Raw genomic sequence first — 72,089 nt, forward strand, 5'->3', positions numbered from 1 at the left:
TGGATGAAATTTCTTATGCCTCAGCTGTTGGAAGCTTGATGTATGCTATGGTGTGTACTAGACCAGACATTGCTCATGCAGTTGGAACTGTGAGTTGTTTTCTCTCTAATCCAGGTAAAGAACATTGGAATGCTGTTAAATGGATTATGAGATATCTCAAAGGTACAACTAACTTGAGTTTGAGTTTTGGTGGTGAGAAACCTTTGCTAGTTGGCTTTACTGATGCAGACATGGCAGGAGATATTGATTCTCGAAAGTCTGCTTCAGGTTATTTGGTCAAGTTTGCAGGAGGAGCTATTTCACGACAGTCAAGGCTACAGAAGCGTGTTGCACTTTCTACCACAGAGGCATAGTTTATTGCAGCAACTGAAGCATTTAAAGAGTTGTTGTGGATGAATAAGTTTCTTGCAGCACTTGGTTTTAAGCAAGACCGTTATGTGTTATTGTGTGATAGCCAAAGTGTTATTCATCTTGCCAAGAATTTTACTTTTCATCCAAGATCTAAACATATTGATGTTAGGTATAACTGGATATGGGATGTGTTAGATTCCAAGTTGTTGGAACTTGAGAAAGTTCACACTGATGACAATGGTGCTGATATAATGACAAGCATTGTTAAGAGAAAAGTTTGAAACATGTTGTTTGATCGTCAGAATGGCGATGGCCTCCACCTAGTCGAGAAGGGGGAGATTTGTTGGGTTTTTTCTCTCCTTTCTGAGGTCCAAGCCCAACTTTTTGGGGGTGTATTCTTGCACCCTAGTGTCACAACCCTAATTCATATTTTGGAGGTTTTTTGAGAGAGAGTGTGTAGCCACCAAAGAGAGAGAGAAGAGGAAAAATAGAATTTCCGTTTTTGCCCAAAGCAGTAAATTTTGAATGGCAGTTTCTCATTTGTTCACCGTTGGATCGGCTTGAAATTTGAACGGTGAGTTACTCTCATCTTGTTCTTCATTCTGGTTGGTGGAGATTTTGATTGGAGGTTTGCAGTGGGAGAAATTGGCTTTGCAAGAGAAAAATTAGGTTTTCTGTTTTTATACAGAGCAACAAACTTTGAACGGCAGTTTCTCACTGTTTCACCGTTAGATCGACGTAAAAGATAGTTGTAGATTTGTCACATCTTGTTCTTCATTCTGAACGGTGGAGATATTAATTGAAGATCTACAGAGGGAGAAATTGGCTTCGACAACAACTCTGTTTTTTGGGTATATTTCATCTTCTTGCTTTTCATTTATGAGCTTTGGTGCTTTGATGTTTTGGCTGGTTATATGCACATTTTTGTGCTTTCTTTGAGACTTTCTAGTACCTCATTTGATTATAGTGGAGCTATTCCATTAGTCTGGAGGATCCGTGGTTTTTACCTCTCACATTGAGGGGGGTTTTCCACGTTAAAATCTTGGTGTGTTCTTATTATTGCTTTACTTGCTATATTTGCTTGTTGATAGCTACTGCCATATTATGTTGTGAGTGCTTTCATATTATTCTTGTGTTGGACATTTGTGTCGTTTCCGCTGTTAGGCTTTTTCAATTTTTATATTTTAAATTATTCATATTAAATCACTAAAAAATATATGTTATATATAATGTAAAAATGTATTTATATTCATAAAAATAATTAAAGAGTTATCTCAATTTTTTTTAATAATTTTTTTTTGTATTTTTGATAGGACTGAATTATAACTTTTCTTATGAAAAAAGAGTTACGGAAACAATTTTAATGTGTTAGAGACCGAAACACTAAAGTCACTATTTATATTTGAACATGACATTTATTAAATTTTAAAATTCAAATAAAAATAGCATCTAATGTCCAAAAGATAGTATTTAATTTTATTCCCATTTAATTCCAAATTAAAAATAAGAGTAATTACCCAAATCAGTCCCAAGGATTTTAAAATCGGACATTTTAGTCCCCAAAAAAAATTAATACACAGATCAATCCCCAAGGTTTTACTCCGGCAGACAAATCAGTCCCCCAGTTAATTTTTCGGCAAAGTAATTACCCAGATTAGTCTCCAAAGATTTTAAAAATGGACATTTTAGTCCCCAAAAAAAATTAATGTACAAATCAATCCCCAACATTTCTCTTCTGTCCAAAAATAAAATAAAATAAAATTATTATTATTATTATTATTATTATTATTATTATTATTATTATTAAGTGTACAATAATATTGTGCTATATTTTTTTTGTATTTTTTAAACAAAAATAATGATAAATTTATTCATTAAATTCTTATATATATATATATAGTCACTCAATAATAATAATAATAATAACAATAAAAATAATAAAAATAAAATTATTAGAGATTATTTTATAAGAAATTCAAGGTTAAAATCATTTGATATTTTTGTATTTAATATAATTAAAAGATGTGCTATGTTAAAAAAATATGTTTGTATTAAAAAATATGTATTAAAAAAATATTTTAATTTAAATTTATATTAAATACATATTTTTTTAATACAAACATATTTTTTAAAATAGTACATCTTTAATTATATTAAATACAAAAATATCAAATAATTTTAACCTTAAATTTCTGGTAAAATAATCTTTAATATTATTATTATTATTATTATTATTATTATTATTATTATTATTATTATTATTATTGAGTGACTGTATATATATATGAATTTAATGAATAAATTTATTATTATTTTTATTTAAAAAATACAAAAAATTAAATTATGGTACAATATTATTATATAATTAATAAAATTATTAGAGATTATTTTAAAAGAAATTCAAGGTTAAAATCATTTGATATTTTTGTATTTAATATAATCAAAAGATGTCCTATATAAAAAAAATGTTTGTATTAAAAAATATGTATTAAATTAAATACAAAAATATCAAATAGTTTTAACTTTGAATTTTTTGTAAAATAATCTCTAATAATTTTATTATTATTATTATTATTATTAAGTGAATATATATATATATATATATAAGAATTTAATGAATAAATTTATCATTATTTTTGTCCAAAAAATACAAAAAATATAGTACAATATTATTGTGCAATTAATAATAATAATTATTTTATTTTATTTTATTTTTGGACAGAAGGCTATTATGTTTAACAGAGAGAAACGTTGGGGATTGATTTGTACAATAGTTTTTTTGGGGACTAAAATGTCTATTTTAAAAAATTTTGAGGACTGATCTGAATAATAACTCTGGCGAAAAATGAATTGGAGACTGATTTGTCTATCGTAGTAAAACTTTAGGGATTGATCTGTGTATTAATTTTTCTTGAGGACTAAAATGTCTGATTCTAAAATTCTTAGGAACTGATTTAAGTAATTATTCTAAAAATAATTATGACTTATTCAATTTAACATTTATAATAATAGATAAAAATTATTGTTATATAAATTATTTAATTTAAAATAATATAATGTATATATATATATATATATATATATATATATATATATATATCCACAAATACGAGTCCAAGATTATTATATATTTTATTCTTCTTCTCAATATCTACGCATTCTCATAATATATCTATGTTCTAGGGAGGAAATATTAAAATATACTTGTGATTTTGGCTGCTTCTAGATGAGTTTGATGAGAAAGGACGAAATGTAACGAGTCTAATTTATTAGTAATAATAATACCACACACATGTGTGTCATTGCTGTGTGTATGCGTAATGGCAGTCATCACATAGGCCCCAGCTGTGTAACTTATTACATGCTTATATATTATGGCTTACTTGGTCAATTTGGAGCTGCCATCCCATTTAAAATATGCAACCGTTCATTCTTATCAATTTCGGTGGCGGTAAGCACTGCCAATACTTGCATTCTAGAAGAGGATGACCCTACCAAGTATCTACCATATAAACTTTTATTATTAAACAAAAACATACAGCGAAGTGTTCATTAGTTTATGGAGATCCGGTGTTGGACGCTGATGAAAGAAACTATACGTTATTATGAAACTACTATTTAAAACAGTGATAGTTATTACTACTATAAAATATATAAGAGTATGATATATTAGTTGACGCTATTTTTGTTATATTTCGATGTCTTGAGGCTTATCAACTAAACTATTTGACTCTAGATATTTTGTTTTGAACAATATTCGAAGGTCAGTATAATTTAAAATTGTTGGCTAATATAAATAAATAAAAATTGTTTACTTTTAAGTTTTTCTCTTTTCTTTTTAGATCTACTAACTCGGTGTGCTGTTGATGCATATTTTTACATATTCAAATATTAGTGAACAACTATTTAAATTTTAAACTAACTAATTATGAAGCAAACAGCAGACATCCGCTGCACTGATGAACGCAAACGCAGCAATAAAGTCGAGATTGATGAAGACTTTTTTCAATTCCCCCTCTTTTCTTTCATCATATGATAAAGCTACCTACATTTTTGAACTTCCAATGTGACATATCACTTGTAATAACATTGCCTATGTCCATGCACCACTTTTCTTTGGCCAAAGAAAGTCAAGGGGAAAAAGGGGGAACGAAGAAAAAGTAAAAGGTTCTAGTTTTGGTGAGTGTGCAAATTTTTGTACTCTTTTTCATCACGAGTTAAGCAAGTGCTTGTTTAATTTTGAACTTGAAAATTACATTTTGGAAATTATTTAACATACATATAAATAAAACCGTGGAAATAATAGTTTTCTTATTTCAGATAGAAGAAAGTCAATGAAACCTGTGACAAATACCTCTATAATATACTTTTTTAACATAAGGTTTCTAGAATTCATATTTATTTATTTATTTATTTTATGACTTCACTCTATAAGTTTTTATTTTTTTCTTTTCTTAACCCACGACATAATTGATTATATCATCCAGTCATTTGGTTTGAGTAATTTACACATTACTTGTGACGAAGACAACAATCTAGAATAACAGGACCAACACCGTAAAGACTAAAGAATTATATTGAATCGAATGGAAATAAATAAACAAGCTTGAAATCCAACCTGTAGGGACAACATATCTCTCCTCCCCATATCAGAGAAAAGGATTAGCACGATTTGCATGATATATTAGAAAAATGGTGAACCCAACATGGCATTGAAACATGTAAAGTTAATATGATGATGATCAATAATAATAATATATTCTTTGGTCCCCTAGCAAAGTCGCAATTTATGGAATTATTATAGTCAAAGTCAGCTATTTGAGCTGGATATATAATATGTTATTTATTCATCAATAATCTGGGCCACCCTGCAAAACCTTAAAGTATTGCGACTCCAAATTTGACTATGACTAATCTGTTGGATTTGGAGCAATCCAGTAATTCGTGGTCGAAGTTAACTGGGCCCATTTTTAGTCGTCCAACAAAACTATCCCATTTTTTACTGGAACAAAAATGACTTCTGAGCTATTTTGGCCCAATGAACACTAACGTGAAATATAAATAAGTCCGAAAAAAAAGAAACGTTAAATATGAAGACATCAGCTGGGACAAAAAATAAATAAAATAAAATAAAAGAACACACATCTGGAAAGCATGAGGCCTAACAGGCTAACACAAATACACAGTACTTAGTTGCTTACTTGCTTGGGTCCCTTAACTGTCATGTTTCGAATTTGATTAATAGAGGCAGCATATGTACAACCAAGTCAGTTTAATAATTAATTTATTAGTTTATTTAAATAAATATTAGGAGATTGAATTTTGTTTTGTATATATAATAATTTATTAGTTAGTAATAAATTTTTTAATAGAGTTTAAATTTATGACAAATTAGTCTTTAGTCTACTAGATTAAAAAAATAAAAAAATAGATATACATCATATTTCATGATCAACTTATTAAGAGAAAATTCAGTTGTAGGTATCTTTAGATAAAATTAATAGTCTTGCCCACAAAAGATTAACTCAAGCATGGTAGAATGGAGGGGAAAGGTTTTAGCAAGCATGAGAGTAGGATAATAGCATTCATTCTATCCGACTAATTCATATTTTATATATGTTTATGTTATAAAAATATATTATAAATAGGTGTTAAATCAAAAATTTTTCCTTTAATTTAAAAGGTCTTTATTATTTAGTCAAGATCATCAACGAATAATTTAATACTTTTGTTTATTAAAAATTAATTCTATTTTAGTGATATATAAATACAATATTATATTACAATATTTTATTTGTATGTGGGTTATTAATTTAAACAAAGAATTTTATGTAGAATTAAAAATTTGATTATGTTGTTTATGGGACGATTGTATTATTTATGTTGAATTTTTAATTTACGTACTCATTTGGTTATATAATAATATTGTATATGTGTAAAAAACTTAAAAATAGGGTCGGATATCCGTGGATTGACCACGGATGGCGTTAGAGTTGGGTTGTTCTCAACCCATAGATATAATAGAATAATTGAGTTTTAGTAATAAATTCAACCTGCAGATTGAGTTAAGATTGGATTCGAATCCTACCTTACATCACCCTTATGTGAGAGGGAAAAAGGGTTGTAATATCGGGTCGAATTCTTGGGTTGAATATGAATTTGGCTTTGTTCGAGTCTGAGCCATGTTATTGATTCAGTTCATGACAAAAAAAATATGGTATAAATGGATAGCAATACATAAGAATGGTAAAATGGGTCGAATTCGTCGGACCGATCCGCCGAACTCACTAAAAAAGACGGGTCGGTCTAGATTTGGACCCGCCAAATTTGCACTGCCAAATTTACGGGTTTTGGCGGAGTAGGGCGGACCAGCCCGCCGGACCAAGGATTTTTATTTTTAGTTTTTTTATTAAATAAAAGAGTAATTACCACTACAAAATTAATAATTATATAATTTTCAAATGCTTTTTTATTTTTTATTTTTATTCTTCTTTTAGTTATTAATTTTATTTATTTTATTTTACAATTTCGTATATATGTTTAAATTGTGACTTATTTTTTTAAATAAAGATGGTTCTATTGATAAATATTATTTTAAATAATTTTATTGAAGTTAAAAATTAAAAAAAATAATAAAAAAATTTATATTACAATTTGACTATTTTTTATTTATATTTAATTTTTTAATTATTATTTTTTATTAATTTTATTAAATTTTATTTTTTTAAAATATAAAAAAAGTCAAGCAGGCTAATTTGCTAGCCCGCTATAAAGTAAAACGGACTAGTATTTTAAACCCACTTTAATTGAGAAAATGGATTAAGGCAGACCAACTCACTTTACCACCCCTTACCGGGGGTGGTTAATTTGCTCCTATTGAATCTTTGGAAAAAAAATTAAGTATATATGCTTTTAATTTTTAATGATGTAAAATATTTTACACAACCATTTAATCACAAGTGTTGTTTGGATGATCATTTATATAATTAATATAAAAATAGTTATTTTTATTAATATGACATTATATTAATGAAATGTACAAATAAAATAATTTTACATTAATTATATATTAAAATTATATATATATATATATATATATATATATATATATATATATATATATATATATATATAATGACTCCATTAAATAATGTGTTTGTCTTCATATTTAAAAAAAATTATTTTCTGTTAAATAAAATTATATTATTAAATATAAATACAATGATAAAACGTTACGTATTATATAAATTTAATTTATTTAGAATGAAAAAAATAACATCTATTCAAATAATAATAATAATAATAATAATAATAATAATAATAATAATAATAATAATAATAATAATAATAATAATTGTTATTATTTTGTGACACTAGTCTATTTATTAATTATCCAAAATCAAACCTAATTTCTCAAATATAAATAAAAATATTAGTATTTAGTAGTTTTCTTAAAAGTTGATTGATGGATATAGACATCATTTAACATTATTATTTATTTTTGTTGTTTTATAATTTTAGTCTTACATACAATAATTGTTTCCATTGAAATTATTTTTACCATAAATATTATAAAAATTAATTCTTCAATTAAATGACAAAAATTGTTAAATAATTGCTTAATAAAAAAAAGAAATATTGATTTTCTATCTCTACAGGGACGGATTTATGTTATAGGGTACGGGGGCAAGCGCCCCACTACAATTTGAAATTTTTTTGAGTAATATATGATAATAATATTTATTTGCCCCACTAAATTATTAAATTTGACCCCACAATAATTTTTTACTCAACTTTTGGTACATAATAATTAATTTAAGAATTTTATATTAGATGTCTATTAGAATAATCAATTATCAATTTAAATGAGATTAGTGTTTTTTCTTAAAAATCAACTTGAAAGAGTATTATTTATCTTCTTTTAAAATTAGTTTTTTTTCATAGCAACTACGTTAATTGAAAGAACTTTCTCAATTATGAATATCGGTAAGAGTTGATTCTAATTGTATAAAAAGTAAATTTTAAATAATTGTTTAGTGATATATATATATATATATATATATATATATAAAGAAAGAAAGATGTTTTGATTGTATTGTTAAGAAAAAGATTACTTAATTTTTTTAAAATAAAAATCTAAAAAATAGAATTTTAAATTATATGTTAACGTTTAAATTACTATTTTAGTATTTTAATTTGTAAATTAGATATTTCAGAGATTAATCATATTTTACAATAACAAAATATAATTATAATAATCATGCTATATGTTCGTAAAAAAGAACTACATGTATAGAATACATATTGAAATACAAAATACACATTGAAAATAAATTAAAAAATACATGTATGTACACATATACATAATAGTTAATAGATAATTTAATAGCTAATTTTTATATACACATAATAATTTTATTATAAAAATTATTATTATATTATATATATTTTGCCCCTAATGTCAAAATTTTCTGGATCCGTCACTGTCTATATATGAAGAAAATCTTGTGGTTGTTTGATCAACTATAATAGGTGTATACCAAAATTAGTTATTAGTATAAAATACATGTTAAAATATAAATATACATTAAAAATAAATTAAACCACATATATATTTATATACAAATATATTGGTGGCTGATTTTAATAGCTAATTTTAGTGTACAAATAACATTTTTATTGTTTGATTGAAATTTTATTTTTTTTACATCATGATTTTATTCTATTTTATTTATTTATTTTTGTATTTCTTACATAATTATAGTAAACTTTTTATATATTTTTTAACTATTTTGCTATAATATTTTTATGTATTATATAAAAAAATAATAAAAATATAATTTGATACATACTAATTACTTGCAAGATGCTAGTATTAATAATAAATATATGTTGCAATATTTCAAAAGATTGAAAAAAAAGTTTTAAATTAATATAATTTTTGACATATTAATTAAACTATTAAAAATTTGATTAATATACGTGTTCATACCATGATTTAAAACATAAAATTAGGTCCAATAGCCCACAAAAAGATGACATATTTTTACTTGCAGGACTTCTTAAGAGGTGACGACGACGTGTGAACAGCCTGATCATTTGAATAAGCAACTGAATATTAAAATATCTTCTACTATCTTTCTATTCTATTTAAAAGGAAGATCTCAACAAATTTTTAAGATAAAAGGAATACTACTCTCACCTCCTCACGAGAAACTCGAACGGCGACACCTCGACTCCAGCACAAGTGAGATGCCATCTTAGAAGAAATCTAAACCTCATGTTCAGACCACATCACCGTTTCAAATAACTTCAAAACAATACCTAAAATATCTAAATAGGTGCACATTTAAATTTTTTCATATTATTTTTGTCTCCACTATTAAAATTTTCTGATCCCTAGTACCAAAATTTACTTCTAATGACCTAAAAATTAAAATACAGAAGACCATTCTAGTTGATGTTGATGTACATATGAAACTCATTTGAGGGGCAATGTAAGTGCAGTCGCAGTAAGGAGATTAACGCTAACAGTGACAGATATCTTGGTTTCTATATAGATAAAAAAAAAGTCTTAACAAGGAGAGAGGGTGGCTTTCAAAGCATTTATTAGGATGACAATGTCTTTAACGACTTTGAGTATTCGATCATACATAGACATAACAAGAGACAAAACGCTTTTGGCAACCAAAAGAAGAGATAAAAGGATATTAAAAGAATCATGTTCTCTAGTCTTTATCAGTTCCAACGAAAATTTCTTAATTTGTTTTGTGTAGTTGAAAAGAATTCATGGCAGCATGCCGAAATGGAATGAAATCCTTCATAGTAGTAATTGTTTTTACTTCAATAAAGCCAAACAAATAGATACTAGGTACAGGTGCCTACTCTGGTAGATAACTCTTCAATGCAAGAGACAAAATTAAAAAATTGGGACTACTGGGTACAGATTACAGAGACAACACAACACAATCTCAATCCTGTTCTCACTCGCCCACTTAATTCATTGTTATTCATAGCTCACAACCACATTGTTACGAGTATTTAATATCTAAATACTGTGTGATTTTCTCATGGAAGAATTGAGCTTGAAATAATATCAAATATGTAACCTTTTGAAATATGATAGTTGAATGGTTCGGAAGGAGCGGCTGTGGTGGCCACAGCCATCAAACGGAACATAATGGAGCTGCAATTAGGAGACTTAAATGAGCCAAGTCATAATTATTGATGGGGCTTCTTCTGTAACACCAGAAACAACCTACATCTACATGGACCACATTCTATGTGAGAATTCCAGTACTAGTCCTACTTCCAATGCTGGACCATATATGGAATTCCAGCACTACTCCAACTATTAGTAATCTTCACTACGTGCCATGAAAATGAGACCATCATTCATTCATTGACGCAGCAATAGTTCGAGGGTTATTGATAGACCTTCATTACTTTCTTTTCTTGTCAATGTAGTTGGGCATTTCTACTGTATAAATAATGTGGGATCGGTAAAGTGATAAATGGAGGAGTTAATCACTCTTAAATTAAGATAGTGGGACGCACATTTCATGGAAGTTACAAAATCAATGGTGACCATTACAAAAAAGTTACTCACGCTTGGTTGGTTCAGGTAATAATTCCACATTCTTCTTGAGCAACATTTCAGGTTAGAGTCTTATAAATGTCAAAAATGAATACAACTAAGGAAATTGAGTAGTAAACTGAGATTTGATATGCAATTCAGCAATTCTATTCTTCAAATCCCACATATTATACAGTTTGACTTTTTACTTCCTTTCATTGTGGTTGAGATGAAGGAAGGTAAAGGCAAAGTGTTCCTTTAATTGATTTTATTTTTTTTTTAGAAAAGAAAAGACAAGAAAAGAAGTATTTGTTAAGTCAATATTTTCTAAGCCAATCCATATATTCAAAGGGAGGAGGAGAGAATATTGATCTCATCTACAATCTTTCTATGTGCTCTGGAGCTGTATAGCAATTGCATCCCCAGCATCAATGAAACAAATCATATACAGAATAAACAGAAGCAAAATTATGTGCATAGCAAGTATCTAAAACTAAACTCATATGGCATAATTTGTACAAATTGTAAGAGGGGTTCGGTTTTTCTATTCTCAAGGAACTTAATGGCTTCTTTCCCTATTTCGCTTGGTAATTGGAGGCATATCCAATCCAGCAAAGATTCCAAGTCTTTTGCAAAGTCCAGTAAGTACCAATCTAGCAGCTTTGGGATAGCAAACTTTGAAGTTGAAATTCCAACTGCAGCCTGCAAGTATTCTCTTTTCGCTGCTTCGAGTTGGTTCTCGACCTGTGATGCTGTGTAAACTCTGACCTGCATTTGCCACAGTTCATGAATCAGCAATGAAACAATGCAGATAATAAAATTTTAGAAGTTTACTTTGTGTAATGAATAAAACTTACAGCAGGAGAGGACCAAGTTCCACATGAGAGAGCAAATGTCACCAAGGGTTCTGATAATTCCAATCCATATATGCTTCTTACTGTCATTTCATGATTCTTCGCTCCCTTTGATGTCTGTTTAGAATTCAGCTGTAAGAAGTCTTAGTAATTATCTATATATTCCAATCTAAGGAAAACTCAGACTTCATATGAACAAAGCTTACCAATTTCCAATGATAAGGAAGCCTTAGAATGCAATGCTCTATCGTTGTTGCGCTTAGCAAGTGTCCACCCACATTTATTGTTGTCTGAATAATGAAGAAAACAGAATAAATTCTTAAGCATGTCAATGCTATAACTGCAAGAACATGCAACATATAAGAAGAAATACAAGTCCCGAGCAGTTCATACCTTGTGCATCAATGCAACAACTGTTTCGGGACTCTCCGGTAAGCCGTGCTCATTGAATGCCTGAATAAAAGCACAATTTTCAATTAGATATTACAAAGGTTCTAAAAGAGGTTAAAAATGAAAAAGTAAAACTAAACATTGTTCAAAAAGGTATAAATGACGTACATTCATCATACAAGAGTTATATATGTTGATCCAGAATGCAAGCTTCTCCTGATGATTGAGATTCTCTAAGTTGACAGAGGAAAGTTTCCTCAAAAGAAGCCTGCAAGTTTCAGGATATTAAAATACTGCAACATCTGATTGACACACACAACATGAATAGTTGAAAAGAAGGTAAATAGTAAGTATCACATACTTCAATCGATGCTGCAGAAACAAAGAATTAGCAGTTCGTTTTGGACTGAAGGATTCAGCTTCAATTGCACGGAATTGCTTGTACGGACCAATATCCATCTCTCCAAATTCTAAACATGTACCATATGGATCCTGAAACCATGTTTCTTTAGTACAGTTTCGAGATTTCGGATCTCGCAACATGCCAGCTGTAGAATCCGGATACTTGACAGTACTCATTCTCAAAAGAATGCTTGATAAGCACTTGAGAATATTTTCAGAGATTATGTTTGGACTTTCTTCATGATCTGTTGGTTCTGCCATTGGCTGGTCATTCACTCTTAGTTCTTGCTGCACAGTCTGAAATTTCACATTAGTTGACTTGAAAAAATTCTTCTGAGTTATTTTGATCTACTAGGACACAACTGAATCTGGATTAGAGATGCCAGACCTGTCTCTTTGGACGATGCCATGGTTTGTTGTGGAGGGGAAGTGTATTAATAGGAGTTTTTGTTGTTTTAGTTTTAGAATTGAACTGCTTGGTGTTCTTGTGAGAATTACTACATGACTGGTTCTCTTTTCCTTGCCTATCCTCTGCAATGCAAAAATCCATGAGAATTAGGTTGCAACTTTTATCATAGAACACACTTAAGGAGCAATTGTAGGAATTACTCACCGGGAAGTGTAATTGTTGGGGAAGGAGACTTCAATTTAACTAAACGAGATGAATGATCCATTTTCATCTTGGAGGATGATGTATATACAGCTTCTTGATACAAGTCCTGCCTGAAATGCATCACCTGCTCTTCAAGCCTTGCAATTTCTTCCTCCAGCACCGCCACCTCCGCAAGAAGTCCCAGGGTCTAGATTGATTCAGCAGTGACGGTGAGTATAAGATTTCAAATTTGATTGAATTGCAAAGTAGATTACTTGGGAAATACTAACATTGGGAGGGAGATAGGGAGGAAGACGAGGGAGAGCACCCAAGGGTCTGTTGAAAGCTCTCTGCAATGCCCTGTGGATGTTCTCTTCGTCCCTAAGCTTCTTCTTCAACCTCTCCACCTGAAAATTCAAATTCGTGAACAAAGCTTCAATTTTAAAATCAGGAATCGGTGCAGTGTCATTGCATTACGTCTTGTTGCAAGGCCAATTTTCTCTCCTTGCTGCTTGCTCTGCCTTTTCCTTGTGCCAAACTTTCCCGCATCTCTGCCTTTTCATTCAAGAGGTTAGGACCAACCTATGCAACGCAATAACATATAGGTTTATCTTTTTCTCAATGAATTTCCCTTTCACTTTATAGGGTGAGGATGTGTGTTGTGTAATATATTTCGGAAAAGAATTTCGACTTTTGAGAATTTTCTTCTCATTGGAACTGAAGCCATCCACAGTTTGTGATGATAAGTCTGAGAAGTGTTACGTTCTCATAATGAAATAATGAATAATAGTAGTAATAGTTTAATAATAATAATAATAATAATAAAACTAGTGTATGGAACTTTGTTCACTGTAGCAACCGTTTTTCAAAAATACTAGTACCACATACACATATACACTCTTCTGAGTTCTGACAATAAAGCAGAGTTTAGTTCAATTACTCTATGATGATGATCATCATCATGTGCTCCTGTCTGAGCTTTCTTAGGCTCTAATCTCATCCTCCTTCTCGTGTCCATTTCTTCTCTTCCCTTGATGTGGCACTAATTCTGCAGCTAAAACAAATTCAATTCGGTGAGAAGAATGATGAAATCAATCAAATTGAAAGTAATAGTAAGATCGAGATCGGACCTTGTTCACTTGTAATCTAAAAATCAAGGGAAGCAGAAGGTGAATGGAGGCATCGTCATGGGGGGAAAGAAACATGTCATAGAGTGGAGTTGACAGCTATATATGAGAGTTCCACCGCTGTGCCTTTAAACTTAGTTTAACCGCTTCCACTTTGGATGAAAACACAGCAATGTTAATTTATGTAGGAAAGAGAGAGGAGGCTGAGAGGGAGAGAGAAAGAGAGAAAGAGAGTGTGGTTTCATGAGAAAAAGACTCGATCGATGCGCATACAGCTTGTATAGCAAAAGTGCTCCAGTGCCCCCAGCAACCAAAATTGCACAAATTTTTCGTATTTATTTTATTTTTTTGGATTTTACTAGAAACTAACTTTTTTTTTCCAATAAATTAACAGAAAAAAAAAATTCTAAAATGGTTGACCTTAATATTTTTCTTATAATTATTCAAATAAAAAGTTTTTTTTGTAATAAAACTGTTAGATCACATATTTAATTAGAATAACATTAGAGAATCAATACTATAACAGTAAATTCAACTTATATTATAATAGATTGTAAATAAATTTAATATAAAATTCATTAAAAATAATTTTTTATTGTTTTTTGAATTTTAAATATTTTTTAATTCAGTTTTGGATAGTGTTGCCTATGATGTTAGTAGTGCAATAATGAACCCAAGAATTTCTCATTTAATTTTACATCAAGATTAACCAGTAATTTTTACCATATAGATTCTCATTTTAAAGGGATGTGTTGAGGTGGGAGGATCCAATCAAATGGGCTATGGCGCTAAGCAATCATGAAAGAACGTGCGCTTTACCATTGCAGTTTACTATAAACATTTTTTTACTTATTAAGTTAATCAGTAACCGCAACGCAACGCTCCTCCATCTTAATTTGTTCTTTGTTTTTGCACTTTTCCTTTATAAGCTAATATCCAGTACGATTCGTTTGTTCCGCTTCTAATCTAATATTCTATTCTACTAATCAAACTTGGCTCTTTTTTACGGGTTTGGTGGTTTTTGCCGGTGGATGCATTCAACTAAATTAAATTAAAAAAGATAAATAAAATTAAAGGAGGCAAAAAGCTGCACCAATCACATGCCCTGCCCACCTAAACCATTTTATTTTTTCTCTCCCGGATCAACTTAGTTACTTAGGAAATTATATGATGGAAATTTATTTTCAACGAAAAAAGTATTGGTAGAAATTTTGTGGAAGGGAGACGATGGTGGTGCAACATCGTAAAGTATGCATATTTTTTTAGACCCACGCGTCCGTTGCTATGCTTGCCAGCTGGCAACCTTAATGTATGTGTCTTGGGAGTTTGGATAGATCTTCATTTCTCTTCTATTTATTATTTTATTAAACAAAAATATAGGTAGATAAATAATAGAGGATATATACTCGATTGTCATAATATATATTATATAAATAGCTGTCATATATATGAGATAAATTGTTAATTTGATGTGCACCAAAGTACTGCACAAATCCATAGCCCAATTGCATAAGATGCAAATGTTTTGTTGCGTATAATTGATAAATTTAACTTGGATTGAGAAAGCCAGTTGAAATGGATGACATAAACACAAGGAATCGCAGCTGAAACGGCAAAGAGATTGCATGATATGGATGGGTAGCTAGGTATAAGCATGACTACAAGCTAGCCAACAAGATATTTTATTTTATATTATTTTTCTTTTACATTCTTATAACACACATAATTTAATCATTATTATAGAAAGGAGGATAGATCATAGATGGGATGCGACTCTCACTGGTCACTTCATACTTTATTCTATAAAAGAAAATGGTACATAAACATTTTTCTAAGCTAAATGCTAACGCTTGCGTTTCAAACATGAACGAAGAAAGAATAAGTAGGGGGATCCACACACACCCTTAATTGTGTCCCCATCCACAGCCACGTGACAGTGACTCCAAATCACAAGCTGTTGTTACCCGCATCTTCCCCTTTAAATTTTAAGCATAAGTAGGTTATTGACTAATTAATGATTATGATTACATGTAATTTTAATAAGTTTAGCCAATTTTTCAGAAGGAGAAAGACCTCTAAAGTACCCTTTTCTTCTAAGAATGCAATATTAACTTTTCTGTTGCCAACTTCCCTCGAATTTGATCCCATAAGGAAGCCAATTTTATTCGCTACCATAATCTCCAAGCTTTCAGTGTGTCGGATTTATTAATTATTTAATTTTAGATAAGTAAGCATACTTACATATATGACTAATTGATCGAATCAAACCGGTTCGCTCACTGCTACCAAGTTTATTATTTCGTAGTTTAACAACGAACCACATCTGTATGATTTATATTTCGTGTATGGTTTTCGCAATAATTTAGGTGGTACGACGTGTGATTGTACTATTTTGTATTGATTTTACGTGATCCTATTAATCAGAGTTGCATATTGTTCTAGATGAAGCAGGAGTCCTAGCGCCATGCCTACGAAAACAATTCCGAAATTAAATAATGAACGTGTAGCGTAGTCCTCCTAGAACGGTGTCGGTGACCATCGATTGATACGTTATCTTAATATATATATATATATATATATATATATATATATATATATATATATATATATAGAGAGAGAGAAACGGTTAATAGTGAAATTCGTCTTGAAATATCACTCGATTTTTAAATTAACACTCAAATAATTTTTGTAGTCATATTAATTCTAAAATAAGTTAAATTAATACTTTTATCAGTTAAATAATAATGTATCATGTTAAATGTCATATAACATAATGTGATAGGTTAATGTCACATGTCACGTTTTAAGTCAGTGGCACCTAACACGTCACGTGCCACTTAACATATAAAAAATTTATTTATAATCAACATAATTCCTAAAAATACACGTAACTACGTAAGTCATTTTCATTCCTAAAATTTTAAAAATTAATCAAATTAATACTTATATAAATATTTTTTATTTTTTCATAATATTAAATTTAAATATTTTTTGATACTACTAATTTTAATATTATTTTTTAAACCTTAATAAATAAAATTCTCTTTGTATAACATAATAAAAATAATTAAATTATCATAAAATTATTTTATCATTTGTATTTTAAAATTTTATATTTTTAAAATGTAATTTTTTGATAGTAAAATTTTTTATTTAAACGTGTTTATCAAATTTATTGATTATATATTTAAAAAATTTAATATTTTGAATCTCACTAAATAATATAATAGTTATTTTAAAATTTAAAATTTTAAGATTTTTTAAAATTATAATTTTTATTATTATTTAATTTATATGGTAGAACTCAATAATTAGAAAATTGATTTGTGGGATTATTTGTTGAATTTTAATATTTTAATATAATTTTTTTAAAAATAACTACTATATTTATTTAGTGAAATCTAAAAGATTAAAATATGTAAAATAATTACTATACTTATTTAATGATATCCAAAATATTAAAACTTTTAGTATATAATTGATAATAATTTGATAAAATTATTTATATTAAAAAAATTTACTACAAAAAAACTAGAACTCGAAAATGAAAAAACTAAAAATACATATGAGAAAATAACTTTGTAACAATTTAATTATTTTTATTATTTGTTTGAAATTTTTTTATTAAAGTGTAAAAAATAAGATTAAAATGAGTAGGATTAAGAAATATTAAAAATTTAATATTATATAAAAAAGAGAAATTTACATGAAGACTAATATGATTAATTTTTTAAATGTTAGGGATGAAAATAATTTACATGTGTATTTTAAGGGACTAATTTGATTATAAATATATTTATGACATGTCAAATGACATGTGGCATACCAAGTGTCACTGATCTGATATGTCAACCAATCATCTTGTGACACGTGACATTAACCTACCACGTCATTATGTCACGTGATATTTAACGTGACACATCATCATCTATCTAACGAAAAAACCAATTTGACTTACGTTTTATCTTTCAAGAACTAATATTACTAAAAAAATCATTTGAGGACCAATTTAAAAAATGAGTAATCTTTTAGAGATGAATTTAACTATTAACCTTGATATGACCGTTATATGTTGGTTAAGAAAAACTCAATATATATGTTATAGGTCGGCCATTAAAATCATAACAACAATCAAAACGTTATGATCTCTATACGTTACCACTATAATTCGGTAACAGATAACCTTGGATCATGAGCTCCCAATATAAAAGAAAGGGAGGAATTCATTTTGAGGTAAGTTGAATATCACTTGAGAATGAACTTACAAAATACTGACTTGAGCGTCGGAGTACCTTTTACAGGTACCTCCCCCTTTTTTGTTCTATCTGCATCAAGGTGTAATTCTTTTGGACAAGAAGCTCGGAGCGGAGATAAAGAAACTCGAAGTAAATAGTCAAAGGACAAGTTATACATCAATCATCAAGCAAGAACAATTGACGCCCACCGTGGAGCCTAAGAAATAAAAACTTTTTTTTTCTTTTTTAGGCCCCAAAATTCCTTTGTTCGTCTATGGCTGACCAACCTCTTCCAACACCATCTGAGCTTCTCCGGATGGTAACCGAGTAACAACAGGTCAATCAACATATGGCAGAAGAAAATCAAAGAATGACAAACCAAATAGTCGAGTTGACCAATGCTCGGATTGAAAATAATGATGATCATAACGAGGGGCTAATGGATGAGGAACACAACTCTGATCCAACGCACGTTTCTGAAACTCAATGGCAAGAAGAAGATCGACAAGCCGACAAAGACGATGAATTGGATAATGTCATTGGTCTATTCATTACTGATGTCATGAATTTTCAAAAGCCCAAGAGGTTCACTTTACCACGACCTTAACTCCCTACAATGGATTGGGTGACCCAAAGAATCATATCTAGAAATTCTGGTATATTATGATAGTACACAGTATTTTTGACCCTGTTTTATGTCGTTGTTTTCCTACCTTTTTAGATGGTCATGCACTTGATTGGTTTTGTTCTTTGCCTACAGATTCTATTTCTCATTTTCAAAAATTGGCAAAGCTTTATGAAGATCAGTTTGCTGCATCTTCCATTTATCTACATGATTCTGACTACTTGAACATAATCAAACAAGGACAAAATGAAAGTCTGAAAGGCTATATTACTCGTTTTACGAAGGTGGCAATTACTATTCCAGATCTTCACCCTGAGGTGCATTTGCACGCCATCAAGAGCAGATTTCGGCCAGAAAAATTTCAAGAAGCAATCACCGTAGCAAAACCAAAAACGCTCGCCGAGTTTTGGGAGAAGGATAAAGGTCAGATGAAGATTGAGGAGCTCCGTCAGGCTAGAAAATCGGAAAAAACCCACAATAATAAGGACAAAGATAAATCTCGGGACAACAAAAAGACTTTCAAGCTAACTCCCTATTATGACTCATATATACAATTCAACACCAAGAGGGAGGAAATAATCAAAGAAATCCTAAATGCAAAGCTCATCAAGCCTCCTCGTAAAGCCAATAATTATCAGGATATGAAGAATATAGATAAGTTCAAATATTGCACTTTCCACCAAAAGCATGGGCACACTACCGATGGTGTGTCATCGCCAAAGACCTGTTAGAGCGACTAGTCTGACAGGGCCATTTGGACAAATACATCAGCAGCCACATTAAAAAACGCACAACACACTCTACTGACCATTTCTTTGCAAGACAACATTCTCGAGACAAGGAGAAGACCACTCATACTCACCTTGACCAACCACAAGGAGTCATTAACTACATATCTGAAGGTTTCGCTGGTGGAGGGACCTCAAACTCCCCCCAAAAGCGTACATACCGAGCTATGCTCTCGGTAGAGGGTGCTTCCAATGAATCCCAGTCTCCTCCTCATTTCCCAAAAATGACGTTTCAACTGTCTGACTTCAACACAAACAGCACCAACCTAGATGATCTAGTTGTTATTTCTATCCAATTAGGAGATCTACTAGTGCAAAAAGTACTGCTCGATCTTGGAAGCAGTGTAGACGTCCTATTTTAATCTACATTCCAAAAAATGAAGCTGAGCAATAACATACTTCAACCCTCCACTGGAGATTTAGTGGGGTTTTCAGGTGAACGTGTCCCAGTATTGGGATCTGTGTGGTTACAAACTACACTAGGTGAGCATCCTTTAGCTAAAACTTCTGATGTTCAATATCTGGTTGTTGATTGTTTCAGTCCATATAATTTAATACGTGGCCGACCTTTTCTAAATAAGTTTGGTGCTATAGTATCCACTATTCATCTATGTGTTAAGTTTTCTGTGCAGGATGACCTCATTGCAACTATTCACAACAACCATCGTGAAGCATGACAGTGCTACAATATCATTTTGAAATCGGCAGCCGCAAGCCGAGCTATAGGTGCACAAGTGAACGCTGTTCAAAATCCTTACGAGCTCACAGCATTAACTGATCTTGATCCAAGAGCCGAGCTCCTTGAATGACCAACACCAATGGAAGAGTTACAAAAAGTCTATTTAACTAACAATCCAACTAAATTTACCTATGTAGGTACAACTCTAAGCTCAGAAAAGGATACACTTCAAAACTTTTTATAGCAAAATACCGACTTATTTGCTTGAACTCTTGCACGCCTGGGATTGATCCCTCGATCATTTCTCACAAATTAGCACTCAATATATCTATTCGACCTATAACTCAGAAGAAATGCAACCTCAGCATTGAGAAAAAACAAGCTTCCTTAGAGGAAACTAAAAAGCTCATAAATGCTGGCTTCATATAAGAAATCAGATTTACAACTTGGTTGGCCAACATTGTAATGGTAAAAAAATACAGTGGTAAATGGCGCATGTGTGTTGATTTCACTAATCTCAACAAAGCATGCCCAAAAGATGTTTGTCCTTTACCATCTATTGATTCTTTAGTTGATACTGCTTCAGGCTATGCAACATTAAGCTTTATGGATGCATATTCTAGGTATAACCAAATTATGATGCATCATCCTGATCAAAGTAAAGATGCCTTTACAATTGACTTTGGTAACTATTTCCATAAAGTTATGTCTTTTGGACTGAAGAATGCAGGAGCAACCTATCAACGCCTTATGGATAAAATGTTTGCATACCAAATCGGGCAGAACATGGAGGTTTATGTCGATGACATGGTGGCAAAAACAAAGCTCGGCAACAAACATGTAAACGTCCTCACTGAAATTTTTAATCAAATTAGACAGTATAACATGCGACTACATCCAGAAAAATGCGTCTTTGGTGTACAAGGACGCAAATTCCTAAGGTTTTTGCTTACAAGCCGAGGTATAGAAGCTAATCCAGACAAGTGTCGAACTATATTAGAGATGAAAAGCCCACAAACAGTAAAGGAAGTCCAACGTTTAACAAAAAGACTTGCTGCCTTATCTAGATATTTACCATGCTTAGCTTCTAAATCTTCTTGTTTTTTCCAAACATTGAAAAAGAAAAACAATTTTAACTAAACTGATGAATGTAAAAAAACTTTTTCCAATCTAAAGGCTATCCTTTCAAAACCCCCCATCTTACAAAAGCCTATTCATGTACTTATTTGTTACTGACTAGGCTATAAGTTTTGTTCTTGTTACAAAAAGAGAAAAGTGTAACGACCTATTTATTTTGTCAGCAAGTTACTGCAGCATGCCGAGCTTCATTATCCAAAGATAGAGAAACTTGCTCCCACTTTGATATTCTCAGCTAGATGACTCCGACCATACTTTCAGAGTCATGTAATCAATATCTGAACTGACCAACCACTAAGACAAATTCTCAATAAACCAGAGCAGCTGGCTGAGTTATAAAATAGTCGGTTAAGCTTTCCGAATTTGACATCAGATATCAAAGCAGAGGTCTGATTAAATCACAATACTTAGCAGAGTTTGTCGCCGAGTTCATTGTCCCCAATTTGGGCCAGTATTCTATGGAATAGACTCTTTATGTGGATGGCGCATCTAATCCACAAGAATGTGGTGCCGTCGTCCTCTTTGAAAATGGTACCAGATTTGACCTTGAACATTTTTTGCACAACTCTTTCAAAGTAAGTAATAACCAGATAGAATACAAAGCTCTAATAACAGGTTTAAGGTTAGCAATCGACCTACATATCTCAGAACTCAAGGTATATTGTAACTCTTTACTAGTTGTACAACAGGTAAATGATGTCTTTCAAGTTAAAGATCCTTTACTAGCAAATACATGGCTATGGTAAAATCTCTCATTTCTAATTTTTCTAAGTTTAAAATTCATCACATACCTAGGGAACACAATCACCGAGATGACATTTTATCTAAACTTGTAAGCACACAATCACACACTTCCACTCTTTATCAATCTTCCTTGCTCACCCCAAGTATCAATCTAACCGAGCTTTTAAGTGTCACTGAGGAAGAAGATTAGAGATGAACCTATATTCAGTACCTCAAAACTAGAGATATCTCACCAGAAATTAATAATGTTCAGAAGTTTAGACAACAGACATCCTTTTTTACAATATTAAATAATCTTCTATATAGACGAGGTTTTTCTCATCTGTTGTTAACATGTCTTTCTAGGATAGAGGCTGACCTAGCTTTAGCAGAAGCCCATGAAGGAATTTGTGGTACACACGTGGGAGCAAGAAGCTTATCCTAAAAAATACTTCGTGTCGGATTCTTCTGGCCGACCTTACAGCAAGATTGCAATGCCAAAGTCGAAGCTTGTTCGAATTGTCAAGAGCACTCCCTAATTATACATATTTTAGCCGAGGTCTTGCATAATTCTAAAGTAAGTTGGCCTTTTTAACAATGAGGGCTTGATATCCTCGGTCCTTTTCCATTAGCACTAGGTCAGGTAAAATTCGATTATTTTTCCAAATGGATTGAAGCTCAACCGTTGGCTAAAATAACATCTCAACAAATGATTTTCTTTGTTTGGTTGGAGGTATATCATATATAGATTCGGTATATCTCGGCACATTGTCACTGACAATGGTCGCCGGTTTACCGATCAGAAATTCACCTCTCTTTTGCATAACCTAAAGATAACACAACATTTTTCTTCAATGGAACATTCACAAATAAATGGCTTAGCCGAAGCAGCTAATAAGGTCATCTTGCATGCCTTACGCAAAAAGCTAGATGATGCTAAAGGGCTTTGGGTCGAGCTTATTCTATAAATTCTTTGGAGTTACAACACTACTGTCCATTCAACAATAAAGAAAATGCCTTTCCGACTAGTATATGGGTTTGAGGCTATGATTCCCTTGGAGGTCTCACAATCATCCCTCCAAACTCAACTCTTTGATTCTCAATTACAAAATGAAGCTTGGCAAATTGACTTAGATACCATTGAAGAAATCCGAGGTAAAGCAACACTACGTCACCAATATATGAAACAACACATAGCTCGACGATATAACCAAAAAGTCAACCCCCAATCTTTTCACGTTAACGACTTGGTACTCAGAAAAACTGAACAGGCAAGGCGACCTGCAACACATGGAAAACTAACGACAAATTGGGAAGGACCATTATGAGTCATTGAAATATTAGGAAACGGCACATACCGTTTACAATCTCTAAATGGTACCACTTTACCTAATATTTGGAATATTTTTTCTTTAAAGCTCTATTATAGTTAAAAGACAGGGACAGACTTGTACTGTTTTTCCTACTCACAAGATTTTTCTCAACAAGGATTTTGCTTGGAAAGGTTTTAACGAGGCAAGCCTACCTAAACCTTTGTAATCAACGGTCACAAATAATACATACTCATTTTTTCTCTCATATCTGAGTTATTAATTGATATTCTCTTCCTTTACCGATCTGGATCTTTTTATCAAGACTTATGACTTATATCTCATTCTAATCTTACTACAAACAAATGCTTCACGCATATTACAATCTCATCCATTAATGGTTATATTTTTGGAATCAAATTCTATCAAAAACGATATCAATCGATAAAACCGTTACTAATTTATCAGGGTTATTCAAACTCCCTGAGCTATACTTTATGAAAGAGTCAATTTAATGGAACCTTTTCAAATATCAACTAAACAATTAAGTTTCATTATGAAATTACAATGTAACAGACATTTTCAGTTTTCCATTTACAATTCATTTCCAACAAAACTTATCAATCCTGATTAATAGGTCGTCTTAACTCCAAATTGGAATAACGAATCAAACAAGATCTACAAAAAGACCAAATTTAGAACACATCTCAAATTGGTGTTCCACATCATTAAAGTATTTTAAATACTTTGTTTATAATGCAACTAACATCATGCAAAGAGTTCAAATATTACAAACTAGCCACTAAAGTCATATATCATACTTAACAAAATAAAACAAGTTCAAAATAACCAAAACAGAATCAAAAGAGCTAGTTCTACGCTCCATTCTCACCCTCCTCCTCGACAGGGACAACACCATCATCATCAATAAGCATACTCTTGTGCACCACTTTTGCTAAATCCATAGCACTCAAGCCTTGATTAGGCATCAAGAACTTTGCTTGACTAACAGCCCTCTCAAAACCTTCCGCAAATGCATCTAAAATTTTAACCTCTTTTCCTCTTTCCAAATTTTTAATTTTCACAGTTGTCTCTATCATTTGATTCTTCATATCCTCGATATCATTCTCCTTCTTTTTCAAAAGCTCGGAATTCTCTCACGAGCATTCTTGGAAGTTTTCAATTCCTCCTCTTTATAAACAAGTTTTTCTTCAATACCGATATCAGTTTTTTATTCTCAGCACTTTCTACTCTCAAATTCTCAGAGTCATTTTTCTCCATCAATCTCTTATGCTTGTTTTCTTGGCATCGACCAATACTTGCCAAACGCAAATTGAGTATCTGACCAACATATCATCAAAAATCCTTTCTTCACAAAATAAAAAAACTACAAAACTCATACGAATACCTGCATATATTGGTCGATGGCAACATCATCAATATCCATAGCCAACTTAATGTCAGACAGAGCTTGCAAAACCTCATCGGTCACCACCGAGAAGGAAAAGTTCCTATCCCAAATGGATGTCCCATCACCCACCTTTGAAAAAGAGTGCAACTTTTCTTGGTTACTCACAAAATTAGTCATCTCCTCCAGCGAGACCCCCTTTCCATCCCATCAACATCATCATCGACAATAATTAACTCGGTTTTCCTCTTTTTGAAAACCATAGGCTTCCTTTTTGAAGTAGGTTGATTCACCTCACCTTCTCCATCCCCTAGGTTAGATGATGCATGACCCTTCCTTATCCACATTTTTACTTCTAAGCCGAGCTCTTAAGGTCGTCACAGTCACGCCCGGATACTTGCCACCTACAATAAACAAGTACCAAATTATTCAAGGTAACATAAAAGCCATTTTTCAACTAGATTATCAGATCCCTTACCAAAATACCTCACCACAAACTCCTTATCATCTCCTCATGAAAGTATCTCATAAATAGATATCAACTTGCCATTCTTTATATGGCTCAACAAAAATTCTATTACACAGGCATCTTTGCTACTAATTTTTTCTGGCCCTAGCACATGCATCGGTTGAGAACACCAGTAAAGAAAAAAATTTTCACCCAAATTTTCATCTAAATAAAACGGAAATTCCTCTTCAACACTTTTTAATTTTTAGAAACATTTCTTTAAAATTATTAAAAGAGGATCTATACAGTTTAAAAATTTCTAAATCCAGGGAACTATTTAAGTTCACCCAAACTCCTTTCCACACTTCCTTTGCTTTAAATAAAGAGAAAAATAGGCTCAATGTAGGTTTTATTTTCTAATATTCCATTTTAAAACATCTCAAAAATGCACATCCATTGGAATGGAGTTGAGATGGAGCGCAGTTCAACTTCCTCAAAACAAAGCATTCAAAATCTGTAAAAGGTAGTTTAACACGCAACTCTTACAAAACACAGTTATGCATATAAAAGAACTCAAAATAATTTCTTTTGTGAAAAACACATTCTACCCTTGTACATGGCAACATCACAACTTGAATACCAGAACCCTCCCTCACTATTTTCCGCTTATCAATCTCACTCACACTTTCTTCATGAACAAACAAAGAACCACGAATTTTGACATCCTCCCCAACCCAGTTATACGACCCATCATCCTCCTTCTGCACTTTTGTTAATTTTTCAACACCCATTACTTTCAGAGAGGTAGAAGAAGAAAAAGAAATAGAAACACATGCACTAACCCACTAACCTCTTTTTCTCATACTTTAACCCTTCTTGAAAACTATTGAGTTCAAAGCCTCTGCCTTTATGAGACACACTTGTGATTCCAAATGAAATAAATTGACACAATTTATGAAACCGTTTGAAATCCCTCAACCTAATTCCCATCCTTCATTCAAACCAACGGCTTAAATACTATAGGAAAACGAACCGGTGTCTAATTAATATACAATGCTTTATTAATAACTTTTTATTAATTTTTTCTTTTATTTTTACCATCTTCTCTCTTCAGACATTTTAATAAAGTATCTTGACCTGGAGGCTCTACACCTATAACGTACATACTGAGTTATACATCGTTATTTAAAGTTCATCCTGTTTTATTAAAATATCACTATGCTTAACTTGGGGGTTATGATATGACCGTTATAAGTCGGTTAAGAAAAACTCGACATATACATTATAAGTCGGCCATTAAAATCATAACAACAAATTAAAACATTATGATCTCCATACCTTACCACTATAATTCGATAGCAGACAACCTCGGATCACGAACTCCTAATATAAAAGAAAGGGAGAAATTCATTTTGAGGTAAGTTGAATACCACTTGTGAATAAGCTTACAAAATACTGACTTGAGCGTTAGAGTGCCTTTTGCAGGTACCTCTCCCCTTTTTTATTCTCTCTGCATCAAGGTGTATCACTTTTGGACAAGAAGTTCAGAACGGAGATAAAGAAGCTCAGAGTAGATAATTAAAAAACGAGTTATACCTTAATCATCAAGCAAGAACAAACCCTATATATAACAATAATGATCAAGGCCATTAAACTCGCAAGTGCAAGTAAATTCGTGGAATTTACGTACATTTAACTTATAGACTCAACTCATAAATGAGTTTACTTATTATGAGTTTATTTTTAAAAAAATATATATCATACATAAGATATATATTTACTCAACTACAAATATTTAAAATTAAAAAATTCACCATATAATACATAATAAATTAAAATAAAACTACAAGTTAAAATAAATATATTTAAATATTTTACAATTATACAACAAGTATGAAATAGAACACAAACACAAAACAAAAACAAAGTTCGAATCAACAGTAAAATTTCAACCACGAAACAAAAACAAGGATTAAAACTTAAAATCTCAAATCAGGAGTAGAATAATAGTAAAAAAACACAAAGTAAAAACAAAGCGAGTGAGCAACGAAAAAGGATGGAGGAAGAAAAATGTCGAGAAGCACAAAGAGAACCGAGGTTAAGAGCATCGGAGCTAAACGATGAATAACAATTTTTTTAAGGTCAAACAACATCATTTTGACTCAAAATGAGATAAAATCAAACTCGCAAACTCGAATCACACTTTCAGCGAGTTTGTTCGAGTTAACTCGATTCTACTATCTAGAAATGTAAACTCATAAGACTTTATGAGTTAATTCAAAAATTTGACCACCATGATGATGACGATGACGATGATGATGATAATAATGATCTCCATCCAGATATCTACCAAATTAATAATTTGAACAAACTATCAATTCTGTCACTGAATTATTAGAACGTTGACAAAAATAATCTCTATTTTTGTTAACGACAAAAATAATCCTCAAATATTGAAAAACGCTATAAAAATACCTAGCTATAAAAAAAGTCTATTCTGTTAATGGAATTAGCTGAAGTGTTAAACGTATTCCATTATACCCATTCTCTTCTTCTTTTCCTTCGTTTGCCTTCACTCTCTCACTCCACAAAGCAACTACAACAACAACAAATAACATCTCAGTCGCTCCATTCTCCTTTCCCAAATCTCCTCAAAGCAGTCACAAGAACAACATATCCGTTACTCTATCCCTCCCCCTCCCCTAAACCTCTTGGAAGCCGCTGCAACAACAACAATAGATCTCAGTCACTCTCAAAATTGCAACAACGACAACAACATCTTCTTCCTCGTCAAAGCTGATGCAACAATATCTTCCTCACAATTTCTCTGCTCAAATATGATGTCGCCTCTCTCTCCCTCCCTCCCTCCCTCTCTCTCTCTCTCTCAATTCAGCAATGACGATGACAACAACAGTGATGTTACTCGTCGCCAGCATCATCTTACTCAGACACTTCTTTTTCTTTGACTCTTCTCTCTTGCTACCTAGATATCTCCTTCTTATTTTGTTTCTTTCTCTCTCTCTCTCTCTGTTTGTCTCTCTCTTTAATGACGATGTTGACAATGATGTTGTCCTCTCCTCCCGGCCTTTCTTTTTTTAGTCTCCTGCTTCCTTTTCTGCTGTATTCTTTTATTCTCTCTCTCTCACTTTCTTTCTCATGGAGTGTTGTAAATGAACGAGGATAAAATAAAAAGTATGATAATAAATCATGTTTAGTTGAGCTGTTTGGTTGTTTTAATACAATAGAATCTAGTAATTTTCTTATTGATTGATAATTGATACTAAAAAAAATTAGAATTTTAAAATTAGAAGTGAATTAAAAACTTAATAGAATTACATGTAACACATGCTATATTAGTAAATTTATTTGCCACCTTAGCAAATTCTATTAATGAAATAAACTTTTTTTTTTTACGATTAAATACTTTTGTAGCATTTTGTAATATTTGAAAAATATTTTTATTGTTAACAAAAATAAAGATCATTTTTTGTTGGTGTTGTAATCTTTTAAGAGCAGAATTGTTAATTTACTCTAATAATTTTTATGTGAGACACAGTAAACCTCTTTCAATTGAGATTTGACCTCGTGATTCGACAGACAAGTGGCTTATACTTCATTGCTCATGTTTAATTTGTCAAATTTGTTCCTGGGGTAGTTCCAACATCGCCAGATAGAGTTTTTTCGTGAAGAAATTAATTTCGTTTATGATATTTCTGTTTATAGTTTGTGATACACAAATCATTAATCATTAATCAATATTGACTAGTTGCGGATATAGGATAAGATTCGCCAGCTGTAAAAAGTTGTAGTACTTGCTAATGCTAGTAATTAGTTCTCACCTAAACGAAATTAGTAGTAGAATCAAGACTAATAGTAGTACTAAGTATTATTATTGCTTGACCAATCATAATAACAATGAGTCAACGTTATTTGGGAAAAATATATGGCAATCATTGGAGACATTATTATCACATTAGACATTACAAATTGTTGTTTGCTTCCCCAATTATGCAGTCTGCGGTAATTCTGCTGACAAATGATCAGTTATCAATCTCAAAAGCCATGAGCCGAGAAATTTAAGTGTAAAAGTAAATTAATTGATTAATTAACTGTCTTTTATATTAATATTATATTAATTATTATTTTAATATAAATTTTAAAAATATTAATAAATTAGAAATTAATTTCAAACTGACAAAATAAATAATGCAGAGTGTAAATATTATTTATTTGTTTTCTAAAGACACAAAATTTTTTGGGTTAAGTACGATTTTGATTCTTAAGATATAAGTTAAAAAAATTTTTCGTATTTAACTTTTTTTTGTATATAAAATTATTTCTAAAGTTTAATATAATTTTAAAATTGTCCTTTTGTATAAAAAAAATGTTAGGGATAAAAAAAAATTTTGACCTAAACTTAAAGACCAAAATCGTATTTAACCGAAAATTTTTTCTATGATCCCGTAGCCATCAAACGAAAATGGCAGAAAACTAAAGTCATAAAAGAAAAATGTAAACCTCATTTTTCGTAACTGATTCTAAAGGATATAGAGTACAATATTTGCAAGGATTTGGTGAGTGCCTAGCTCTTAACCGTTTCAAGAAGTTATTCCTGCTAAGGGTAAAAAGGAGGAGCATGCATGATAATTACGGGAGTTTATGGTAATCATAATATATTATTGCTGTTATCTCACGCAACAATTGAGGTTGCCGCATTGTCTATTTCTGTTGAAAAGAGCTTGGTATCTAATGATGATAATAGCCAGTGCAAGAGCTATTAGATCGCTTATTAAGATTAAGCACATTTGCATTAAAGAAGCAAAACCACTGCACTACATCGTGCTATCTTGTGAGCTGTGACCATAGAAACATGGAGCTTTTATAGTAAAATTAAGAATTAATTACTAAAAATGTAATTAAATATTTTTATTATTGACAAAAATATACTCAAATGTATTATGGATAAAAATATCCTCAAATAATTTACAAATGCAACAAAAATATCTAATATAACCTCAAAAAATACTTTAGAGATTGAATTTTGATGTAATTTTTTGCAAGTACGATTAAAAAAATGAGATATTTTTATCCTTAAAATTTAGTAATTTTTCGCTAAGTATATATATTTTTTGTGACATACTTGTCATCAACAACTAATAATATTTTTAAAAAATAAAAAAAAAGAAATATATAGATCAAATTTTTATCTGATTTTTTGTGTATTTTTTAAATAGTTATCTAAATATTCCTATAAAATTTTGAATCAAATACTTAAGCAGTTTCTCAAATACAAAAATAGTTTGTCATTTAAAAAAATTGTTAGAAAGGATAAGAGAGAACAATAGAAAAAATGTTTGTATGTATTCAAGTTGTATGGAATAATATACAATATAGACGAATATTTATAAGTGCTAAAAGAATCGAAATAATAAAGACGTAATATCCTATAATAAATATTCAGATATGCTAAATAATACTAATTGATCTAATTGATCCTAGTTATACTATAATATTTTTCCTCAAACTCAAGTGTTTGAAACTTATTTAAAACAACGAAATAAAAAAATACATAAACTGATAGAACGAGTTAGACGAAACTGTTGGAAGAAAGCATAACTGTTACAAGTAGGGATGGACTTAAGGGGGCGAGTGGAGGCCTTGGCTCCCCCAACTTTTAAAATTTTTTTTTATAGTAATAAGTTATTAAATATGATTTAATTTAAAAAAAAAATTATTTAGTATTTAGTCTAATATAAATAAAAGTTCAGTCCAACATAAATATTAATGATTTATAATATCTAAAAAGTAAGTAACAATATTAAAAAGATCTGAAAAAGATATTATTACTAATATTTTTAAATTAAATAAAAATTTCAAATCCTATAAAGTGGATTCCTTTACTTCTTGTGACCATCCTTCTTGATTTATTTGGTATTAATTCTCTCTGTTTTAATTACTACAATTGAGATATCTTTTTCAACTATGAATATTGTGAAGAATAACTCATAAACAAAATGAAAGATAAATTTCTTGCTAATTGTCATTTTAATTATATTGAAAAGAAAATTGCTGAAAAATTTGATATAGATTTTATTATCGATGAATTTTATGATACGAAGAATCGACCACTTCGTTAGTAAAAAAGTACATACATATTTTTTGTACTTTAAAATATAGAGTAAAATATTATTTTTTTCCTCAATGTTTGGGGTAAGTCCCAAAATTGTCCCTAACGTTTCAAAATTGACTCAATGTTGTCCTGCCGTTAGGGATTCGTTAACAGAATTGGCAGCGGGACAAAATTAAGACGATTTTGAAACGTTAGGGACTTAAATAGGACGAAAACATTGGGGGCAAAAATGATACATAAAAATAAATTTTAATTTTATCCTTCAATAATATCAATTTTTTACTATACATAGTATTCAATTATTTTTTAGTTACATATAAATAAATTACAGTTAATCACATTACTTTCATTCTAAATAAATTAATTTTTTATAATTTTACTCTTAAAGTAATATAATTTTTTTATAAATAAATAAATTTTACATTTTCATTCTAAATAATGTAATTTTACTTTCATTACTTAATTACATTACTTATAATTTTTTTTATAATTTTACACTTAAAGTAATGTAATTTTTTTATAAATAATAACTTTTACACTTTTATTCTAAATAATGTAATTTTACTTTCATTACTTAATCGCATTACTTAAATATTTTTTATAATTTTACATTTTCATTCTAAATAAATTAATTTTTTTATAATTTTATGCTAATTTTTTTATAAATAAATAAATTTTATACTTTCATTCTAAATAATGTAATCTTACTTTCATTACTTAATCAAATTACTTATAATTTTTTTATAATTTTACACTTTTATTCTAAATAAATTAATTTTTTTTATAATTTTACACTTAAAGTGATGTAATTTTTTTTATAAATAAATAATTTTTACACTTTTATTCTAAATAATGTAATTTTACTTTTATTACTTAATCACATTATTTATATTTTTTTATAATTTTACACTTTCATTCTAAATAAATTAATTTTTTTATTATTTTACACTTAAAGTAATGTAATTTTTTTTATAAATAAATAAATTTTATACTTTCATTACTTAATCACATTACTTATAATTTTTTTTATAATTTTACGCTTTCATTCGAATCACATTACATTATTTATTTAGAATGAAAGTGTAAAATTTATTTATTTATAAAAAGAATAAATTTATTTAGAATGAAAGTAATGTGATTAAGTGTAATTTATTTAGATGTGATTAAAAAATAATTGAATACTATGTACAATAAAAAATTGATATTATTGAAAGATAAAATTAAAATTTATTTCTATGTATCGTTTTTGTCCCCAATATTCACTACAGCAAATACGGAGGATAGCGGCCGTTGATTGGTGGCTGTTTATCAAACTGCCACAAAATTAGTTAGATAGGCGTGGTTATAGTAGCGGTTTGCGCTTCAGCTACAAAAGAAACCAAGATAGCGGCAATTCTTCCCAACTACCGGAAATCAAATAAAAAGAGAGCCAAAAACCCACAGTGCCTCGTCACTCACTTGACCAAGTTCAGAGCTCTCTGAATGACTCCCCCTTCTCCAACCCTAGCTTCTCCTCGACCACCAACGCAGCGCCATCATCGATCATCACCCCAGCGTCTCCGTCAGAACCACAGAACCACCACCGTCATGTTCTTCTTCTTCTTTCCTTCTTTCTTCTTCTTCTTCCACCTTTGCCGAACAACTCCCGCAAAAATCATTTCTCTCTTTCTCTTCCCCTGTCTCTTGCCTTCTTTGTCTCGCCGTTGGCTACCATCCTGCGCCGTCGCGACCATCTTCTTCTCCTCCTTACAACCTCGCATTGTGGCTCTGTAACTCGCCCCTACCTCACTCATTTCCAGCCGCAGAATCAGAACAGGGCCACTCCAGTTCCAGCGTGTTCAGACGCAGCAGCGGCTGGTCACTGCCACTGCATCCCTCTCTCCTATGCTCTTGCTCTATTCTTCGACTCAGGTTCTCAGATTTCTCCTATGTTTTAGTTAATTTAGGATTAGTTATATGTTGATTCTAGTGTTAATTTAATTTGGTTATGATTATTTGCCGTTATTAGTTGAGTTTAAGTTAGAATTAGGATTTTCTGATTAGAATTAGTGTTAATTTATACATAGTTAAACATGCTGTTAAAAGCTTCTTGAGTTTGAATTTCAATTTGTTTGGATCGATTGACTGATACTTTACTGAGTCACTGTGAAATGCTGCTGATTTTTCATGTCATTGGTGCTGAATTTTGAATTGGTGTTGCAAAGAATAATTTTTAGTGCTATTTTATGTTGTTTATGCTTTTGCATGCCAAATGTTCGACAATATGCCAAATGTTTGCAGTTTACAGAAGTGAAACCAAAATCCGAATTATCTTCATTTGAAAGTAAGTCTTAGAATCTAAATCATCTCAGAAGGTATATTTTCCCTCTTTTGGTTCATTATGATCTACTTCTTATGTGATCATCATAAATTATATTAAGTACAAAATTTCTTAATTGTGTAGTATGTTCTGCTTTAATTGGCCTTATGCTCCAATGGCATGATCTTCTACCATACTTAATACTGCAAAAGTATTTTATTTTTATTTATTTTTTTCTAATTGATGGATACCCACATCCTCTAGGAAGAACTGTCTAGATAGTAAGTTTTCAGTGCCAACACTATGCCTCTTTTCATTATTAAAGTTAGCTACATGAATGTGTTTTGAAAGTGATTAGAATTAGAAAGTAAATTAGAAAGTAAATTAGATGTGTTCATTTTCTAAAGCCACCCTTTGGAGCATATATATTTTTTATATTTCAAGTGATTCATATTTTAATATTTTAGAAAGACAATGTATGTCTTTGCATATAATTCACTGATGATTTCTATTTGGAATCAAACTTTATAAGTCAAAAGAATTAAATGTATAATGAATTAAAAGTTTTTAATGTATTGAAATTTTAAGAGTTTGTTCTCTATGAAGAGAACTTTATTTTTAGTATATTAAATTACTCTTAAGGAACTTTGTTTACATTTTCTTTTTCTTCTTTTAATAGCTTTACTGAAACAAGAATGAATAGTTATCAAATATCAATCTTACTGTGCGTGCCCTCTTATATCAATTTTGATTCTTTGTAGTTTTGGTTTTGTTTTGCTATGTTTTATTATTTCACATACTAAAGACCTCATCGGCCATCACTAATCACAATAACAGCCTTGGATAAATGAGGGACCCTCTATATCATAATCTTCAGAGTCTTTGGATGCTTATTTACTATTTTGCTTGCATTGCTTCGCTACCAACACAAAAGAATACCACAAATGGGAATGCAACAAACACAACCTAAGTTAATGCATACCACTACCTTAGACACACTCATAAATTGTGTAAAGATGCTAACAAGGAACACATCGATTTAGAACAGCAGCTCAACCATAGAAAACGTTAATTCCAATCTTGTAAGAGAAACCATGGTTTGGAATTGCATTTCACCCCCACGGTCTAGACCCATCACAGATATAATCCTCAGATGTCAGAAGTCAACTATTTTTGTTTGTCTTATACTTTAATGAATGAAATTGTTGCAATGTCATTCACTAAAACCAAAACTAGTGCAGGTGGTATTTATAAGTGTGCTGTTTTAGTTTCACTTTCATATTATTTCTTAGGTATGTTTCGCATTTTAAAGTACTAGTAGGTTAGTTTTATTGTCATAGTCATCAGTGATAATAAGGGATTATTACATGATAGGTGTTCTTGGCCTTTTATCATGAATTTGATTTTCTAACAATGATGCCATGACTCCTGCCAAGAACAAGAGCACAGCTGGTTTTGATTTGGCGAAAGCCTGATAATGGATCCAGGCCAGACTAACAGTCTATAGATTTCCACCCTCCACAGTTGATATAGTTGGAGATTCTTTAGGTATGTTTCCCTCTTCTTTTACCTTACATCCAATCATTAAATATATGCAGCACATTTTGGAAAAAATAGCCCAAATTCATGAAGTACTCCAATGGTTTAACTTATAAGAAACTCAGAAACTCATTAAACATGGCTGTTGTATTTACCTGGTGAATTGGATATAGCTCCAGTATCTTAATCCATGTACAGCTTATTGTTTTATAAGCTCCCACAATTTAAAATCAGAAGCAGCTGCACAAATAATAAAAAGGGAGAAAAAGGAAAAGACATAGCTCAAAAATGTGAACAGAAAAAATCAGACATCAGAAAACACCACCACCCTCCTTAAATCAAAGAACGTTTGGAGCATAATTTTTAAAATATTAAAAAAATCTGGAAAATATTTCACACCTATTCTCCTGGTAATTGTTGACTTTATATGATGTTTAAGTTACTGTTGATAAAGCAGAAGATTTCATGGAAAACTATATTTGCATGATAATTTTACAAGTCCAACCCTGCTTATATTTTCATGATAATTTTGCAAGTCCAGCTTATTTCTAAATAAACCTGTTTCTTTTTTTTTCTTTTTTTTTCCATTGGCAGGTACAAGGCCTACCAGCTGTAACTGAAACTGTAGGACCTTGACAAAAGGTAATTACTTTTATTTGGCTTATACTTTATTGAGATCCATAGTAAGGGCCTTGTTTGCAAATTTTCTTATGGCATAAATGTTTGTGTAGGTGCGTGAGCAAAGAGAAAACATAGAATTCACATCCTTGTGATTTTATCATTTATTATGGATATTTTGTTATTATTCACTTCTGGTTTGTTCTTTTTAGTTTGATTTATTCTGAATTTTCTTTCTATGAACTTTGAAATTGGTTTAGCTCGTTTTTTGTATCCATTAATTGTTTTGCTTCATCGATGAAGGGAAAAAAAGCTCAATAGAAAATCTGTCTTGTATATTTCCATCAGTAAGTTATATACCATGATGTTGTTGTGTTGTGTTGTGTGCTGCTAAATTTTCATTTCAAAGCTTATGAAATTGTGTTGAATGTAGAACATTGGACAAAACTATTTCCAACTTGGATACGGAGTTAGCTTCTGCAAAGGCAGCTCAGGAGTCAATTCGCAATGGCGCTTCTCTATCAGAAGATATATAAAAGCAACTTAATCAACTCCTAAGAGAAGGTACGTCATGGTCATTGGAATCAACACTGCTTTTATTAGCAGGAAAAGAAGAGACTCTGTCCACCAATCCTGGATGCCTCAAGGTTCATAATTTGATCCATCAATCCTAGTATTCTGCCACCATTTTCGCAAAATTCATTGTGGTTTATGATTATCTATTCTTGTCGTAACATGAAAATAGGTGAGAGAAGAAAGAAGCTAGAGGAAGAGAAATGCATTATCATCAGATGTGTATCTGGTCATGTGTAAACTATCTCATTTCTCTTTTGTAATTTCTATGATTTTGTAATTAGTCATAGGAAGAGAAATGCTTAAATTATATCATGATTGCAATTTCTAAATAAAAAACTAGAGATTGTGTAATAGAACTCTTTGTGAATTGATTTTGTAGGATCATGTTGAAGGATACCTTGCTATCAGCAAACCAAATGTATCTTTAAAATTAAACAAAAAATTAGTGTTTTTTAAAAGGAAAATCTAAATTTTTTTTTTAAATTTGTATTGAAATTAGCGGCGGTTTTATAACCGCCGCAAACAGTTCTAATGGAAAAATGTAAGAACATTGTGGCGGTTCGAAACCGCCGGTAAAAACTGAACTAAATTCTAATACCTGTATATCGCGGTGGTTTAAAACTGCCGCTAAATTAGTTGCCGCAAAATACTGATACAGCGGCAGTTATACCAGCGGTTGTTGAAAACCGCCACGAAATCATCTCCCGGCGCCAATATCCATGGCGGTCTAATAAACCGCCGAAATTTGATTTTGCGGCGGTTTAAAACCGCCGCTAATAGAGAAAAAAACTGCCGCCATGTAACGCCTCTCTTGTAGTGATTTTGGTCCTATTTAAGCCTCTAACGTTTCAAAATCGTCTCAATTTTGTCCCGCTCTCAATTATGTTAACGGATCTCTAACAACAATATTTCTGGATCCGTCCCTGGTCACAAGGAAGCACAGACGAAACTGCCACAAGGAAGCGCACACGGAACTGCCACAAAAAAGCGTAGACAAAATTGCGGTAAGAGTGACTAATTGCCAAAAAACTACTGAAAAGATGGCAAACTGTTGAAAAACTGCTGAAAAGTGACAAAGTGCGAAGAGATAATAAACTATCGGAAGGTGACCAAAAACATATGGTTTCTCCACGAGAATAAGTAAATAGTGAATCAGCTAATTGATTAGGTGAGAAAGCATCAGAACATTGATAAAAGAGAAAGGGAAAAATGGCATCGAAGAAAAGTATAAAAAATACGATAATTTTATCAGAAGAAAAATAACCTATCTTCCTCAAGGAGGATTTTATGGCTTTGATACTATGTTAGAAAGGATAAGAGAGACCAATAGAAAAATATTTGTGTGTATTCAAATTGTGTAAAATGATACAATATAAAAAAATATTTATAGGTGTTAAAAGAATTAAAATAATAAAAACGTAATATTTTATAATAAATATTCAAATATATTAAATAATATTAATTAATCTAATTTTTTATAATTATACTCCAGCAAAAATAATATTTTTTAAATATTTTTATCGTATTTTTACATTATTTAAAATTCTTTTATTGATCACAAATTTAAATGCTTTTTTGTCAACTACAAAATTATTCAGGTACATTTATGATCATTGACCCTAAAATTAAAGTAAACTACTCATAAATTAACCAACATAGTAATAATCTGACATCGTTTCCTGCTGGTACAATACCATTCCCATATTTTGTTTGGTCTTCGATGAAAACATCTATTATTCTTAATAAATATAAAGCATATAAAATACAGATATTTTGTTAAGTTATCATATTTGCTTATTGGATATATTCTGAATATGATATTTATTGACATTTGTCTGATATAGATATTTTCGTGTCTAATCGTGTCTTAATAAAAAATAAAAAATTATTCTCTAAACACGCTTAAACACACTTAAATATTATCACATGTTAAAGTATCTAACCTTATTCTTAACATATATTTTTAAAATAAATTTAGAAATAATATATTATTATTTATTAAAACAAAAAATATTTTAAATACTTTATATAATTAAAATATGACACTAAAAATAATTTAAAAATTAATTTATATTTTAATATCAATAAAATATTAAAATATCATTATGATTTATCTAAAAAATACTTTATATTTTATATATATGCGTGTTTCCTATCCTATAAAATTTTAAAATTCGTATATTGACGTGTCCCGTGTCGTATCATTTCATGTGTCTGTGCATTATAGCCTATAATAGTACCACATGTCCACATCCAAGAGTTTATTAATTTTGAACGAAATATTTAGTTTAGGACAAACCACCAAAAATACATTTGAAGAATTTTGTTGCTAACAAAAATGCACTCGAAATTTTTTATAAACAAAAATACCCTCAAATAATTTAAAAACGCGACAAAAATGCCTAACATAAAATATGTATTTTCAAAAAATGTTTTAGAGATTGAATTTTGATGCGATTTTTTGCAAGCATAATTAGAAAAATGAGATATTTTTATCTTTAAAATTTGATGATTTTCACTAAGTATATATTGTTTTGTGATTTTTTTAAAAAATATATACTTGCAAAAAATAAATACTTTTAAAACATCACAAAAAAATATATACTTAGCAAATAACAACAAACAACAACAAAGCCTTATCCCACTAGGTAGGGTTGGCTACATGAATCAAACAACGCCATTGTGCTCTGTCATGTATCATGTCTACAGAGAGACCATTTACATGTAGATCTCATTGACCATCTCATGGATGGTCTTCTTAGGTCTTCCTCTACCTTTCGCCCCTTATCCATCTTTTATCTCATCCACCCTCCTGACTGGGTGTTCTATCGGTCTTCTTCTCAAATATCCAAACCACCTGAGACGCGATTCAACCATTTTTTCCATAATTGGTGCTACTCCAACTCTTCCCCTTATATCTTCGTTCCTTATTTTATCCAATTGCGTATGACCAGTCATCCATCTCAACATCTTCATCTCTGTTACACTCAACTTATGTTCGTGCTCCCCTTTGGTCGCCCAACACTCCGTACCATAAAACATAGCCAGTCTTATAGCGGTGCGATAGAATTTACGTTTAAGTTTCAAAGGCACTTTTTTGTCGAGTTAAGCTTCAAAGTGGTCCCTGAAGTTGCACTCGAGCCTCGTAGTAGTCCATGAACTTAAAAGTTACTCATATTCATCCCTGAAATTGCACTCCGGGACTCAGACTTGTCCTTCCGGCACATTCCATCCATCTGACGCTATCGAAAAGCTGAGTTGGCCTCTTTCGTGACACGTTGGCAAAGAAACGGCTAGCTGACGTGGCAAAGAAACTTTTCTGATTCAATTTGGTCCCTCAATAAGTTAAAAACCTTAATCCCCAATTTTGAAGAACCATTTCCTCAGTGCTCACACTCTTCTCTTCTCTTCTGTTTTCTTCTCTTGTCTTCTCCAACTCCAAAGCCAAACGGTTATGGCCAATGCGAGCAATCTACAATATATCGATAAATCTTCTATAATTTATACATTTTTGCAAATATTATATTTTATTAATTTAAATAAAAAAATCTATATGAAAAAATTTTAGTATATAAAATAACCATTAACAAGAGACAAACTTACAAGTTGTTGGATAAAACTAATTCATGATTTAGATTAATATTTTTATTAGGAATTTCACATCTCTAAAGAACAAGATAAAAAGTTTATAAATATACAATATTTTTCTCACTTCATGAACTAATTTTGGGATTGAGTTGATTGGTTCTTTTACAATATTCTTTCTATCCCGATGAAAAAAAAGTTACAAGTTGAATGTGAATATATTATTCTGCGGTTGTCACTTGGCAATGGCAGGACAGGGGCAACACGTACTAAAATAAAAGCATAGCCTCAAGCCGTGGCTTCTCAAGTGATAATAAACAATTCACTTTATTAATTTATTGGTTCTACCGCTGCTTTTATTTTTCCTTAAAAAAAATAACTGAAATCAAATACCAGAATAAGAAATACTTAGACTGAATATATTAAAAGTTAAAGATGCATGATCATATATATCAGCTGTGATCAGAATTTCGAAATAATGGTTTCTTCATCAGCAATTATTTCAATAAATGAATACAACGCTTAAACGTCATCCAATCTAGTCGTTCTTTACACACAGGAATTATTCATACACATCAAATGCTTTTACAAGCACTATGTTCATGACCAATATAAAATAATTCACTGATATTGAATTACGTGGGCAACGAAGCTATTTCCATGGGTTACTTAACTTCAAAACCTTTTAACATGAACTAGTTCACCCTTCCTTGCTCCGGATTCAAGCATTGCCTCTAAAACAGCAACATCTCTTGCACTTTCAATGTAAGTGGACAGAGCTCCCTGCATGGATTGAATTCCGTTTCTTGTTCAAATATGGATGTTAAATTGTCCGAATATATCGGGACATAATTGTCGAATAGAAGGAAATATGATGAATATAGATAAATCAGAGGATGAATTTGTAATTGAAAACAAATGAGAAGGTGGAAACATCTCTAAGAAGCTCAATCATGAAAGTTTGGAATATTGACAAATCTACGTATGAATAAAATTAATGTTTGGATACTTTTAGTTAATTCATGGTTAATATTGTCAGCGTTTTAAAGTTTATGTTACAATACTAAACTAAGAAATTGATTATACATCAAAACCTGTGACTAGGTTGTTATAGTATATACCAGGTAGCCATGTTGTCCTTGGAATCCACGCTCAGTTTGCAATGTCCTGTTCATGCCAACAACTCGCCACAAGATCTTTAATGTGTTAAACACCATGAATCAGACTTAAAAGATTAAAACCATGACTAATGAGGATATGCATACTACTAACTCGCATTCATTGCAGTTGAGGCTATTAATATAACATGAATTATCATATACCACATGCCTTGGGTGTTCTCGAGGAATCAAAAGCCATCTTTGTGAAATAAATAGTGGAAGTGTGAAAATGGGAGCAATTCATTCTATAATTTGCACATAAAATTTCAATTAAACAAGATACTTCTTTTCAATACTCAGGTGCTTTTGTAAGAGAAGCATTGAATGTTAAAAAACAGAGTACTGGTAAAGACTCGTTCATAATTTGAAAATTAGATGCAGAAAAAAAAAGATATAATTGGCTAGATTAGTAATTAACTAATCAGGAGCTCATGCAAAAGAGGACATGAAATCTGTGAAATATAAATCTCGAAGATTACCATTTTTAACCAGCAATGAAATGCACACCCATATCAAGAATGAAACCTCTCTGTCAGAAAGAATAAAAAGATGACTACATATATGGAAGTTTAGTAGGATAAAAGACGAGCAAAATATTGTGTTGATAGCATAAAGTTATTTTAAATCATCAAAATTTACATTGTCCATTTGTATTTCATATGTGAGAACAGAATCTCAACCATATCACTACTATACTGATTTAATTTTAAGATATCATATATTCTTCAGTTCCTTTATTTCTTGCCAAGTAACAGCCTATTGAAGTGATTCAAGGCATCAGAGTTATGTGACAAGAAAACCTGGAAATAAATAGAATGGCACGCATCTATTAACCCCATGCTTAATAGCTGCTTCTTGAAATTACCAAGCAGCACGCATCTGTTTCATAATCTTGAATTTTATTTTGTCTTTGTGAGAGATCAGAATCATTTGATTGAGAGCATTCATTAATAAATAGAATGACATCCAATAATTTATTTTGTCTCATTATGGATTGCTCACGCTAGCCATAATTGTGGCTTTGAAATTGGAGAAGACAAGAGAAGAAAACCGAAGAGAAGAGAAGAGTGTGAGTACTGTGGAGATGATTCTTCAAAATTAGAGATTAGGGTTTTTAACTTGAATTGAGGGACCAAATTGAATCAGAAAAGTTTATCTGCCACGTCAGCTAGCCGTTTCTTTGCCAACGTGTCACGAAGGAGGCCAACTCAGCTTCCCGGTAGCGCCAGATGGACGGAATGTGCCGGAAGGATGAGTCTGAGTCCCGGAATATAACTTCAGGGATGAATATGAGTAACTTTTAAGTTTAGGGACTACTGTGAGGCTCGAATGCAACTTCAGGGACCACTTTAAGGCTTAATTCTTTTTCTGTCGCATATAAAACTAGATGCACTACGCCATTTTGACCAACCTGTTTGGATCCTATGATTTACATCCTGTTCAATCTCTCCATTATCCTGTATGATGCATCCAAGATACTTAAAAATTTTAACTTTTCGTAGGATGTTTTCTCCAATCTTCACCTATATATTAGGGTTTTCTCTTCTCAGACTGAACTTACATTCCATATATTCCGTTCTGCTACGGCTTATACGCAGACCATACACTTCTAGAGCTTCTCTCCATAAGTCCAACTTCTTATTTAGGTCTTCCCTTGACTCTCCCATAAGGACGATATCATCGGCAAAAAGCATGCACCATGGGACAGGCTCTGGGATGTGCTCTGTGAGTACTTCCAAGACTAATGTGAAAAGGTATGGACTTAAGAATAATCCCTGGTGTAATCCTATACTAATAGAAAATTTCTTTGTCACACTACCTTGAGTCTTCACACTAGTTGTGACCCCATCATACATGTCTTTAATTGCACGAATATATGCGATCCTTACTCTCTTCTTTTCTAAAACCTTCCATAAGACTTCCCTTGGCACCCTATCATACGCTTTTTCCAAATCAATAAACACCATATGTAGATCCCTTTTATTACTACGATACCTCTCCATCATCCTTCTTAATAGGTATATTGCTTCAGTGGTAGATCTGTCTAGCATAAATTCAAATTGGTCTCTGTTACTTGTGTCTCTTTTCTCAACCTCCGTTCAATCACCCTTTTCCATAACTTCATGGTATGACTCATGAGCTTGATCCCTCTATAGTTTTTGCAACTTTGTATATCCCCCTTATTCTTGTAGATAGGTACCAAGGTCCTCTTTCTCCACTCATCAGACATCTTCTTTGACCTTAAAATCTCATTAAAAAGATTGGTTAACCAGTTGATGCCTTTTTCTCCAAAGCCCTTCTAAATCTCAATCGGGATATTATCAGGTCCTACTATCCTGCCATTTTTTATCTGCTTTAGAGCCTCTTTTACCTCGAAGTCTCGAATCTTTCGATAGTAGTCAAAGTTTTTATCTTCTTCCCTTGTGCATAACCGACCAAGGCTCAGAAGAGTCTTCTATCCCTCATTAAATAACTCGTAGAAGTAGCTCTTCCACCTTTCATTAATCTTCTCTTCTTGAGCCAACACCTCTCCATTCTTATCCTTTATGCACTTAACCTGATCCAAATATCTCGTTCTTCTTTCACGGCTCTTTGCGATTCTATATATACCTTTTTCTCCTTCTTTCGTGCCAAAGACTGGTATAGACCCTCATATGCTCTTGTTCTTGCTTCACTTACAGCCATTGTCTCTTTCTTAGCCGCCTTATATTTTTCCCAGTTATCTACGTTGCGACATAAAGACCACTCTTTAAAGCACTCCCTTTTTATCTTTATCTTTTCTTATACACTCGCATTCCACCACCAGGACTCCTTGTCTCTTGGTCCTATTCCTTTAGATTCACCAAATATTTCTTTTGCTGTTCTTGTAATAACTTTTGCCATCTCCCTCCACATCTCTTCCGTGCTTCCATTCCCATCCTACTTTGCCTCTTCTCCTACCCGTCTTAGGAAGCTTCTTTGTTCCTCACCTTTTATCCGCCACCACCTCGTCCTTGGGTTCTTCATATGATGTCTTTTCCTCAACTTTTGTTCAATGCGAAAATCCATGACGAGCACCCTATGTTGTGTTGTCAAACTCTCTCCCGCGATAATTTTATAATTAATGCAAAATTTCCGGTCGACTCTCCTCAACAAGAAGAAGTCGATTTGAGAGCTTGTCATGCCTCTCTTATAGGTTATAAGATGTTCGTCTCTCTTTTTAAAACATGTATTTGCGATGAAAAGATCAGAGGTTGAGAAAAAGTCCAAAATAGTTTTACCCTCGGCATTGATTACTGCGAAACCATGGCCTCCGTGAATACTCTTATACCCAGTCACTTCTCTCCCAACATGGTCATTTAAATCTCCTCCTAAGAAAATCTTATCTCCTGAAGGTATGTCTTGAACCAAACTCTCTAGATCCTCCTAAAATCTTATCTTGTGTTGTTCGTCTGAACCCACTTGCGGTGCATAGGCGCTAATCACATAGAAATCACCTCCCTCCACCACAAGTTTGATAGAGATGATCCGATCTCCCACCCTCTTGACATTCACTACATCATTCTTCCACTGCTTATCCACAATAATTCCAACCCCATTCCTATTCTTCATCTTTCTTGTATACCAAAGTTTGAAACTAGAAGCATCCAACTCCCTAGCCTTCGCACCAACCCATTTTGTTTCTTGTAGGCACATAATGTTAATCTTCCTCCTTGTAGGCACATAAATGAGATAAATATATAAATAATAAAAATATGTTTATTTTTGCTTATTTAAAATGAGATTTGCTTAATACAAAACTTTTTTATTTCGTAATTGTAATTTATAATTTATAATTTTTCTTATGACAATCAGCAAGCAAATCGCAAAATAGCATAATCATGTATTAGAAATACAATACAAGTGTGTTTGTAGAAAAGTTATCAATAATTCATTAGCTGGATAGTTTCATAGAAGACTTAGAAAGCGAGCACTTTATGCTAAAAAGCATGATCAGAATCTCTTTAATTATCTTTACAAACAGAGCAGCAATATCCATCTGTTATTTTCTTATGCAGTAGCAGACATTTCAGACCCACTAACATCACCTCTTAGTTTTCATCTTTAAAGTTTCCACAACTACAAAGAAGAGTGTAATTATCCCCTTGTTGATGTGTAAAACATCATTGATCCATAATTTATAAACAAATAATGAATTTGATTTATTTGTTTATTTATTTTGGATACAGCCCTTCTCCGTATCTTGTGTTACCGTGGAATGCTTGTACATCAGATGCTTTTTTTTCCCTCCCCGGATCATCCAACACTCATACAGAATATAGATGAAACAAATTCAGATGGCCTTCTATATATGTCCATTGTAGCTTGGGAAAAAACAAAAGAACAAGGAATTCAATTAATTGAGTGAAGGGATTCTATTACCATATCATATATGTTGGTTGGTGAAGATGCTTTGGTGCTCTGCATTTCAAAGGGACTACTAATAGTCCACACAGTGGCACAAATAAAGTGAATCGTTTTACTTTTCGCGTTTAAAGCTTTATTTTCAGTTTGATAATGAAATGAGGTTGCATCGTCGTGCAACTAAAATAATTGTCCTCTTCTCCAACGAAAAAAATCATTGTCCTTATCGCTTATTTTATAGTAGTCATGTCACATTCTTTATGCTTTTTCCATTATTTCCGTGCGCTTAAGTTGGAGGCCTTTTCAGTTTTAAGATCAAAGTTCCATTTAATTATATATATATATATATATATATATATATATATATATATATATATATATATATATATATATATATATATATGGGTTATGTTAGGTAATCAATAATTTTTTTGAACAACATAAACAATCACCAATAAAATAAAAATACACTATACCTTTAAATTATTTATCTAAACTTTAATATTAAAATAACTATTTACACACTTAGTGAAATAAATATCCAATATATCTATTGTTCACATTGTTCACTAAGTTACCTATACTTTATATATATATGGCCAGTTAGCTTGTTACGGTTTGTACAATAGTAGCCGCCAACAGCAATTAGCACTTCCACCGATCCATTTAGGCATCATCTCTAGTTTACTTAATCACACGGCAGGGATTATTAGCATTTAGCAATATAAATTATAGAGCAATGCTACATCGGCAAATATTATCAATTTTTTCCATCAAAAATTTAAACCAATATTTATAAACATTTTACACACAAAAAGCATATAATTATATTTAATTTATCAAAATTTTATATACATAAATCAATATAATTTATATTCATATTTTTTAAAAATTTACACACATAAATTAATAAAATTTATTTGTTAAAAATAATTTAATATTTATACTGATCAAATAAAAATAAAAAAATATAAAAAAATTGTTAGAATCCAAGAATTTCTCTAAATTATATTTCATGGTGGCATCTTCATGTCATCTTTGTTGCAAAAAAGTGTTATTTCAAGAGGATATAGTTCTAGATAAAAATTTATTTTTATATAAAATTAATATTTGAAAATTGTTAAATAATTTAATAAATTTAATGAAATTATCATCTAATGATTCTCAGCTATTAATTTTACATGAAACAATTGCATATACCATAGTTCCATATGTATTATTTGAAACAATGTGAATATTCTGAACCAAAAACAGAAAAGAAAAAAAAAGAAACAATGTGAATGTTATGTCAAAACACTTGATAGTATTTTGGTGGACTGTATTGTTCAATCATTTTGTTGCACTAAAAAGTAGTGTGATAATTAAAAAATAGTGTAATAATTAACTCATGTTGATACGATGATATCTATACTAGAGATGATATAAATGTTGTTTTGGTTAATTTTTTTTTACCATACTTTGTTTTTTGTCGGTTATAGGCTCCACCTAGAATGTCGAGCTTTTTCTTTAAAAAAAAAAAACATGAACTGGTGTCTACCATTGGAAGTGATCCGTTTGAATTATTTTACTTGCACATCTTTGGATTGTTTAAATTTGAGGAGACGAGGATAAAGTAATCCATTAATCAACTTTAAATCAGATAAAATGTCATCCTAGATTCCTAGTGAACCGCATGACTTGTCTTATTGTTTAGATACTAAATCTTTTGTTTTTTTTTTTCAGTCCTGTGGAAACTCACATATTCGGACAACTGGATCAATTAGCAACAAAATAAATCAACATTAATTAATAAAATTATGAACGGTATTTACAGCATAAGACTATTTACCACTCATCTCATGATAGCCTCTATAAACCTAAAAATATCTGAGAAGTAAATGCTTCCCAAAGTAAAATCACTATATAGGTTATTTTCTCTGCCAGTAAAACGCTGGAAACATCTCCCATTGCTACGAAGTGCAGATGATTACCTCAATAGTTCATCATATGATCCTAGTGCTTCAAGAATGCTTTCTACCCAGCTGCAGCAGGAGGAAGGTACTCAGAAACGGATTGTATTAACAAGATTTTAAAGTAACACAGAGAGCAACAGAATTCTGTTCGTACTAAAAATCCTGATATAATGAATTATAATAAGAATGATTTATTGAAACTGGAGTCAATCCTATGTTACTAAAGCCTGATATATTCAAAAAAGAAATATAATGTGGAAATAGAAATCAGCTTTGTTAAAAAGAAAACTTCTACATGATGACAGGCAGGAAAATTGTACTCGGCACATAGAATAGGCACTGAATACTTAAGAGAAATGCACATAGAGGATTTGCGATTTACCCTTCCAGGCCTGGTTGTGTTGGGTAGTACACATTTCTGAATCCTAATCTTCTTGCCATTGCAGCAGTCGTCTCGCCAATGCATGCAACAGAATTGTTCCACTCTGAATCAGAAAGAAGATTCTTCCAAGCACTGTAGCAGCGGATGACAAAAACCAGTAAATTTCATTTTCTCTTTTCTATATATATATATTAAAAGGAAGAATGAAAAATAACTGAGTGAAGTGCTAAATAAATAAGACTGAACTTGCTAAGAACAAAATTCTACTTATTTCTATTTAGAAAATTAAAAATAAGACGGCCAACTTGCCAAATACTCCAGGATTCTTGTAATATGATAGTATTAGGCTTAATTAGTAAGGGACAAAGACAGCACCCAGTTAGGAAGTTGAAATAGTTTATTGGATTCATCGTGTTCAATACATATATCCAACAAGCAAAGAACTGAAATACCAAATCCAAACATAATAATAAATCATTTCCTAGATTTGAAGTAAATATGAATTCTTTTAAAATTCAAGAATCAAAATTCACAATAAAAAAGAGAAAGAAGAAACCAAAGGCTAACCGAATAGCAGATGGTGAAGCTACAGTGACAACAGGGGCAGCAAGTGCCTGCTTAAGAACAATTTGGTCTACATTTTGAACTGGCACCTGTCAAATAAGTGAGAATCAAACTGTCGTAAATTTCCAAGAAGACTGTGAAATAGATCACTTTAACATTAGTAAAATATTACATTTATAATAATTAAATCTAATTAATGACATAAAACACACATTCAACATGTGGTGCTTGCAAGGAAGTACTTAAGTATTGGACCGTATATATTTTTAGAAAAAAGGAAACCAGCACTAAAGCTAAAATCTTTTACCGTTGTGTATGTATTCATCCTAATAACCTCAAATCCACGCTTGGAAAGTCCTTCCTCTGGTTATATAAATATCACACAGACGATTAGCACATCAATTAGCTTGAAAATAGCAAATGTTATACATAACCCAAGTTTGAAAGGTGCAAAATAATAACTCTGTTACCAATCTCATTGCTGGCCTTTTCAGAAGCAGGGTATAGAACAGTTGTTTTATTTCCAATCTTTGGAAGTTCTGCAGCCAAAACCTTTCCTGTTGCTGAAAATCATCAAATCCATATTAAGTTTCACTTCCAAAAGACTCGGCTTAAAATTCCAGATTCACACTAAACAACATGTTAATCTACTGAGTGGTTAGACTCCCAATTCACTTTCACTAAGAACCACGGAAGCACAGAACCTAAGCAAAGCAATCTCCTGCCCTGCCCTATCAAGATGCATATCTTGGAACTACCCACATTTTCCTCTAATACCCCAAAATACTTGCGAGTTTTGAGATGTTACTTTATATTTCTTAAGTCAGTTATCCAGCTTGATAAAGAAGCAAAACTGGGGAGCATAATACAAATTCAGCCTACATGAATACACACGGATACCTTTTGATGGTGCGAAGGCAACATCAAGCAATTGATTTGAAGACTGCATAGCTTCCTTGAAAATGCTTGCAGTGCCGGCGCCAACAACGCCTATTTTGACATGAGGCATCCCAGCAGCTCTAAGGACAACAAACAAGGCTAGGACAATCATTTGTTAAAAAACAAAATATTTAAGAAACAAAGTACCAAAAGAAAATGATGTAAAATTGCAAATAAAAAGAATAATACTGTAAAGAATGACATAAAAGGAAACCTTTGTTTCTTGTGCTATTTTGTCTATGATAATTTATCTGTACAACTACGAAATGCATCAAACAGTTTTATGTAAGAAAAAATCTTGCGGCAATTTCACATTTGCAAGTATGACAACTCAGGCACAAACTAGATTAGAGATCATATAGACATTTGGTTCACATGTAACATAACAAAATTGCATTTCAAGTATTCCGGCCATAGGACTATAAGTTACAACAGAAGGCAAGGGGTATAAAAATTTCGTTAGGGAAAACAAACGATACAAGTCAATAAAGAGAATTGATGAAAAAATATTATCCTGATGTTTGAGCAAATTTTTTTCAAAATCATTTAAAATATTCCAGTAGTTCCGCATAAAGTACTCAAACAAGATCTAAAATCTTACCTCCATGCCTCTAGAAAGACTGAACCAGCTTCTGGGGAAGTTATGACAATCCAATCAAACACATTATCTGCAAGTATCAAGCATCAATTGTTAAGCAATTAGGCGCTTATAAGCATGAGTCATGTGGATTAGAAGACATACACAAAATAAGGTAGTGACCTTTTTAACTTAAGAAATCAAAGATCTGTCAATGTGAAATTTCTCCACTCTACTTAGAGGCAAGGGAAGACCTCCATGTACGCACTCCCCAACCAAGTTTCTTAAAAATTACAGTATGAGCACACATGCTGAATGTACACCTAGAGGAAAAACAAAACCGCATCTCTATATTTGGTGAAAATCAAACCACTCTAGTCATACTAATTTCATACATTATCCAGGTCAGATGAAATACCAACAGTCTGAGACAGCATAGGAATCATCTTACATGTCACCACGATCTATAAAACTTAATGAAAACAAAGTCTTCAGCATTTGAAGCACAAACTCTTTATTTTCTGAACCATGTGTAATGGGAAATAATCCATCAAGCGCCAACCCAATAAGAATTTAACATCCAGAATATCATCACTGCATCTTTCTTCCCATTAAGTGCACATAAATATAGACATTCCTTTTAAAACTGGTTTAATAAAAGATAATTAGTTCGCATACAATATCTGTACGAGATGAAAACAGCATGATTCGAACTTCACAAAATATTTGCATATACACAGGGCAAGTTTTTCCTAATGCTTACCACTTAATACAGAGGGAAGCCTATCTAAGTCCACTCCCGGTGCGTGCTCAATGAGAGGAAGTTCCAAACACTTGATTTCATGTTTAGCCTGCAGCAAAAATTGGAATTACAGCAATAGTTTCCGGGCATGTGATCAGTTAAACAATATGAAAAACAGAAGCTATCAGTTGGATCTCCATTTACCCAACTGATCATCTTTGTGCTTGAATATTTTACAGACAAATTCCCAATGGAAGAAGATATGAAGGAAGATGAAATAGTAGTAGAAAATTAAATACAAGTTATGAGGATATGCAGCATCAAGATTTGATCAAAGCATTACCTAACCTAATGAAACTTCTATATAAAATGGTTGGAATAGAATCTTATGATACAAGTAGGAGCAGATTGCCAATTTAGGTGAGTGGGAAAAATATTAAACTAAAAAGTGAAAGACTGACATGAAAACGAAAACAAAACAAAAAAACAAAAAACAAAAAACAAAACAAAAAATGAGCATGATGAACATGTTATACTTTATCAGTCAGGTTTAAAAGAAAAGCCAATGAAGTTTAACCAATTAGTGTTCATTAACTAATAGTTCAAGATTATAGGGCACATGTTTCAAACAGGAGAGTCTAAAGTATATTCTCTTTAATCGATCCCTAAATTCGTCTACATTTGAAAAACCTGCGGTGATCTGCAATATGACATGAATGAATTTCGCTACGTAAACTATACTAGCACTATATTTGATTGATAGAACTCACGAAAAGCAGGACCTAATGCAAATTTAGGAATCCAAATCCAACATCTGGACGTTTGTCTTTTCTTATATTCAGCACTTTCTTTCTTTTAAATTAACGTGGCTTAAAATAATCATATAATAATAATAATAATTTAAAATTCAAACAGCTAAGAAAATAGGGAACAAAAGAAAGAGAAAAAAACAGTACATACAATGAAGCATTTCATTTCAACCTTTAATCAAACACCTAAATGACATAACGGCTTAGTTGAGAAGGAAAAGAAGGAATGAAAGGTTAAGTCGGAAAGAGAAGAAAATCCAGCTAAGATAACTGAATGAGAATCGGAATAGAGATGAAAACAGAAGAGTTACATTGAGTATGAGGCTGAGAAATAAAGCACATTGTTGTAGCTGAAGCAATGCAGAGGAAACAAACAAATCCAAGGAACATAAAAAGCGAAGGTAAGGTAAGCAACGAAAGGTGAAGAGAGAGAGTAGAAGAGTTACGCACCAGAGCAGTAATAAGCTTGGCGTTCTTGCCACGCTCTCTGGTGACGACAACTTTGGGGGAGTAATTGGAAGTGGAGGCGGAAGCGGAGGTGAAGAGGGAATCGGTGGCCGAGGCGGAGGCGGAGGCGGAGGCGGAGGAAGGAGATGAGCGTTGAGGAGGGAAGAAGATTCGTCGGTGGAGTTGACGACCGTAGGGGAGAACGGAGACACAAACAGCATGTGCCATTGAAACGTGTTGGGCAATGGACGTTGTCCCCACTCCAGCTGTTACAGTTTTACAGATCAACCCCCTTCCTCCATTCTTATTTTATTCATTATTTCCATAAATATCTTCCTTTCTTTTCATTTAAACCCAATTTTATAATCACTCTGATTCTATTCTAAGATTTACTAGGCCCTAGCGACTAGCCACTCGAGCCTCCATGTATTTATTCAAGTTTAAAAATTACTAACTTTTTACTTTAGTTTTTACCTATACAAAATCTATTTGAGAGTAAGTAATAAAATGAGGGTTTTGACAACGGTAAAATTAGAGTAAATCACATAAATAAATTAAATGAGTTTTGATTTTATATGAATGTCCTAAATACAAATAGAAGTTAATAGTTAAAATCATCTCAAAAAGATATTTCGATCTCCATATTCGTTTCCAAAAGATGACGGATATGACTACGTTCGTCTTTCCGTCATCTCTTTCGCTAAGATGGCTAACGTTGGGTGACGTGTTCCATTAACTGCCAGCATGGCAGACGCCTATGTGTATGCTGTTGTTGCTAACAAGGTAAGTATGTTAAAATAATTCAAATCAGTCCTATAGATGATGAACCCTAATCCTAAATTCGATGATAAATAAGTCGCGGTCAACAATCAAAGGGTCATATAGTTGGGTAAAACTTGGAATTGTTGGGTCGTGGGGAGGATGGAGACAGGAAATGGAAGTCATAGTGGTGATGTGTTATTTCCGTTGTACGACAGTAACGGTTCCAGCACTTCAATACGAATGAGGAGGAAGATTCATGAGGAATCATGTTTCTGCGGGTTGAAGGCTGTGATAAAAAAAAATTTGGGACAGCAGAGAACTTAGATAGATTATTCCATGTATGTCCAAGGTACCGCGTGAGTAGTGTTGAAAAAGTTGAAGTTTTTCTATATTGTTCTGTGTTATTGGGTGTTTTTTGTAACACCCTACCACACAAAGTCTTATGCTTAAATCATAAAGTTGAGGTGGCAATGTATTACGACTTCTAAAAAGTAAAATTATATAATATAATATAAGTGAAGAATTATTTTTATCTAAGAGTCTTTGAAGGAAAGTTCAAAACAAAAGTCATAATGCTCACGTGGACGATAAACGTAAACCGGGTAGGATAAGAGTAAAATGGCAAATATATATTTAACAAAGCTTCCAATTCGGTTCGCAAAGATAAATCGGACAGAGCATATAAGTATATATATACATATATATGAGAAAATCCCAAAATGACCTAAAGCATAAAAAAAATGATAACATGTTTCTCCGAGTCAACCTCTAAGAGGGACAAACATAAAATACAAGGTGGAGAATCCATATACGTATATAAAATACAAGTCTGGAGTAGGCACAAAAGTCATAAAGTTGGTCAGCTTCTTAGTTGTTGCAGAACTTGTCCCTTTGATAGTCTCAGCTGAGATAGCCACTAGTGCAGCTGCAGTAGGTTTAGGGGAGGATCTATTTCTTGCTTTTGCTTTAATCACCTATAATTTAGGTGGCCTAACTACAACTTGATCCTACATAAGCCAATATCAAATGCACTTGTTAGCTGATAAAATAAAGGTGGTATTTTTTACAATTGAGTAGTGATTATACAACCTGTTGTGTATCTTGGCTTGGTGGAATGCTTTCAGATTGGCTGATGTCAATCTTTGTAGGAGGTTGAATGGGTGATGGAAGTGAAGGCAATGGTGCTATTACTTCTAGAGCATTATCATGTTCAACAGGGACAACATTGACTTCAGGGTTAGCACTATTTACAACAGGAGCAACAACTGCTAGTTGCAACTGCATCTATCTAGCATGTTCCTCAACATCCACAGCTTTCTTCTTTGCACAGCCTCTTTTATTGTGGCCAATCTCACCACAATACATGCATCTGATTGGGTTGTACTTTCTCTTCATCTTTGTCTTTGACACAATTGGTTGTTCATCCTTCTCTCTTCTCCTTTTCTTTGTCGATCTTCCAGGTTTGGGTTTAAATGGGGGTGAGACTAGAGCAGGATGTGGTGTTTTTTTTCATAGATCCTGTCTTTTAACCGGATTGACATTGAAACAATAAGTCCTCCTATACACTTCCATCTTCAACTAGTCATAACAGTACTCTTTAGCCCTTTTGTCATTCTTATCTTGTATTGTTGATATTGCATGCATACACGGCATACCTTTGCAAATGAATTAAATGATTAATTAAAATGTATAACATGAATGAAGATAACTTATCTAAGTGTTGAAGTTGTTACTTGTGAGTTTCCAAAACCTACAAGTGCATGTGTGCTTTTCCAAGTCAACAACCATATTGGTTGGCCAGCCATGCACTTCGTATAATTCTTCTTTTTCATCGCCAGACCACTGAGGAGCCTAATGGCTAGACAATGTTATCATTGCTTCAAGTCTACTTTGTTGAACAGTGGGAAGAATTCTTTGATAGTTCTGTAACTTCTTCCTATTGTCAATCATACTCTTCATGATTATCCTTCTAACTTCCTCAGCTAAGGTCAGGATGGGCTTGCTCATTTCTTTCTTGATTTTGGCATTGAACGACTCACATGCGTTGTTGCATATGTTATCCACCTTTGGGACCTCACTAAAATGCGCCTTTGTCCATGCATCTTTCGGCCATTTGTCAAGATACTCCCAAGCTTTCTTATTTATCAACTTAACTCTGATCATATTTCTATTAAACTCATTTGTTGTTCTCGACCGAACACATTCCTGCACTAAATCTTTTAACTCACAACTTGATCACTGCTTTGAGAAATTGTGCCACAAATGCCACACACAGAGTCGATGATAAACCCTTGGAAACACCTCCTGAACAGCAGGGATTAAACCCTGTAGAGAAGGCAACCCACGAAAAGATATTTAATCAAATTAGTCCATCAATAATTTTCATTAAATCAAAACGGTCCCTCAATTATTTTCATTAAATCAAAACAATCCTTAGAATATATTATCGTGTATCAATTTCATCATTACCTTCTGCATGTCTAAAATGAAGCACCATTTGTTCTCTCTGTAGTCTTTTAGATCCTTGTAAAGTAACTCCAGGAATCACTACCAATCATCCTTATTTTCCACACTGATAATAGCATAAACAATCACAAAGATGTGATTGTTAGCATCTTATCCACACGCTGTCAGGATTTGACCCTATGCAATGTCTTCAAAAATGCTCCATTCAGTCCTATCAAAGGTCTACAACCTACCTTAAACCCCTTCTTACAGGCATCAAGACAAACATAGAATCGATCAAATAGGCAAGAACTCTCGGGCATGGGGATGACACCAACTTGTATTGTGGATTCAGGGTTGCTAGTCAATAGCTCATTAGCATAGTCCCACAACAACCCGTACTGTGCTATTTCATCACCCTTTACAACCTTTCTAGCAGCTTTCAAGGCTCTAGTAATATATGTGCTATTCAAATACACATTACACTTTCTTACAAACCAGTGATAAACCTCTTGATGCTTTATAGTGGGATGTTTCCTAAACTTAGGTACTAGTTTACTAAGTGACAAGTTTGGGTAGCAACTCTATTCTTCCTCCTTCTTGGACAAGTGTGACTATCAACTAGAGTTTTAATTTGTCAAGACCCGTCTTGTTTGTTACATGTACAATAACAACCCATGGACAATCTTCAATATTACAAACAGCTCTAACTCTAACTTTATCGTTCTTTATGTTTAAAATATTTATACACTACTGAATTGTGTAATTCCTAGTAGCTTGCATAAATTCAGCTTTTGATTTAAATATCATACTAACCTCAAATTTCAACAGTCTAAACTTGGTTTTCTTATTAAATTGAGGATATATAATTAGTGATTCCTCATCGTAGTCCAACTGTTTACCAGAATCTTCTGAATGCCATGAGTCAGCATCTGAGGTACTTCCAAGGTCATCATCATCCTCATCTAAATCTGCCAAGAAAAAATTCAACACATAAACTACCCTAAACAGTTGCCAAATAAATCAATTAACCAACAACCCTAAGGAAGTAAACATATCAGAGTCAGAGCTTTGTTCATTTTCAGACCCTCATAGCTAGAGTCATTAGTTTCTATTTCTTTATCCCCTAATATGGTCTTAGGAGACCTATGCTTCCCTCTGACCTCAGATTTGATGTCCTTTCTTGCACCACTTTTTCTGTTGTCAGTGTTACTATCACTGTCACTACTATACAAATTGTCTCCTAGAATTTTAGGAGGCTTATACAGTTCATTTTTAGCACTCTCATATGAGTCATGAGAGTCACTATCTTCTTCTTTGATGGGAGGATCTTTCACATATTTTTCAGATCTGGTCATTCTGTAACCACTGCTACCATCTTTGTTCTTATTACTATTACCTTGTGAGTTCTTGGCTATTTGAGATGGTGTATTAGATTGAGGTGAAACTGTATTGTCCTGAGGGATGGTCCTCTTCGGCTGAGGGTGGGGTTTGATGGGCTGCAAAGGAGTCTTCATAGGTTGAGTTGTAGTCTGGATGGGCTTATGGGGTGGTTTAGTGGGCTGAGAATTGGGCTTTATAGTTAGTTTTTTTGGGCTGAAAATTGGGCTTCACAGTTGGTTTGTTGGGCTGTGAGGTTGGTTTAGTGGGTTGAGGGGTTTGTTTGTTGGACTGAGGATGACTTGTAGTGGGCATCTTGGTAGGTTCAGAATGGTACTTCTTAGCTTGGGAAGAGTTCTTCTGCTTGCTACTTTCTGCTTCCACATTGACTACATCCTCATCCATGTTGTCTACTATACATGGCTGTGAAATACAGTTCTCAAGGTAAATATTGATCACATGTTGGTTTCTCCTACATTCCTTACACGTTGCAAGCAAATCTACATCTATGACTAAGCTTCTCAGCCCGGATGAGAGGAAAACTTTAGGAGTTTTCCACCAACAGTTTCCAGCTTTAATGTATCCCAACTCCTTATAATAGCCCCTTACAAAGAACACATCAAGTGTGTCTCTATCAACACCCATCAAGACTTTCATATTGTCAGGTTCATATATCATGTCTCCATCAATAGACTTTTTAAACAATCCACTATGGTGAAACATAAATGTCATGGGAGGACCTTTTATCTACAATAACAGAGACGAAAATTCCATTAACAAACATAGGAAAACATAGCAAAACATACCCTAAACCCAAAACAAACATGCAACAAACGAATAGAACCATCACTAAATGAAATACCCATAACTAAAAAATCATCATAAAGCCAGTAAAAGCAAAGCATTTTGACCCACTCATATCATATAAGAACAGTCATACAAACCCTTAGTAACCCTAAACCCTACCTTGACTCAGAGGAACACATGAGTCACACCACTAGGAAGAGATCACGCCACAGAATAACTCAAAAAACATGAAAAAGGTTTCATCCTTACCTCTAACCGTTGCGATGGCTTTCTCTACTATCAATGTTGCTCCAGGAGATGATCAACTTTGTATTTAGTACTAATACCTCTTCTGTTTTAATCGTCTTCCAACACTGATGAAGGTTGATGGCGTAGTTCAAATTTTGTGTCAAAGGCTTAGGGCATAGATTGAGGGAGATGATACGTTTTGAAGCGAAATAAAGAGAGATGGTTGTTAACAAAGAGGTGATGTTTTGCAACGTTTTGAATCTCTTTTGAACACTAAACGACGTCGCATCAAGGCCTGGAGGCCATTGAATCAAAACTACGTCATTTTGTTAGTGTGCCACGCTGGCAGTTAACGGAACACATTACCCAACGTTAGCCACCTTAGCGAAGGAGATGACGGAAGGACGAACATGGTCATGTCCGTCATCTTTCGGGGACGTTTTGATTAACTTTATTTTTCGAGGACGAATATGGAGATCGAGACATCTTTTAGGGATGATTTTGACTATTAACTCATACAAACAGATTATATAAATATTTTATTTTAGCCATAAAATTATATAAATAAAAACAACTTAATTCGATTTACGTTGATTCTATATAAATCGAATTCATATGATTTGAATTAGCTAGTGTAACAACAAATCAATGTAAAAGAAAAGCATTACGTATATTAAATTGAAAACAACGTATTTTGATTTACAACATTTGATAATACTAAGGTGGAGCATTATGTATATTAAATTGAAAACAACATGTTTCAACAATTGATAACACTAAGGTAAATCGAATCTAATTAATTCGATTTACTAGTACAGACATGTAATTTGATTAAATCAAATTTATTTAATTTGGTTTACTAAAGAGTATGTGCTATATAAATAGGATCAGAACGTGGAGGATTCAACAGAGTAGAATTTACAATGGCTAATGAAGATAATTTTTTAGTTCTAGTGCACTACAGAGGAACGATTAAGAAAAAAAATACGAGAGGAAATAAAATTTACTGATAAGAATTCGTTGAGTGTTTTTATCAAACTTTCTACAAATTTTGTTGATTTTTAGAATACTATACTCCAAAAATTGGGACTGTAAGAAATGAAATGGGTAGAAAAGTTATTTTATAGTATTCTTATTTCTGTTGTTCGTGATGGGGTGAAGTACGATTCGTTTTTATAGACAGTGACGATAATTTGTAAATTTTACTTCGTTGTCGTAATCAGTTTTTCGATGTGAGAATCCATGAATTATTGGCCAAACTTGGGAATATGGTCTCTAGCCCAGGAGAATTGAATAGAAATCATCAATCAGTGGCAATGACAGCAGCCTCTAGTTCAATCCCTGTTGTTGCGTCTTCACGCTGGTGATACATTAGTGGGGTTGCATAATGATAAATTTTTTTTTCTAAAAACTAGAATAATTAACAAAATAATTCACTAAATAATTATTAAATAGTGCATGTTCTTTTAGACAAAATACCTTAAACCTAAACAAATAATCTCACAATATCCATATCCCTAACAAATTTAAAAAAATTCAAATTCAAGCTAATTTTAAAATCACCTAAAACAAAAAATTCTAATAAAAAAATTTAATGTAACATATATTGCAAAACTGAAATTAAATTCTAATAGAACCTAGTTAATCTAACCTTTAAAACTTATAAATTCTAATAGAATCTCTAATCACTACTCTAACTAATATTTATTTGTAATCACTACTCTAATGTTGGATTTGTAATTTCAAAATTCTAACAAATTACTAAATCACTACTATAACTATCATTTGTAGTTTAAAAATTCTAGTAATGTTTATAATAAGATTTAAACGATTTAATATTACTAACAATTTTGATCTATCTAAAAAAAAAAAATTTCATTCACTAACTTCTTCATGGATGCTACTAGCAATATAAGCGACTCCGTCCAGCAGTCAGTAGATACGATTCGGATAATCTTCTTTTGCAGTTTTGAATTTTGTGGTGGTGTTGCCCAACTTTTCTCTTTTGGATAAGGTTTGGGAGTGAAAAAAGTCACGAAATATAATTCAAAACAACTGAATTCGAATTCTATAGATAGAGACACAACTACTAAATCGAATCTATTACATTTGATTTACCTAGCACTACATTTTCTATAAATAAAAACTACTCAATTCTATTTACCATGGGCTTTTAAATCGAAGTATTTTGATTCGATTTACCATGAGCCTTAGATCGAAGCTCATTGATTCGATTTACTATGGGCTACTTCACTAAAAAGATTTTTTTTTATAGTAAATCGAAACTAATGAATTCGATTTACTAGTGCAACTAATAATTCGAATTCAGTTGATTCGATTTACATCAATGTAAATCGAATCAATTGAATTTGATTTATATAAATATGCAATCGAAACATCTATGTAACCTGTTTGTATTTAAGAGATTCATGTAAATTTGGAACCCCTTTAGTTTGTTTGTGATTTATCCTTAAAATTACTGATTAAAAACGATATTATAAAATGTAAATTTTAATTTTTAATGTATTTATTATATATTTTTTTAATCTTAGAATAAATGATAAATAGGTTCTTAACTTTTTTATTTTAAAGACAAATAAATCTTCGATTAATTAAAAATAAAAAATCATTTTTCACTTTCTAAAATATAAGACATCTAAAATTCTTCTAAAGAACGGATTTGTTTTTATATATTTTAGATTGAAAATCTTAAATATTTTATATTTTAAAAAATTAAATAAATTTTTGTATTTTTAATTAATTGAAAATTTGTGTTTTTAAATTAAAAAATAAAAAAATTATTTATTTTTTCTCTTAATTTTTATGTGTTCTCAATGCATATATTAATTAAATCCGTAAAAAATAACTTATATGAACTAAAATTTCAAAAATCATTATTCTTATCCTCTTGAAAAGTGTTCTTGGATATTTTCATATTGTGATAATCTTTTATTGTTATAATAGACAATAGATAAACACATTACGCAGTTCAACACCCTAATTAATGCATCATGCGTGAAATAAGATCCTCACAGCGAAAGCAATAATAAATTCTTAAGAGGCAAAGAAGTGAAAATAGAAAAAGTATTCCGGTTTCGGCCTACGGATTACACGTTTGTTTTTTTATTCTGATAAAGTCCTAAATTTGCAGACCACAAACATAATTCCTAAATTTGTAAAATATTTCTGCTATTTATAAAGAGAAAAAAAGATAAATAGATGTTTGAATTTTTTGATTTATGGATATTTAAATTTTTGAGAATTTAAAATTATATTTAAGTTTTTATTTTTTTAAAATTTGGACATATCAATTCTTGAGTCTAATTTGTTTTATTTTAAAAACTTTTTCATGTGTATAACTGTATCAACTAGGTCAGTACAATAGAAGTCATGTTTAATTTTTTTGTTGAATGTGACAGATTCAAGTGAATATGAGAGATCGATATGTCTAAATTTTAAAAAGGTCAGAAATTTAAATATATTTTTAAATCCTTAAAAATTTAAATATTTATGAATCAAAAGGTTAAAGACTTCTTTATCTTTTTTTCTTTATAAAAGTAATAACTAAATTATTTCACAATTTAAAAATTTAAGAACTAAAATTGACTAAATTATTTTATAAGTGTAAATGTGTAATGACCAATTTGATATCATTATTCTTTATTATTTATTACCGTAGATGTGTTGAAACTTGAAAATCATCACCATCCACTTTTTGGTGTAGGAAATGAGATTTGGTATTTTTAAGATATATTTTATATGAATTTAGATTTTTTAAATTTTAAATTTTTAGAGAATAAAGTGTGATTTTTATTTTTGAATAGTTTTTTATGTTTTTTTAGTCTTATTTATGAAGAATAAATTACTATTTGTATTTATGAAAAATATAGATATTAACAAATATACCCATATAAAAATAAAACGATAATTATAATTACGAAAATCTTTCGTGTGCCAAATCCATTTTATGTATATTACTTGAGTATTGAGTTAGAGCGGATAAAATTTTGTTATTGTAGTTATTATTCATATTGTTGTTGTTGTTTTGAAGTTATGATTTCCTTTTTATACTATTTTCACATTAAAACCAGTATAACTAATTTTAATATATATTTAATATAGTTGTATAAAATAATACGACTTTATTTTAATATATATATATATATATATATATATATATATATATATATATATATATATGAAAAATACGACTTAATAAAATGTCATTAAATAAATACTACATATATACAAGCTATAATAATTTTAATATTTTAATTTGATAAATTATATTTATACTTAAAATAAAAATACAAAACTGTCTAAATGTGACAAAAATGTTAGTGCGGTTGTAACACTAGTTTAAATAATAGGTATGAAAAATAATTATTGTTTTGGTATGGTATTTAGTATTATAATTAATCTTTACATATAAGTTATTTAAAAAAATAAGTTTAAATAAGTAGTTTTAACCTAATTTACCTCCACGTGCCAGTATCTCTAATAAACATTTGACTCAACGCACGCGCGAATATATAATTGTCTTTTTCATGCGGATTTTGTTTCTTTTTTCGAATATCAGCGTTTTCTGTTTCTTTACATTCTGTTCCATCTCTGCGTTCTTTATATTTCTCTTCCTTCTCTAAGTTCTTTGCACTCTCTGTGTTCTCTTTGTTCAAGTTCAATACTATTTTATTTGATTTGAAGATTTCGATCAAAATTTTTGAAATCAAGCTGTGAAATCAGGTTTGAAGAGTTATTTCATTGTCGAAGAAAATGAATGATTCAAGTTCAGACTGTTAGTTGAACTAGAGTGAAGTAGATTATTGTTTTGAATCGAATCAAGTGGCTCATGTGTGGTTCAATTCTAGTTAATGTTGTTCGTTAGTAGTTTATGATTTTGTAGGTGAATAATATTTTTGTTTGTGAAAATTACTGTTCATAGTTGATGGTTTGAATTGAATGCAATGTATGAGTTCTGAATATGAATTATTATTGTGATGAATTTGTTTCGTTCTCGTTTCGGTGTATTTCGATTATAAACTGGTGTATTTTGGAACTTTTTTGGTGTATTTTAGAAATTTTTTGTGTATTTATAGGTTTAGACTTTCAATTGAACTAGGACGAATTGTATTATTGTTTTGAATCGAATCAAGTGGTGAGGTGTGGTTTGAATCTAGTTAATATAATTTGTTAGTAGTTTATGATTCTGTAGTTGAATTATTTGTTTTTGTTTGTGAAAATTGTTGTGCATGGTTGATGGTTTGAATTTAAATGTAATGTGCGAGTTCTGAATTTGATTTTATAATTTTGATGAATCTGTTTCGTTCCCAATTTTGATGTATTTTAGTTTCTAATATGATTTATTTTAGACTGATTTTGGTGTATTTTCAGTTTTTGTGCGATGTTGATGAGCAGCTTGTTCTAAAGGTTGGGATGACTTTTAACACACTTGAAGAAGTTAGAAAATTCTACAAAAATTATTCTAAATTTGCATATTTTTCTATGTAAATTCGGAGCATAAATAAGAAGGGAAATGAAATTCAGAACCAATTGATTACATGTATTAGAGAGAGAAAATAAAAATCGAACATATCTCCAACTGAGAAGATAAATTCCTCACATGGATTAAATTATCCTGCAATAATTTATATAAATATATTGAAGGACGTTGGTGTTTGGATTATTTCGAAGGTTGTGTTGCATCATTTACATCCATGCTATCCAAATCAAGCAGAGATGCTTAAATAATAAAGGCAATGAAGCATGTCTGTTTAACATATAATAGAGAAAAATGTGATAGCCGAAATCAGACCAAACAAAATATACCAATTATTTGTCACAGCAATAGGGGGTTATTGTGAATTAACTTTTATTAAAAAAGATGTGAGAAATTACATCACGAGAGAAGTGTGGAATGTTTTGGAACTAGAGGATGCAAAAGAATTTGGGAAATATTTATTAAGAATGAACGAGAAGAATTAGACTTTCTTTTTCGAGCTTGAACTTGAGGTTGATCAGTCAATTAAGATTGCTTTTTGGGCCAACGCAATAAGCAGGGCTACCTATGAATATTTTAGAGATGTTATTTCATTCGATCCCACTTACAATACAAACAGTTGATATGCTATTCTAGTTTATGTGTATTTTGAAATTACTTTCAGTATATTTAGATAGTTTTTCGGTGTATATATGATTTGTTTCTATGTCGGATTTAGGTATAATTTGGTTTTTGGATCCTTTGTTGGGGTGAATCACCATGATCAGCCAACATTTCTAGGATGTGCTTTGATGAAAAACGAGGATATTCAATCATTCAAGTAGTTATTTGAATGTTGGCTTCATTGCATGTGAGAAAATACTCCGAAAGACATTCTTATCAATCGATGTGCATCGATGCAAAGGGCTATTGAGACTTGTATGCCCACAACAACTCACTAGTAGTGTATTTGGCATACTATGAAAAATATTCCAAGTAAATTAAATGGCTACAAGCGATACGAAAAAATTGAACACGAGATGAGTCATGTTGTTTGGAATGCTTTTACAAAAGAATCATTTGATAGGAATTGGAATCATTTTCTGATGAAATATGGTGTTAGGGACAACAAGTGACTTTCAAGTAATGGTGTCTTTATTAGCATTAATTGATGTTGTTACTTTTAGTGTGCGAATATTTATGTATTTTGCTTGTGCAGTAGAGGTGTCAAACTGTATATTTTTTGGTGTATTTTGGTTCTAATTTAGGTATTTTTCTGATTTTTTCAAAACTTTTCAAAGATCGTCATTTATGGATTCTAGTTTATCTTGATCACCACTTTTGGGCTGGGATGAGAAGCATACAAAGGAGCGAGAGTATGCATACTTTTTTTTAACAAGTTTATTGCGCGCAACAACTCACTTATTCAATTCGTCAAATAGTATGATAATTGTCTAAGAAGTAAAGAGCAGAGAGAGAGAGAATCGAATGCTGCAGATTTTCATACCGTCATACCTTGTGCAATAAAATTATCAATAGAAGCTCAAAATAGCATGTGTATACTCACGAGAAGTTCAGGGAAGTCCAAGAACGATTTAGAGAAATGCGAATTGCATCTCAAGATCAACGCATGCTGCTCTAGGTTATACGGTATATGAAATTATAGAACAAATTTTTGACTCAACATTCAACAAGTTTCCAGTTACATATGACGTGCTATCATCTAAAATTAAATGCCAGTGCTTATTATTCGAGTCAAGAGGGATATTATGTCGACACTCTCTAAGCGCTTTAAGTTTTGAGCGAGTAAATAAAGTGTCACCAAGATATATATTGGAACGATGGAATAAGAATGTAAAGAGGAGACACACACATATTAAGAGCAGCCACAACAAGCCTCTATTGGAGCCAAGAAGTAGGAGATTTGACAATTTGGTGTGTCGGTCACAAAATATTTGTGAATTTGTATCATAATCTGAGGAATTAACTGAGATTCTACACCTCGCTTATGTTAATGCTATGGTTGAGATGCAAGAACACAAAGCCAAAAAAAAAAAGAAAAATGTCGTTATCTCACAACGATGCTTCGTTGAAAGATATTAACAAGTTTCAAAACCCTCCATGAGTGAGAACAAGAGGACGTTCGAAAAATAGATTGAAAATAAATACTGAGAAACAAATTGTAAATGCTACAAAGAAAAAGGAAAATAAAGCTCGAAACAAGGTAAAACTCATGTTCTTTAAACAAGAAAAATTGAATTTGTGCATGTTAAGAGTTTTGCTAATATATGATTTACCTTTTACAATTAAACCCTTTTTTATGGTGGTTCAGTGGTACAATCAAATTTCAGCCATTATAATAGACATATTATGAATTATCAGTTTAGGGATTCAAGAGAATAAGATAGATTTTCAGTGTGTTTATGAATCCATTTCGTTGTTATTTGACACCATTTCGGTGTAATCTACGTAATGTTTTTTTTATGGAAATGAGATTTTATTATTTATATTTTCTTGTATTGTTCTATTTTATGATGTTTTGAAATTAGTTTTTTTAATTATTTGATGGGATTTGTTTGTTTTAAATATATAATACACAGACAATTCAATACCTAAGTAGTATAGAAATTCAACCTATAGAATTCAGTATTTATTTGGATAATTTTTGGTGTATTCGAAAAGTAATTTGGTGTATTATATAATTTATTCTTCTTTTTCTACATTTTTTTGAACCTGGATTCATTCAGATTAACAGCATTTTAATACATTATGGACAAGTTCATAGAAGTTTAATTTTGCAAAGAAAATTTATGAAACGCTTGAATTGAATAATATATTTACAAAGATGCAAAGTATGTGCTTGTTTGAACTATACATTGCATAGACAATTTAGTACATAATCAGTATAGAAATTCTTAACAATTTACAATATTCAAACTATGCATTATCAATATCTCCTGATTCTAATGTACAGTTAGGACTTAATAATGTAGCAGATGACTTGGATAGTTTGATGGCTTCAAATTCTTGAATGGCTTTATCTCTGATTTGGTTCATTCCATCAAATAGAATGAGTAAAGCATTCGGCTCTAAAATGATAAACTTGTTCCTACATATTAAAGAAATTTTTTTATTAAACTCCTTTAATTTAGTAATATAGAATTTTCTATTTGTAAAGATAGTTATCTATTTCCAATTCTTCCATGAATATTTTTACTTTTGATTCTTTTTTAGATCAATTATCTCTAGCTATTTCATCACATATATTGCATAATTTTATTTAAAAACAAAAATAAAATAACACATTAAAATATGGCAGTAACAAAAAATATAGTAAAATTTATTAAATAGAAAGATTTGATATGTTGTTCGCTACCCACTGAGGTGGACGTATGGTGTTTCGACACTTTCATCCTTGCCTATCAAAGATTTTCCTTTGCCAAACACCCTCATTGTGAAATTATGAAGCCCTAAAAATCAAAACAAGCCAAGTATAAGAAACTTTATATTAATACCAAATTACATCAAAATGAATAATTTTAACCTACAGAATTTAATGTTTATTTGAATAGTTTTCGGTGTATTATAGAATTTATTCTTCTTTTCTAAAGAACTACCAATGCACCTTATTTCAAATAGACAAAAACAAGAGAATTTATAGAGAAAACAGAAATTTGTATCAAATAAATAACTTACAATAAATTTATCAATTTCTATTCTCTCTTTCGAAGGAGATTTTTGTTTAATGGGTCAAGGACGTGAAATTTCTTTTTTTCAACATCCGCCATCTGTAAACCCCGCTAAAATTAGTAAATAATTAGTCAATAAATCGAATTTTAATTAGAAAATTAGAAATATAATTTGTGCAATAGATATTGAGTTTGGGTATATATGTGTTGTATATTTGTGTTAGGTGGTGTATATGTAATTGGAACTTGAAATTGTGGACATTGGAGGCCTTGGATTGGTGTAAATTCTTGGTGATTTTGTGAATTATAGAGCTGTGTGTGTGGCTTAAGTGGTTCCTTGGACCAAACGTGAAAATCGGCCAAGATATGGTTTAGGTTTCGCATATTTAATATATAATGCTTTGTGAAAACTTAGGTTAGATGACCCTAGGATAAGTTGAAATGTAAAGGAACGTTTAATGTTTAGTATCCTTGTTGTTGAATTGTACTATGAGTTGTGTATTGGGTTGTTGTTGTGGATGATGATAACAGGATGTGAATTGATGAATTTATGACTATGAACTTGTTGAAAGGAATATATGATATTATGGAATTAGGTTATGGTAGTTATGGAAGGATTATTGTGGTAATGGTAAAGTGATATTGTGTTGATTTTGGTGCTTGTTGACTAGTTGGTGATTTGATGAATTGATAACTAATGATTTGAGTACATGAGCATATGAGCCTAGAATTGGTGAGTTATAATTTTGGTTGATGCATTTGGGAAGTGTATGTATGTTATTGTTGATTTGAGGTATGGTTTATTACGGTGGTTGTTATGGTATTGATTTAGATAGGTTGTGTTGATGGATATAAAGATGGTAAGTTGAATTTTAAAGAAAATGGAGGTTTGGGGTTTTGAACGAAAACTAGACTTTTACGAACATTGGTAGTCCATAACTCGAACCTCAAATTTTGGATGAAGATGAGATTTGTTTTAAATCAAAGAGGGTTTTATAAGCTTGAGAACAGTATAAATTTTGTGGAAAACCGAATTATGTAGAGGAAGTTATGGACGCCGAAAATCTTGTGCAAAAACTGAAAATTTTTAAGTACAGCAGGATTAGAATTTCTGGTTTGTGTGCATGTGCACACTGATGTGCGCACGCACCCAGCAGTAGCAATATTTTCATTTGTGCGTACGCACGCCTTTGTGCGCACGCACACCTTGTGCTTTACAGAAAACGTGCGTACGCGCACGCCGCTCTGCCTTTCACAAATTGTGCGCACGCACACTTGTGTGCGTCCGCACACACTTTGTTTTTTTAGCACCTGTATTTTTGTGATTCAAACATGGTTTCAAACCTTTAAACCTCAATTTTTATCCTTTTAACCCTAGATCTTATTAGTAAGCTTAGTAATTAGTTGAAGTTAGGAAATTGAGGTAACTTGGGGATGAAGAAAAGGGTAGACATGATGATTTATAGGAGAATGATGTGAATGCTGGAAGAATTTATGATGACATGGCTATGATGAATGATTATGGAATGGATATGAATGTTATAAATTTTATGTGGCTTATAAATTTAATGTTATCTGAGATACGAGTTTTCTGGGTACAGAACCGTGGCTTTCCACCACGTGTTCCAGGTTGAGACTTGATACTCTGTTGACCCTACGTCGTAAGAGTGATCGGGCACATATAAATTCTTGGGAATGGATATCTCCCATTGAGTAAGTTATATATGAATGTATGAATATATGAATGAAATGAGAAAAAGCTATGCATAGGCTCATGGGGATGCGCGACGAGGGACACTCCAAGGATTTTCGGACTTGTCGGGTTGGCTTGATAATCGACAAATGAGCCTCATTAGCCATAGAACATGCACACATCACGTGCATTCTGTTTGTTTTGTCTGCCATGCATTAATTGGGATTGCCTAACTGAATATATATTATGCTAATTGTTATATTTGCTATATGCATTACCTGTTTTCTACTTGTGCGTGAAATTGTTTGGTTGTCTGTCTCTGCTAAATCATTGGTGATGGAGGAGCGTGAAAGGTGGACCGGTTTGATGACAACGTTAGGTTCAAGTAAATAAGTTTAGAATTCCTTAGAACACCTACCCTTTTATGGCTTTTGTTTAGAGTTTAAGTTTTATAACTGAGTGTTGGCGTTCTAGGATTGCCTCTGGCATTCCAGGACCTTATATATTATATGTGTGGCACCTTTACCATGCTGAGAACCTCCGGTTCTCACCCCATACTGTGTTGTTGTTTTCAGATGCAGGTCGAGAGACTCCTCGTTAGGCGTCTGAATTTCTGAAGCAGAGTGGTCCCTGGGTTCTTTCGATTGTCAGTTTATGTACATATGTGCTTAGTTTTCTTTCCAAGAAACTTGTTTATTTTGTCCCTCTTAGAGGTTTAAGGAGAGTTAAGCCTTTATTTCTGTATTTTGGGTATTTTGGGATACTTGTATACGTATGTAAATATTCTCCGGCCAGCCTTGGCTTCGCAGGCTGAGTTAGGGGCTAGTTATGCTGTATTCTTGGCTATCTATTCACTCTATTGCTTATTCATATCTATGATCTTTAGGTCTCTTAGCACACAAGTAATTCCGTTTCTTGAGCGTTGCACTTTTTCATTTTGCGATTTTGCTTTACCCGTTTTTCAAGGCTCCTAGTATATTATATTTTTCCACTATTATACGTATGTATTTTATTTTAGAGGTCCGTAACACCACACTACCTCTATTCTACGCCTTAAGCGTAAAGCTCTGTGTAATAGGATGTTACACCATCCATATCCACCAATACTGCCATAACAAAATGGGGCAAATATCTGAAGTTTGGCCAGAGAGAACAATTTATTAACTTATACTGGACAAAATTCCGAATAAATGGACAAAAACAGTTGCAAATCACTCAAATATGTACAAAATAACATCAAAAGCATAACAACAATATTCTATTGTCTAGTTACAGCATAAAGAAGACAATAGCACCAAGTACACCTCAATTTACATAAAATACATTGAAAGTTGTCAATGATTACTAGAAACAACCGCAGTTTGAAATATGCAAATACTCAAATATGTACAAAAATAAATTTAAATCCCTCAAACATATGCAAATACAGGTTAAACTATACGACAAACACTATGTAACATTTTTACACCGACCTAACGCAGTTATCACCAAATGAAACGTATAATGAGAACACTAATACATACTTCAAGGAAAGAACATGAAATGATTGTACTAATAAATAAACAAAACTATGACTATGTAGTGTTTTACGATTGAAATGATGAGAAAGAGAAAAATGAAAAAATTGGACAACTAGTGAAGGAATAGTGAATAAAACTTTCAATAAATTTTCGTGTTTTTTTTTTGTGTTTTTTGGTGATGATTTCGAATTTAATTTTAAAATTTTTTTAATTTTTTGCAATGACTTTAAAAGATTTTTGAGAAATTTTGAGCTTAGTTTAAATTTTGAGTGTTGCAGCTTGATTATGGAAAAAAAATCGTCTTTCATAATTAATGATGTTCATATTATTCAATAATTAAAAAAGCGCATATTTATACGTACTCTAATTTAAAGTTAAATTTTGTTAAGTTTAGACAAATTTAATTAAAATTATTTAACAAAAAAGCTTATATGTAAAACAGGACTGTTAGTATTAACCGTTAAATACGATGTAAAATAGTATTATTTTTCGTACAAATCGAATTCAATGAACTTTAACAAATAAATAAGTAGTATATACTTTACTATGATTATAATAGTATTATATATGGTGCAGGAGTGGGGGCAAGATAGAGGTGGCATATGATGATGGTTGGACGGTGTCCAAATGCCCGCCGACATTATGGCACCAACAACCATCACAGTACTAACAATGATTAACGGTCATGATTTGTGTAGTAGTTGCTCTACCCAAACCCCAATCTGATCGTACGAAATTACTAATCTTCTGTGCCCTACTCCTCGGCTCCTCGCTCCTTTTGTCTCAACAACGAACAATGCTCTCTCAGTTTCCCTAGCTCCTACTATAAGTTAAATTAAAACTGCCACTATCTATCCAAATAATTACATATCTTTCCAAAATATATTCTCATACAATATATTATTATTTTAGAAAAAAATATTTTATTTTAATTACTTTTATTAATATAATAATGTATATTTAAATATTTACCGAAGATATCTTATTCGTGATTTATTTGTTTTTGTTTTTCTCAACTTTTTTAAAAGTATGTCATCAATAATTATAAGAATCATATAATATACATTAACCTAAATATACTTTTTTTAAATATCCTGACATTAACCTTAATCATAAATAATAATATTGTTAAATAATAGTCACTTATTAACATAGCGCTAATGCAACAACAAAAAAAAATTAATATATATTAGGGTAAAAAAATTAGCTACCAAAAATATATTTAATAAAAAAATTATAGGACAAAATTAAAATAAAATAAATTTTATAGATATTTTTAAAATTTTTGACAAATTTTAAAAATAAAAAATATATTTTATTTTTAACAAACTTTAAAAATAAAAGATATACTTTACTCATCAGTTTTATTTTTGATAATATTACTCTACATTAATAAGTTTAAGAGAATACAAAAACTATAAGTAGACTAAACATATTGTAGAAAAGAATAAAAAAAATATACTAATAGTGCGAACTATAAGAATGCAGAATTGTTTTAGAATTAGAATGGTATCATTTACAGAGAGCACTACTTAAGATTTTATACACGGTAGAGAAATATCCTAACAAAAAATTAAGAGTACTCTAACAGCTAGTTTTTATATTAAGTATACTTCTAACAATCTCCACATTCCCCTCCCCATTCAAACATATATAGGACGTAGGACTTATATATATAGGGCAGTTTTTTATTTATAATTTAAATCTTTAATAATTAAAAAAATAATGTGAATTTTATGTGC

At 31.4% G+C, this 72,089-nt stretch overlaps 3 protein-coding genes and 1 long non-coding RNA gene across 33 annotated transcripts; 2 read left to right on the forward strand and 2 right to left on the reverse strand.

The window, feature by feature from the left end:
- Positions 1-11,235: 11,235 nt before the first annotated feature.
- Positions 11,236-14,839, reverse strand: LOC112705819 (uncharacterized). Of its 29 annotated transcripts, none has more exons than XM_072200457.1 (12): positions 14,296-14,839; positions 14,106-14,219; positions 13,643-13,720; positions 13,456-13,572; positions 13,187-13,373; positions 12,962-13,104; positions 12,533-12,861; positions 12,340-12,439; positions 12,175-12,234; positions 11,988-12,071; positions 11,785-11,898; positions 11,236-11,695 (listed from the first exon to the last, which is right to left on the reverse strand). In XM_072200457.1, exons 2-12 carry the CDS (start codon positions 14,181-14,183, stop codon positions 11,396-11,398), a joined length of 1,590 nt encoding a protein of 529 aa, XP_072056558.1. In that variant the 5' UTR covers positions 14,184-14,219; positions 14,296-14,839; the 3' UTR covers positions 11,236-11,395. The 29 variants fall into 29 exon arrangements, with proteins under 29 accessions (XP_072056558.1, XP_072056554.1, XP_072056556.1 ...); XM_072200453.1 differs by having other exon boundaries at positions 11,785-11,913; XM_072200455.1 differs by having other exon boundaries at positions 12,533-12,870.
- A 4,037-nt stretch (positions 14,840-18,876) lies between these two features.
- LOC140174632 (uncharacterized) lies at positions 18,877-19,883 on the forward strand. The gene is made up of 2 exons (XM_072200113.1): positions 18,877-19,069; positions 19,249-19,883. Exons 1-2 carry the CDS (start codon positions 18,877-18,879, stop codon positions 19,881-19,883), a joined length of 828 nt encoding a protein of 275 aa, XP_072056214.1.
- A 13,336-nt stretch (positions 19,884-33,219) lies between these two features.
- LOC112705820 (uncharacterized) lies at positions 33,220-37,219 on the forward strand. Of its 2 annotated transcripts, XR_011864470.1 has the most exons (5): positions 33,220-33,686; positions 35,449-35,622; positions 36,208-36,255; positions 36,665-36,878; positions 36,977-37,219. It is a non-coding gene; the product is annotated as an uncharacterized lncRNA (long non-coding RNA). The 2 variants fall into 2 exon arrangements; XR_003811328.2 differs by lacking the exon at positions 33,220-33,686 and having other exon boundaries at positions 34,160-35,622.
- A 10,475-nt stretch (positions 37,220-47,694) lies between these two features.
- On the reverse strand, positions 47,695-52,698 carry LOC112705821 (uroporphyrinogen-III synthase, chloroplastic). The gene is made up of 9 exons (XM_025756789.2): positions 52,351-52,698; positions 51,113-51,200; positions 50,374-50,440; positions 49,734-49,852; positions 49,304-49,396; positions 49,141-49,196; positions 48,837-48,922; positions 48,270-48,401; positions 47,695-47,956 (listed from the first exon to the last, which is right to left on the reverse strand). The coding sequence occupies exons 1-9, from the start codon at positions 52,573-52,575 to the stop codon at positions 47,902-47,904; spliced, it is 921 nt and encodes a 306-aa protein (XP_025612574.1). The 5' UTR covers positions 52,576-52,698; the 3' UTR covers positions 47,695-47,901.
- Positions 52,699-72,089: the final 19,391 nt, after the last annotated feature.

Source organism: Arachis hypogaea, chromosome 8, assembly GCF_003086295.3.
Source record: "Arachis hypogaea cultivar Tifrunner chromosome 8, arahy.Tifrunner.gnm2.J5K5, whole genome shotgun sequence".
Lineage (NCBI taxonomy): Eukaryota > Viridiplantae > Streptophyta > Magnoliopsida > Fabales > Fabaceae > Arachis > Arachis hypogaea.

Excerpts from the sequence above, each read along its gene's own strand:
- LOC112705819 (XM_025756781.3), bottom strand. The coding sequence starts at position 14,183 with ATGGACACGAGAAGGAGGATGAGATTAGAGCCTAAGAAAGCTCAGACA. Across the intron at positions 13,374-13,455 it reads CTCCCTATCTCCCTCCCAAT|ACCCTGGGACTTCTTGCGGA; the intron begins GTTAGTATTTCC and ends GAATCAATCTAG. Across the intron at positions 12,440-12,532 it reads TTTCTGCAGCATCGATTGAA|GCTTCTTTTGAGGAAACTTT; the intron begins GTATGTGATACT and ends TGAAACTTGCAG.
- LOC140174632 (XM_072200113.1), top strand. The coding sequence starts at position 18,877 with ATGGCAGAAGAAAATCAAAGAATGACAAACCAAATAGTCGAGTTGACC. Across the intron at positions 19,070-19,248 it reads TGAATTGGATAATGTCATTG|ATGGTCATGCACTTGATTGG; the intron begins GTCTATTCATTA and ends CTACCTTTTTAG.
- LOC112705821 (XM_025756789.2), bottom strand. The coding sequence starts at position 52,575 with ATGGCACATGCTGTTTGTGTCTCCGTTCTCCCCTACGGTCGTCAACTC. Across the intron at positions 50,441-51,112 it reads GCTTCCCTCTGTATTAAGTG|ATAATGTGTTTGATTGGATT; the intron begins GTAAGCATTAGG and ends TGATACTTGCAG. Across the intron at positions 49,853-50,373 it reads GTCTTTCTAGAGGCATGGAG|AGCTGCTGGGATGCCTCATG; the intron begins GTAAGATTTTAG and ends TGTTGTCCTTAG.